The following is a 56,002-nucleotide window of genomic DNA, read 5'->3' as shown; positions in this document are numbered from 1 at the left end:
ATACGGATATGTAGATCTCCTACCATTGTAACTGACTCTGTGTAACCCTAGCCCTCTCCGGTGTCTATATAAACCGGAGGGTTTTAGTCCGTAGGACGAACAACAATCATACCATAGGCTAGCTTCTAGGGTTTAGCCTCTCTGATCTCGTGGTAGATCTACTCTTGTACTACCCATATCATCAATATTAATCAAGCAGGAGTAGGGTTTTACCTCCATCGAGAGGGCCCGAACCTGGGTAAAAACATCGTGTCCCTTGTCTCCTGTAACCATCCGCCTAGACGCACAGTTCGGGACCCCCTACCCGAGATCCGCCGGTTTTGACACCGACACTCACCATCATAAGAGGAGGAGTGAGTCTCTCGGGTCCTGCAACTGGCACCCAAACTCATACCTTTAAACCTTGCCTCATATTCAAAGACTTGGTTTTGAAGGTCGTAGATCTGGCTCTGGAGGAAGCTAATTTTCTCATTGAAGGAAAAGACGATGTCCTTCATGGACTTTCCATCCACCTTGAGATCATGGGTGTAGTACGCGATCATGAGGTGATTGGCATAGAGTCCACGTTCCACCATTCCCTTGCACAGGAAGACTTCCTGCTCCTTAGCTTCAAGCCTAGCCTCCACGGATCCAGTCCCCTTGGGGCCTTGCACATCACAGATGTGGAGCACCCCCTCACGCATCTGGATAGCTTGAGAGTGTTGCATCACCTCCCGCAAATATGGGTTGATGACGTTCTTGAAGAACTTGTCCTTGGAGGAGCTTGAAGCGGCCATGGTGGATTAGATCTGTCAGAAAACAGCAAGGAAAAGAACACAGGAGATTTCTCCGCGATACGGATGTCAATAGGTTCGGGGGGTATATAAAGATTTTTTTTATCTTGGGAAACAAGCAAACGGAAGAAAACGGAGTCCGGAAGGTACCCGAGGTGTCTTGTGCCCACCAGGGGTGCCTTCCTAGTTTTTTCTTATTTTCCTAAAAAAAATTATATTCCAAAACAGACAGAAAATATTTTTGCAGATTTTTCGGAGTCCGTTTACTTACCATATCACATACCTCCTTTTTTCACGATTCTGGAGTGCTCCGGAGGGTTTCTTTTATGTGTTATTCCGGTGTCATAGTTTGGATAATATTTCTTTCAACATTAATGGGCGTACCTGAAATATAATGTTTTATTCGTTGCCCATTAACAACCTTCGGGTTAGTACCTTCGTCATTATTTATTTTGATGGCTCCAGATCGATAAACCTCCTCGATAACATAGGGTCCTTCCCATTTGGAGAGGAGTTTTCCTACAAAGAATCTGAGACGAGAGTTGTACAAAAGAACATATTCTCCAACTTTGAACTCATGCTTTTGGATTCTTTTATCATGCCATCTTTTAACTTTTTCTTTAAATAACTCGGCATTTTCATAACCTTGGGTTCTCCATTCATCTAGTGAGCTAATATAAAATAAGCTCTTCTCACCAGCAAGTTTGAAATCATAGTTGAGTTCTTTAATTGCCCAGTAAGCTTTATGTTCTAACTCAAGAGGCAAATGACAAGCTTTTCCATAAACCATTTTATAAGGAGACATACCCATAGGATTTTTATATGTTGTTCTATAAGCCCAAAGTGCAGGACCTATTCACAGTCTTTTGTAAAATTAATTTTATTTCTCTATTGCTAAGTTCAACTTGACCACTAGACTAAGGATGATAGGGTGATGCAATTCTATGGTTAACATCATACTTGGCAAGCATTTTACGGAAAGCACCATGAATAAAGTGTGAACCACCATCAGTCATTAAATATCTAGGGACTCCAAACCTTGGGAAAATAACTTATTTAAGCATTTTAATAGAGGTGTTGTGATCAGCACTACTAGTTGGAATAGCTTCTACCCACTTAGTAACATAATCAACAGCAACCAAAATATGTGTATACCCATTAGAAGAAGGAAAAGGTCCCATATAATCAAATCCCCAAACATCAAATGGTTCAACAGCAAGCGAATAATTCATAGGCATTTCTTGACGCTTACCGATATTACCTATTCTTTGACATTCATCACAAGATAAGACGAACTTACGAGCATCCCTGAAGAGAGTAGGCCAATAAAACCCATATTGCAATACCTTGTGAGCAGTTTTGTCTCCCGCATGATGTCCTCCATAAGCTTCGGAGTGACATTTCTGTAGGATTTGTCCCTGTTCATGCTCAGGTACACAACGTCTAATAATACCATCTACTCCTTCTTTATAAAGATGTGGGTCATCCCAAAAGTAATGTCTTAAATCATAGAAGAATTATTTCTTTTGTTGGTATGTAAAGATAGGTGGTAAATATTTAGTAACAATGTAATTAGCATAGTCAGCATACCAAGGAGTGTTATGAGAAACATTTATTGTAGCTAACTGCTCATCAGGAAAGCTATCATTAATAGGTTGTGGGTCATCAAGAATATTTTCAAGCCTAGACAAGTTATCAGCCACGGGGTTCTCCGCTCCTTTTCTATCAGTGATATGCAAATCAAATTCTTGTAGCAAGAGAACCCATCGAATAAGCCTAGGTTTGGCGTCTTTCTTTTCCATAAGATACTTTATTGCAGCACGATCAGTTTGAACAATTACTTTCGAATCTACAATATAGGATCTAAATTTATCACAAGCAAACACAACTGCTAGAAATTCTTTTTCAGTAGTAGCATAATTTCTTTGTGCATTGTCTAGAGTTTTACTTGCGTAGCGAATAACGCTCAGTTTCTTATCAACTCTTTGTCCTAGAACAGCACCAACAATATAATCACTAGCATCACACATAATTTCAAAAGTCAAGTTCCAATCAGGTGATTGAACAATAGGTGCAGAAATTAAGGTCTTCTTTAGTGTTTCGAAGGCTTCTAAACAATCATCATAAAAAACAAAATGAATATCCTTTTGCAAAAGATTTGTAAGAGGCCTAGAAATTTTAGAAAAGTCTTTGATAAATTTCCTATAGAAACCAGTATGGCAAAGGAAACTACGCATACCTTTGATATCTTTAGGACATGGCGTTTTCTCAATTGCATCAACCTTAGCTTTTTCCACCTCAATACCTCTTTTAGAAATTTTATGACCCAAAAAATACCTTCATTAACCATAAAGTGGCACTTCTCCCAATTCAAGACAAGATTTGTTTGCTCACATCTCTGCAAAACTCGATCAAGATTTCTTAAATAATCATCAAAAGACTTCCCATAAACAGAAAAGTCATCAATGAAAACCTCAACAATCTTTTCACAAAAATCAAAGAATATAGCAGTCATACATCTTTGAAAGGTAGCAGGTGCATTGCATAAACCAAAAGGCATACGTCTATAAGCATAAGTTCCAAAAGGACAAGTAAAAGTGGTCTTTTCTTGATCAGGTTGAGAAACAGGTATTTGTGAAAAATCAGAATATCCATCAAGGAAGCAAAAATGTGTGTGGTTAGATAATCTTTCTGGCATTTGATCAATAAAAGGCAGAGGGTAATGATCTTTTCTATTGCTTTGTTTAATTTTCTAAAATCAATTACCATTCTATAGCCTGTAACAATTCTTTGTGGAATAAGTTCATTCTTATCATTAGGAACAACAGTAATACCTCCTTTCTTAGGGACACAATGAACAGGGCTTACCCATCTACTATCAGCTATAGGATAGATTATACCTGCTTCCAGAAGTTGTAATATTTCCATTCTTACCACTTCTTTCATCTTCGAATTTAACCAACGTTGGTGATCAACAATGGGTTTAGCATCAGGTTCCATATTAATCTTGTGCTGACATAGAGTGGGACTGATGCCCTTAAGATCATCAAGAGTGTATGCAATAGCAGCTCGGTGCTTCCTTAGAACTTTCAATAATCTTTCTTCTTCATGTTCTGAAAGGTTAGCACTAATAATAACATGATATATCTTCTTCTCATCAAGATAAGCATATTTCAGAGTGTCAGGTAACTGTTTTAATTCAAACACAGGATCACCTTTAGGTGGAGGAGGACCTCCTAGAGTTTCAATAGGCAAATTGTGCTTAAGAAGAGGTTGTTGTTCGAACAAGATTCTATCTATTTCATTTCTTTCGTGCATATGCAAATCATTTTCATGGTCTAGCAGATATTGTTCTAGTGGATTAGCAGGAGGTACAACAATAGAAGCAAGACCAATAATTTCATCCTTACTAGGCAATTCTTTTTTATGATGCTTTCTACTAAACTTGAAAAAAATAAACTCATGAGACTCATCACCAAAACTAAAATCGATAGTTTGTTTCTCACAATCTATTTTAGCATTAATGGTGTTCAAGAAAGGTCTACCAAAGATAATGGGACAAAAGTCATCTTGTGGGAAACCAAGAACAAGGAAATCAGTAGGGTATTTTATTTTCCCACACAAGACTTCAACATCTCTAATGATCCCAAGAGGTGTGATGGTGTCTCTATTAGCAAGTTTAATAGTAACATCTATGTCTTCTATCTTAGTGGGTGCTATGTCATTCATAATTTCTTGATATAAAGTAAAAGGAATAGCACTCACGCTAGCACCTATGTCGCATAAACCATGATAACAGTGATCTCATATTTTAACTGAGACAATAGGCATGCCAACAACGGGTCTATGTTTATCTTTTCCATCAGGTTTGGCAATGCTAGCAGCTTCACCAACGAAGTAAATAACATGCCCATCAATATTATCGACCAAGAGATCCTTAACCATAGCAACACTAGGTTCTACCTTGATTTGTTCAGCAGGTTTGGAAGTTCTAATATAACTTTTGTTGACCACAGTTGAGACTTTAGCATGTTCCTTCATCCTAACAGGGAAAGGTGGTTTTTCAATATAAGCAGTAGGAACAACTGGATCAACATTATAAATAATAGTTTCATCCTTAGATATTACCGGTTCTTTAATTTCTTCTTTAATAGGGGGATGATATTTAAACCACTTCTCTTTAGGGAGATCAACATGAGTAGCAAAAGATTCACAAAAGGAAGCTACTATCTCAGAGTCAAGTCCATATTTAGTGCTAAACTTTTGAAAAGCATCGGTATTCATAAAAGATTTAACACAATCAAACTTAAGCTTAATACCTGACTCTTTACCTTCGTCGAGTTCCCAATCTTCAGAGTTGCGTTTAATTCTTTCAAAAGATCCCACCGGAATTCAATAGTATTCTTCATAAAGGAACCAGTACAAGAAGTATCGAGCATGGATCGATCATTATGAGAAAGCCGGGCATAAAAATTCTGAATAATAATTTCTCTTGAGAGCTCATGGTTGGGGCATGAATATCACATTGACTTAAGCCTCCCCCCAAGCTAGAGCGATACTTTCTCCTTCACGAGGACAAAAATAATATATATAATTTTGTTCACGATGAACTAGATGTATAGGATTTTTTTTGGTGAAACTCCAATTTCAATCGATTCCAATTCCAAGATCCAATATCATCGCATAGCCTATACCATGCCAATGCTTTTCCCTACAAAGATAAAGGGAAAACCTTCTTCTTAGCTTCGTCTCTGGGTAAACCTGCAAGCTTAAATAATCCACAAAGGTAGCCCAATCCTTTTGAGGAAAAGGACAGGCCACAACGGTCTCTTATAATAAGCAAAGCGTTCCTGAGGGTACATGGGAATTTCATCTAGTCACTTTCATCATGTTGGTTTGATTTGTGTTCGTTACTTTGATAATTTGATATGTGGGTGGATCGATGCTTAGGTGTTGTTCTTACTTGAACAAACCTCCTACTTATGATTAACCCCCTTGCAAGCATCCGCAACTACGATAAAAGTATTAAGAATAAATTCTAACCATAGCATTAAACTTTTGGATCCAAATCGGTCCCTTACGAAGTAGCACATAAAATAGGGTTTAAGCTTCTGTCACTCTAGCAACCCATCATCTAATAACTACTCCACAATGCATTCCCTTAGGCACAAATATGGTGAGGTGTCATGTAGTCGACGTTCACATGACACCACTAAGGGAATCACAACATACATACCATCAAAATATCGAACACATATAAAATTCACATGATTACTTGCAACAAGATTTCTCCCGTGACCTCAAGAACAAAAGTAACTACTCACAAGTGATAAATGTGTTCATGATCAGAGGGGTATTAAATAGCATATTGGATTTGAACATATAATCTTCCACCAAATAAACCATATAGTAATCAACTACAAGATGTAATCAACACTACTAGTCACCTACAAGTACCAATCTATAGTTCTAGTACAAAGATCGAACACAAGAGATGAACTAGGATTTGAGAGGAGATGGTGCCGGTGAAGATGTTGATGGAGATTGCCCTCCCCAAGATGGGAGAGTTGGTGGTGGTGATGACGATGATGATTTCCCCCTCCGGGAGGGAAGTTCCCCCGGCGAAATCGCTCCGCCGAAGGGCAAAAGTGCTCCTGCCCAAGTTCCGCCTCGAGACGGCGGCGCTCCATCCCAAAAGTCCTCTCCTTATTTTTTCTAGGTCAAAATGACTTATATACCAGAAGAGGGGCACCGGAGGTGGGCTGAGTTGAGCACAACCCACCAGGGCGCGCCTGGGGGGCCTGGCGCGCTCTGGTGTCTTGTGCTCACCAGGTGGCCCCCCTCTGGTAGTTATTTGCTCCAGTATTTCTTATTTATTCCATAAAAATTCCTCGTGAAGTTTCAGCTCATTTGGAGTTGTGCAGAATAGGTAGCCTGACGTAGCTTTTTTAGGTCCAGATTTCCAGCTGCCGGAATTCTCCCTCTTTGTGTGAACCTTGCATATATGAGACAAAAGGCATTAGAATTACTCCAAAAGCATTATTATGCATAAAAATATTATAAATAATAGTAGGTAAACTATTGGGGAACGCAGTAATTTCAAAAAAAAAATCCTACGCACACGCAAGATCATGGTGATGCATAGCAACGAGAGGGGAGAGTGTTGTCTACGTACCCTCATAGACCGGAGCGGAAGCGTTGACGCAACGTAGAGGAAGTAGTCGTACGTCTTCCCGGTCCAACCGATCCAAGCACCGTTACTCCGGCACCTCCGAGTTCTTGACACACGTACAGCTCGATGACGCACCCCGGGCTCCGATCCAGCAAAGCTTCGGGGAGGAGTTTCGTCAGCACGACGGCGTGGTGACGATCTTGATGTTTAACCGTCGCAGGGCTTCGCCTAAGCACCGCTACAATATGATCGAGGTGTAATATCATGGAGGGGGCACCGCACACGGCTAAGGAACGATCACGAAGATCAACTTGTGTGTTCTAGGGTGCCCCCCTACCCCCGTATATAAAGGAGCAAGGGGGAGGCCGGCCGGCCCTTGGGTGCGCCAAGGAGAGGGGGGAGTCCTTCTCCTAGTGGGAGTAGGACTCCCCTTTCCTAGTCCAACTAGGAATAGGGAGGGGAAAGGAAAGAGAGGGAGAGGGAGAGGGAAAGGGGGGCCGTGCCCCCCCCCCTCCTAGTCCTATTCGGACTCCCCATGAGGGGGGCGCGCCACCTCCTGGGCTGCTGCCCTCTCTCCCCTCAGGCCCAATAAGGCCCATTACTTCCCCGGGGGGTTCCGGTACTACAAGAAATATGTCAACTTATGACCTTCTGTCAGTGACCCTCGAAGAATTGTTATGACCATTTTAGACCAATTGGTCAAAAGCTGTTCAGGGGGCTCCAAACCCTAAACCATTGCGACCATTTTGGTCAGAAAGGTCGTAATTTCCTTACACGAAATGGTCACAAAGCAAATAGTGCTAGTCCGCTGCCTTATTTCTAGTTGTTAATGACCAATATAGATGGTCATAGCCTTGTAGATTGTGGTGGGTTGTGATGACTAGGCGCCATCTCATCAGTTTTGCCTATGTGTCATGTCCATGTGGCAGTTTTTGCCCTAGGTTGTGAAGCAACCTATATTTCTATCATTCCCAAAATTCCCACAAAAATCTCATAAATTCTTTGGGGCATATCTTCATCAAATATGTAAAAATCCTTCCTTGCCTAGTTCAAAACTAATTCAACAATATTCATTTTCCTATTCTGTTCACAACAACACTTTATGAAGGAAGTGCTATTTTTATATTCTTGATTGCCCTCGGAATTTTTGGGCACTCTTTCCTATCCAAATCATTACTGCATGACAAAATTCAGCTCCATTTGCCTAGCAAATCTTCCTCGGCAAATTTCCAAAGTTTTTGTCCACCTAGAAGCATTGTGAAGGAAGTACCTTTTTTATATCTCTAAATGACATGAAATTTATACAGTTCCTTCATATGCCCAAATTATCACCCTCCTCCAAATTGTAGCTCAGTCAAATCATCTATGTGAGCCCAGGTTCAATTTATATTTTATGGCCAAATTGGCACATTGCAAAGCAAGTGTTATATAGACCCCTCCTATTACCCTCAAACTTTTTGGACACTCTTCCATACCCAAATCATTGCCACATGATAATATTCAGCTCAATTTTCCTAGTAAATCTTTCTCAGGAAATTTCCAAAGTTTCTACCTCGAGAGAAGCTTTGTGAAGTAAGTACTAGCTAGGCTTACCCAAATGATCTGAAAATTTACCAGCGCATGACCATACCTATGTAACTTACCTACACCAATTTTTAGCTTATTTCATTCATCCAATCTCTCTCACTAGTTTTCCCAAGTTTTTGTCCATAGAAGAGCATTGTGAAGGAAGTACTACTTTGGCATGTCAAAATGATATCAATTTTCTACAATGCTTTCCTATGCCCAAATAACCATCCTCCACCAAATTTCAGCTCAATCCATTCATTATTTTGAGCCCAGCTTCAACATTCATATTTTTGTCCAGTGTGGTACTTTGCAAAGCAAGTACCACCTAGGCTCCTCCTTTGAGGTGAAAATTTGTGAATACATTCTCCTTAGTAGATGATCATCCTCGGCCAAAACTCACGCCCATTGGCCATGTGCATTTCCCGTACCGCAAATCAAACACTTGGCTGCTTATTCATGTTTGAGCATCGATCGGTCTCCTCGTGAGAATCTTATGTTGTGATTTTCTTCCTAGCACCTACCTGGGGAGTGCCCAACCCACTAGACATGCCTAGGCCGCACATAACACATGGCAACGCCACGGTCACGCGGTGACCACGCGGCGGGCATGTGAGCTTACGCGCTCTAGAGTTGGGGCCCTCGGCCACTGTCCAAACCTCGATGTCTCGCCATCAAACCATGTATTTATGATTAAATAGATACTTATTTACCTAGAAATGATTTTTGGAAAAAATAAAGAGCAAACTATGAGGCAGCTGCAGTTCAAATTTGACCCGCTTCCAGCTGAATCAACGGGAATTTGTCTTTTTCACCAGAGGTGGATCAAAAATTTTGACACCCAACCATTTTGTCAATTGTGCATTAAATATGGCCTAGTATTTTATAAAATTGATTAGGTCCAATTTTGCAACAAATATATGGTAGGTCCTTCACAAAAAAAACTCATTTTAGGCACTCAGAAAATGGAAAATGGTTTTTCCGTGCAAAGAAAATGAAAACTTCCTTAGGCAACATTGTTTGGAATTCCAAGATGCACCCTCGTGCACAATATGAGATCATTTGAACAAACTATGCCATGAATGTGGCCATAAGATTGATCATTTGGCTTGAAAGCCATGAATCTTCACGCATGATAGCTCATTTCTGAGAACATTTTTTTAAAATAATTACCGTATTACAAGTTTATTATTTTCCCTGCAAACTTGGTCACATATAATGACACAATGCGAAGGTTTTCCAATTTTTTGATTTTTTTTGAATTTCTTATGCCCGTTTCAAAATGCGGTCAAAACGGCGGGCTTGACCGTTCCTAGCTAGTGGTTGAATCTTGGAATTTTTTTGGTGTTTCTATTATTAAATAGATACTTATGTACCTAGAAATGATTTTTGGAAAAAATAAAGAGCAAACTATGAGGCAGCTACAGTTCAAATTTGACCCGTTTCCATCTAAATCGATAGCAATTTGTCTTTTTCACTAGAGGTAGATCAAAACTTTTTTCACCCAACCATTTTATCAATTGTGCATTATATATGGCCTAGTATTTTATAAAAATGATTTGGTCCAATTTTGCAACAATTATTTGGTAGGTCCTTCACAAAAAACCCTCCTTTTGGGCACTCGGAAAATGAAAAATGAATTTTCCGTGCAAAGAAAATGAAAACTTCCTTAGGAAACATTGTTTGGAATTCCAAGATGCACCCTCGTGCACAATATGAGATCATTTGAACAAACTATGCCATGCATGTGGCCATAAGATTGATCATTTGGCTTGAAAGCCATGAATCTTCACGCATGATAGCTCATTTCTGAGAACACTTTTTTAAAATAATTACCGTATTACAAGTTTATTATTTTTCCTGAAAACTTGGTCACATATAATGACACAATGCGAAGGTTTTCCAATTTTTTGATTTTTTTTGAATTTCTTATGCCCGTTTCAAAATGCGGTCAAAACGGCGGGCTTGACCGTTCCTAGCTAGTGGTTGAATCTTGGAACTTTTTTGGTGTTTCTATGATTAAATATATACTTATGTACCAAGAAATGATTTTTGGGAAAAATAAAGAGCAAACTATGAGGCAGCTACCGTTCAAATTTGACCCGTTTCCATCTAAATCGACGGCAATTTGTCTTTTTCACCAGAGGTAGATAAAAACTTTTTTCACCCAACCATTTTGTCAATTGTGCATTATATATGGCCTAGTATTTTATAAAAATGATTTGGTCCAATTTTGCAACAATTATTTGGTTGGTCCTTCACAAAAAACCCTCCTTTTGGGCACTCGGAAAATGAAAAATGAATTTTCCGTGCAAAGAAAATGAAAACTTCCTTAGGCAACATTGTTTGGAATTCCAAGATGCACCCTCGTGCACAATATGAGATCATTTGAACAAACTATGCCATGAATGTGGCCATAAGATTGATCATTTGGCTTGAAAGCCATGAATCTTCACGCATGATAGCTCATTTCTGAGAACACTTTTTTAAAATAATTACCATATTACAAGTTTATTATTTTTCCTGAAAACTTGGTCACATATAATGACACAATGCGAAGGTTTTCCAATTTTTTGATTTTTTTTTGAATTTTTTATGCCCGTTTCAAAATGCGGTCAAAACGGCGGACTTCACCGTTCCTAGCTAGTGGTTGAATCTTGGAATTTTTTTGGTGTTTCTATGATTAAATAGATACTTATTTACCTAGAAATGATTTTTGGAAAAAATAAAGAGCAAACTATGAGGCAGCTACAGTTCAAATTTGACCCGTTTCCACCTGAATCGACGACAATTTGTCTTTTTCACCAGAGGTGGATCAAAACTTTTTTCACCCAACCATTTTGTCAATTGTGCATTATATATGTCCTAGTATTTTATAAAATTGATTTGGTCCAATTTTGCAACAATTATTTGGTAGGTCCTTCACAAAAAAACCTCATTTGGGGCACTCGAAAAATGGAAAATGATTTTTTGTGCAAAGAATATAAAAAATCCCTTTGTCGATACTGTTTAATATTCCAAGATTTAAACTTTTGCAGAGTATAAAGAACTCATTTTGAACAAATATAAAGAATATAAAGAATATCATGTGAACAAATATTTGGTACGTCTTTTGCAAAAAAAACTCATTTTGAGCACTAAAAAATGGAAAATGATTTTTTCATGACCTATTTAAAAGGTCATAAAGTCTTCAAATTGTTTGTTGCATTCTGATTGGTCTATAGGCATATCACGCGGATCATGCATCCGGGATCCAACGGCGGACCTCATCCCCTCACCCTCTCACCCACGTAGCCCTCTCACCCCCCTCACCCACGCAGCCCCAACTCCCCATCGTTCCAACCCTAGCCCCCACGCCCCCACTCTCCCGCACCCGCACCCGCTCGCCAAACCCTAGCTGCCGCCGCCCCCGCACCATGGTCGTCGACGGCGAGGAGCCCGAATCCCCATGTCTCCCAAGCGCCCGAAACTCTAGCCCGCGGCGCAGCCATGGCGACCGAGCTCTGGATCCCATCGACTCCCCCCATCGCACCCCTCCTCTCCTCGCAGCTGTCGCCACCTCCTCCCTCGATCCAGTCCTCTCCCCAGCCTCCTTTCCCTGATCTAGTTCTCTCCCCGCCGCTCCCACCCACCGCCGACCTCGCAGCCCTCCTCACCACCACCGCCAACCTCGTCCCTCCCTCCCCTCACCATCTTTCCCTACCCTATGCCCTAGATCGAGTCGAGAAGGTCGGCCGACGCGCTAGGGTTCCGTTTGGTCAGCTCCGCGCCGGCTCTCCGGTTGGCCTCCCGCCCGACGATGGATCTCCCGCCGCTCTCCCACCAGGCGCTCTTCGCGGCCCTCCGATCCGCGGACGCCGAGGCCGTGCGCCGCCTCCTGGCCGGCGCCGAGGAGTCCGCGCTCTACGTCCCGGCGGACGCCGAGGCCGTGCGCCTCCTCCTCCCGCTCTACGACCTCGAGGCCGCCAAGCTCCGCTCCCGCCTCGACCTCGATGCCTTCCACGTCGCCGCCAAGCAAGGGCACACCGGTGAGCCCCTCTTCTCGCTCGATTAGTAGCTTCCGCTGGGTTTTTTAGAATGATCCAAGTCCAGTGTGTTGCAGCAAGTTTAACCGATTCTCATTGGGCTCAATTGCAGGGTTTGATGCTCCGAGGAACAACATGGAGTTCGCCATGGAGGCGCCCCACAGCTACGGCGTCTTCCAAGAGGACGTCCCGGTGAGTAGTACAATCCCCTTCCCTGTTCTTTCTCTCTATCTGTCAGACTAATTCACTGCATCATTTTCTTCCCTGGCCCGTGTATGCATGCGTTTGGTAAATTATTTTGTTTCCAGAAAAAGGACCTGGAATTCCTTCTTTCTCCTTTCATTCCAGTCACATACTACTGTCCAATTTTCAGTTAGGTGGGTAGATCTTTCTTGACAGATGATATGCATTGTCCATCCGTCCTTGGCAGCTCTGTTGCTAGGTGTACTTGTATCTGACTGTTGTTGCCTGAGAAGACAGCACGAAACACCTATTAATAATGCTGTCAAACAAACAGTAGACCACCATCTACTGCTGCTGGGCACAATCACGTTGCCCCTTAATTACCTGGCCATTCTCTGCATCATTGCTTACCATCCTTTGCCTACCAAAAAGTAGGAGGCCATGTTGAGTTGCTGGCATTGTTCTTCGAACTAGATTAGCACTGCTGCTTTCCTCCGCCCCTCTTCACCCTCGACGGTGTTCTCATCCGCCACAGCAGCTTACTGACACGGTCATTGGTTATGTCTTTGTTTTGTTGGCAGCAGGGGAAGAAGGAGGAGGAGGAGTTCAGCACGGGGCCCCTCTCCATTCTCATGCTCAGCGTCAAGAACAACGCCCTGGTTGGTTTGGTTTGGTCGACTTCTTGCCTCTGTTGATTGAGATCTCAGCTTAGCGAGGGCATATTTTCTGTAGTAGTAGTCGACCTGCTTAGCGAGCTCAGCTCACCCCGCTCGTCGTCGACCTGCCTGACGGTGGCTATGGCGGGACCCTCGAGATCGTCGTCTTCCTGACCGGGACCCTTGGTTAGTGAAATCATTTTTTTTCCACGACATTCAGACTTTGCTATAGTTTACTGAAACTATTGTGGTCTGAAGAACAGTTTACTGAAATTGTTCCAAGTCTGAAAAACAGTTGTCTGAATCTGTTGAAATCTGAAACTGTTAGTGTGAGGTGTCTGAAACTGTTCTAATCTTGTAGATAACCTGTGAACAAATTTACTTGTGTTGAATAACCTGTGAACAAATTTAGGACTTTGGAGTTGTCTAAAACTGTTGTAGTCTTGTAGAAAAGTAAAAGTAGTTGGATGGAAATAGATTTCTCAGTCTGTGTAATAGATGGTCTGAAGCTAGTTGCAAATTTCTTTCCTTGATTCAGATAATTCAGTAAGTCCATTTCATAACATCTGCTGCTAGTAGAAATTATGGAAGCTAAAAAGCCAAATCAAGTTCAGTCATCTCATTTCACCTTTGCAAAGAAGATACTAATTTTCTAAACTGTGAATTTGATGTTAACGTCTTATATGTGTGTCTTATATGTCCATTTCATAACATGGTGCGTCTTATATGTGTGTTTGATGTTAACGTCGCTTGTGGTTTTGCAGGGTTCTGAGGCTGCAGCCTGGGCACCATCAGGGTATGTTGTTTCCCTGTCCTGTTTCTTCAGTGCTCAATAGTTGCTTGTGCGACTGCTACTAGTCTTTTATGTAATGCTAAACTAAAATGGGTCTAGTTATACTAATCATTCCATGAAAGTTTAGTCTAATTTGCTGGTACTCTAATAGAATCATTGTTTCCTCATGCTCAGAATCATTGTTTCCTCATGCTCAGAATCATTGTTTTACATATGTTACTTGTGATGTTCTGCTGGCTGAGATGTGCATGATCTGGGTGATGAAGAAAATTGTTCGGATTCCCACTGATTTTCATGATTATTACAACCAGATACTTCTGACGGATCATGCCATCTCTTGGACTACATATGTACTCCCTCCGTAAACTAATATAAGAGTGTTTAGAATACTAAACTAGTGATCTAAACACTCTTATATTAGTTTACAGAGGGAGTACTCCTTTATTATTGAGCAAATACTTTCCTTTGATTTTTTGCAAACCTCTTAGCAGTAATTTTCGTATCCTCTTTTTTGTGTTCTGCTGGCTGATGAGATGTGCATTACCTGGGTGATGAAGAAAATCGACGGGTCACGCCATCTCCTGAAGTACATTTGCACATTTTTACTGCTTTAGACTGACTGTACATGCATTCCTTCATTGGTTATGAACCTTATTGATCATTGTGTTCTGTTGGGTTGAACCGCATGATTCCGGGTGATGAAGAAAATTTTTCGGATTCCCACTGATATTTCATGATTAGTGTAACCAACTACTTCTGATCCATAGCTTGTACTGCAACTAATGTGTCATGCGTTTTGTGGCAGCAACAGCAGCTAGCAGGAGCAATTCTATTGCTGGTTTGCATTGAAGATATTGTATTCTGTTGCTATATCATTGTTTAATAAAACCACAGCATGATGCTCACATGAGATATCCACATGTTTCTGTGCTGTTTTGCTACAAGCTGTGTGTTGATTTGATAACAGGAGTTTCCTTGTCCTGGTCCTATACTACATTCTGACTCCTATGTTTCTGTGCGCGTGTGTTTAATTGATGTTGTTTCAACTTTGAACTGCTTCTGCATATACTGCAATTGAGATTTAAATTTGTGGTTGTTCCTCTTTTACGATGCTCAAGTGTGAAGCCGTGAAGTATGAAGCAAGTGTGAAGCCGTGAAGTGTGAAGCCGTCAAGTTCTACTTAGTGAAGAGTAGCATATTGTAGCATATATGTGTTGTAAAGATTGTAATAGATTTATTTAGTGGTATATTTGATAATTCTTTTTGATTATTTATATGATCTGAAAACTTGTGAAATGGAAACTTGACCAATGGGTCCACTTATGAAAATAATCTGTCAATTTTGTACATTTTTGACATGTGGGACCAATTTAAGAGATGATCATGACAAGTGGGACCCATCTGACTAGTGGGACCAACTTGAATATATAATGGCTAAGAATAGAAAAGCAATAAATAATAAAAGGCCACGGGCCAACAATAAAAAAGGCTACAACGTTGGGCTTGGCCCATGAACCCGACCAGAATTAACAAGGAAAAAAATCCTAAAAGGCTGAATTAATGGGCTTGACCCATGTAGAAAACCGAATTGGACCGGGCTGAATCTTGTGCCACATCAGCTTGCCACGCTAGATGCCTACGTGGCCTGGGGAGGTTGCTAGTGACCAAAACAGAAGGTCATAGGATCAACGACCTTTTGTTAAAGGTCGCTATAGTCAGTTTACGATGCCCAGCTTTTGACCTTATGTTTTTGGTCACAAAAAGGTCATAAATGGAAATTTGTGACCATTCAGTGACCAATAGTGGTGGTCATAAGTTGACATATTTCTTGTAGTTCCGGCATTCTGTGGTTTTATCCGAAATCACCCGGAACAATTCCGGTGTCCGAATATAGTCGTCCAATATATCAATCTTTATGTCTCGACCATTTCGAGACTCCTCGTCATGTCCATGATCACATCCGGGACTCCGAACAACCTTCGGTACATCAAAATACATAAACTCATAATAACTGTCATCGTAACGTTAAGCGTGCGGACCCTACGGTTCGAGAACAATGTAGACATGACTGAGATACGTCTCCGGTCAATAACCAATAGCGGGACCTGGATGCCCATATTGGCTCCTACATATTCTACGAAGATCTTTATCGGTCAGACCGCAAAACAACATACATTGTTCCCTTTGTCATCAGTATGTTACTTGCCCGAGATTCGATCGTCGGTATCCAATACCTAGTTCAATCTCGTTACCGGCAAGTCTCTTTACTCGTTCCGTAATACATCATCTCACAACTAACACATTAGTTGTAATGCTTGCAAGGCTTATGTGATGTGCATTACCGAGAGGGCCCAGAGATACCTCTCCGACATTCGGAGTGACAAATCCTAATCTCGAAATACGCCAACCCAACAAGTACCTTCTGAGACACCTGTAGAGCACCTTTATGATCACCCAGTTACGTTGTGACGTTTGGTTGCACACAAAGTGTTCCTCCGGTAAACGGGAGTTGCATAATCTCATAGTCATAGGAACATGTATAAGTCATGAAGAAAGCAATAGCAACATACTAAACGATCGGGTGCTAAGCTAATGGAATGGGTCATGTCAATCAGATCATTCAACTAATGATGTGACCTCGTCAATCAAATAACAACTCTTTGTTCATGGTTAGGAAACATAACCATCTTTGATTAACGAGCTAGTCAAGTAGAGGCATACTAGTGACACTCTGTTTGTTTATATATTCACACATGTATTATGTTTCCGGTTAATACAATTCTAGCATGAATAATAAACATTTATCATGATAGATGAGGAAATAAATAATAACTTTATTATTGCCTCGAGGGCATATTTCCTTTAGTCTCCCACTTGCACTAGAGTCAATAATCTAGATTACACAGTAATGATTCTAACACCCATGGAGCCTTGGTGCTGATCATGTTTTGCTCGTGGAAGAGGCTTAGTCAACGGGTCTGCTACATTCAGATCCGTATGTATCTTGCAAATCTCTATGTCTCCCACCTGGACTAGATCCCGGATGGAATTGAAGCGTCTCTTGATGTGCTTGGTTCTTTTGTGAAATCTGGATTCCTTTGCCATGGCAATTGCACCAGTATTGTCACAAAAGATTTTCATTGGAAACGATGCACTAGGTATGACACCTAGATCGGATATGAACTCCTTCATCCAGACTCCTTCGTTTGCTGCTTCCGAAGCAGCTATGTACTCCGCTTCACATGTAGATCCCGCCATGACGCTTTGTTTAGAACTGCACCAACTGACAGCTCCACCGTTTAATGTAAACACGTATCCGGTTTGCGATTTAGAATCGTCCGGATCAGTGTCAAAGCTTGCATCAACGTAACCGTTTACAATGAGCTCTTTGTCACCTCCATATACAAGAAACATATCCTTAGTCCTTTTCAGGTACTTCAGGATGTTCTTGACCGCTGTCCAGTGATCCACTCCTGGATTAGTTTGGTACCTCCCTGCTAAACTTATAGCAAGGCACACATCAGGTCTGGTACGCAGCATTGCATACATGATAGAGCCTATGGCTGAAGCATAGGGAACATCTTTCATTTTCTCTCTATCTTCTGCAGTGGTCGGGCATTGAGTCTGACTCAACTTCACACCTTGTAACACAGGCAAGAACCCTTTCTTTGCTTGATCCATTTTGAACTTCTTCAAAATCTTGTCAAGGTATGTGCTTTGTGAAAGTCCAATTAAGCGTCTTGATCTATCTCTATAGATCTTTATGCCTAATATGTAAGCAGCTTCACCGAGGTCTTTCATTGAAAAACTCTTATTCAAGTATCCCTTTATGCTATCCAGAAATTCTATATCATTTCCAATCAGTAATATGTCATCCACATATAATATCAGAAATGCTACAGAGCTCCCACTCACTTTCTTGTAAATACAGGCTTCTCCGAAAGTCTGTATAAAACCAAATGCTTTGATCACACTATCAAAGCGTTTATTCCAACTCCGAGAGGCTTGCACCAGTCCATAAATGGATCGCTGGAGCTTGCACACTTTGTTAGCTCCCTTTGGATCGACAAAACCTTCTGGTTGCATCATATACAACTCTTCTTCCAGAAATCCATTCAGGAATGCAGTTTTGACATCCATCTGCCAAATTTCATAATCATAAAATGCGGCAATTGCTAACATGATTCGGATAGACTTAAGCATCGCTACGGGTGAGAAGGTCTCATCGTAGTCAACCCCTTGAACTTGTCGAAAACCTTTTGCGACAAGTCGAGCTTTGTAGACAGTAATATTACCGTCAGCGTCAGTCTTCTTCTTGAAGATCCATTTATTCTCAATTGCTTGCCGATCATCGGGTAAGTCAACCAAAGTCCATACTTTGTTCTCATACATGGATCCCATCTCATATTTCATGGCTTCAAGCCATTTTGCGGAATCTGGGCTCACCATCGCTTCTTCATAGTTCGTAGGTTCATCATGATCTAGCAGCATGATTTCCAGAACAGGATTACCATACCACTCTGGCGCGGTTCTCACTCTGGTTGATCTACGAGGTTCAGTAGTATCTTGTCCTGAAGTTTCATGATCATTATCATTAGCTTCATCACTAATTGGTGTAGGTGTCGCGGAAATAGTTTTCTGTGATGTACTACTTTCCAATAAGGGAGCAAGTACAGTTACCTCATCAAGTTCTACTTTCCTTCCACTCACATCTTTCGAGAGAAACTCCTTCTCCAGAAAGTTTCCAAATTTAGCAACAAAAGTCTTGCCTTCGGATCTGTGATAGAAGGTGTATCCAATAGTTTCCTTTGGATATCCTATGAAGACACATTTCTCCGATTTGGGTTCGAGCTTATCAGGTTGAAGCTTTTTCACAAAAGCATCGCAGCCCCAAACTTTCAGGAACAACAACTTTGGTTTCTTGCCAAACCATAGTTCATAAGGCGTCGTCTCAACGGATTTCGATGGTGCCCTATTCAACGTGAATGCAGCCGTCTCTAAAGCATAACCCCAAAACGATAGCGGTAAATCAGTAAGAGACATCATAGATTGCATCATATCTAGTAAAGTACGATTACGACGTTCGGAAACACCATTACGCTGTGGTGTTCCAGGTGGCGTGAGTTGCGAAACTATTCCGCATTGCTTCAAATGTACACCAAACTCGTAACTCAAATATTCTCCTCCACGATCAGATCGTAGAAACTTTATTTTCTTGTTACGATGATTTTCAACTTCACTCTGAAATTCTTTGAACTTTTCAAATGTTTCAGACTTATGTTTCATTAAGTAGATATACCCATATCTGCTTAAGTCATCTGTGAAGGTGAGAAAATAATGATATCCGCCACGAGCCTCAATATTCATCGGACCACATACATCTGTATGTATGATTTCCAACAAATCTGTTGCTCTCTCCATAGTACCGGAGAACGGTGTTTTAGTCATCTTGCCCATGAGGCACGGTTCGCAAGTACCAAGTGATTCATAATCAAGTGGTTCCAAAAGTCCATTAGTATGGAGTTTCTTCATGCGCTTTACACCGATATGACCTAAACGGTAGTGCCACAAATAAGTTGCACCTATCATTATCAACTCTGCATCTTTTGGCTTCAACATTATGAATATGTGTATCACTACTATCGAGATTCAATAAGAATAGACCACTCTTCAAGGGTGCATGACCATAAAAGATATTACTCATATAAATAGAACAACCATTATTCTCTGATTTAAATGAATAACCGTCTCGCATTAAACAAGATCCAGATATAATGTTCATGCTCAACGCTGGCACCAATAACAATTATTTAGGTCTAATACTAATCCCGAAGGTAGATGTAGAGGTAGCGTGCCGACTGCGATCACATCGACTTTGGAACCGTTTCCCACGCGCATCGTCACCTCGTCCTTAGCCAATCTTCGCTTAATCCGTAGTCCCTGTTTCGAGTTGCAAATATTAGCAACAGAACCAGTATCAAATACCCAGGTGCTACTGCGAGCATTAGTAAAGTACACATCAATAACATGTATATCATATATACCTTTGTTCACCTTGCCATCCTTCTTATCCGCCAAATACTTGGGGCAGTTCCGTTTCCAGTGACCAGTCTGCTTGCAGTAGAAGCACTCAGTTTCAGGCTTAGGTCCAGACTTGGGTTTCTTCTCTTGAGCAGCAACTTGCTTGCCGTTCTTCTTGAAGTTCCCCTTCTTCTTCCCTTTGCCCTTTTTCTTGAAACTAGTGGTCTTGTTGACCATCAACACTTGATGCTCCTTTTTGATTTCTACCTCCGCAGCTTTCAGCATTGCGAAGAGCTCGGGAATAGTCTTATTCATCCCTTGCATATTATAGTTCATCACGAAGCTCTTGTAGCTTGGTGGCAGTGATTGGAGAATTCTGTCAATGACGCAATCATCTGGAAGATTAACTCCCATCTGAATCAAGTGATTATTATACCCAGACATTTTGAGTATATGCTCACTGACAGAACTGTTCTCCTCCATCTTGCAGCTATAGAACTTATTGGAGACTTCATATCTCTCAATCCGGGCATTTGCTTGAAATATTAACTTCAACTCCTGGAACATCTCATATGCTCCATGACGTTCAAAACGTTGTTGAAGTCCCGATTCTAAGCCGTAAAGCATGGCACACTGAACTATCGAGTAGTCATCAGCTTTGCTCTGCCAGACGTTCATAACATCTGGTGTTGCTCCAGTAGCAGGCCTGGCACCCAGCGGTGCTTCCAGGACGTAATTCTTCTGTGCAGCAATGAGGATAATCCTCAAGTTACGGACCCAGTCCGTGTAATTGCTACCATCATCTTTCAACTTTGCTTTCTCAAGGAACGCATTAAAATTCAACGGAACAACAACACAGGCCATCTATCTACAATCAAACATACATAAGCAAGATACTATCAGGTACTAAGTTCATGATAAATTTAAGTTCAATTAATCAAATTACTTAAAGAACTCCCACTTAGATAGATATCCCTCTAATCCTCTAAGTGTTCACGTGATCCAAATCAACTAAACCATGTCCGATCATCACGTGAGATGGAGTAGTTTCATTGGTGAACATCGCTATGTTGATCATATCTACTATATGATTCACGCTCGACCTTTCGGTCTCCGTGTTCCGAGGCCATATCTGCATATTCTTGGCTCGTCAAGTATAACCTGAGTATTCCACATGTGCAACTATTTTGCACCCGTTGCATTTGAACGTAGAGCCTATCACACCCGATCATCATGTGGTGTCTCAGCACGAAGAACTTTCGCAACGGTGCATACTCAGGGAGAACACTTCTTGATAATTTTAGTGAGAGATCATCTTATAGTGCTACCGTCAATCAAAGCAAGATAAGATGCATAAAAGATAAACATCACATGCAATCAATATAAGTGATATGATATGGCCATCATCATCTTGTGCCTGTGATCTCCATCTCCGAAGCACCGTCATGATCACCATCGTCACCGGCGCGACACCTTGATCTCCATCGTAGCATCGTTGTCATCTTGCCAATCTTATGCTTCCACGACTATCGCTACCGCTTAGTGATAAAGTAAAGCATTACAGCGCGATTGCATTGCATACAATAAAGCGACAACCATATGGCTCCTGCCAGTTGCCGATAACTCGGTTACAAAACATGATCATCTCATACAATAAAATTTAGCATCATGTCTTGACCATATCACATCACAACATGCCCTGCAAAAACAAGTTAGACGTCCTCTACTTTGTTTGTTGCAAGTTTTACGTGGCTGCTACGGGCTTAAGCAAGAACCAATCTTACCTACGCATCAAAACCACAACGATAGTTTGTCAAGTTGATGCCGTTTTAACCTTCGCAAGGACCGGGCGTAGCCACACTCGGTTCAACTAAAGTTGGAGAAACAGTCACCCGCAAGCCACCTATGTGCAAAGCACGTCGGGAGAACCGGTCTCGCGTAAGCGTACGCGTAATGTCGGTCCGAGCCGCTTCATCCAACAATACCGCCGAACCAAAGCATGACATGCTGGTAGGCAGTATGACTTATATCGCCCACAACTCACTTGTGTTCTACTCGTGCATATAACATCAAACCATAAAACCTGGCTCTGATACCACTGTTGGGGAATGCAGTAATTTCAAAAAAAATTCCTACGCACACGCAAGATCATGGTGATGCATAGCAACGAGAGGGGAGATTGTTGTCTACGTACCCTCGTAGACTGAAGCGGAAGCGTTGACGCAACATAGAGGAAGTAGTCGTACGTCTTCCCGGTCCAACCGATCCAAGCACCGTTACTCCGGCACCTCCGAGTTCTTGACACACGTACAGCTCGATGACGCACCCCGGGCTCCGATCCAGCAAAGCTTCGGGGAGGAGTTTTGTCAGCACGACGGCGTGGTGACGATCTTGATGTTTAACCGTCGCAGGGCTTTGCTTAAGCACTGCTACAATATGATCGAGGTGTAATATCGTGGAGGGGGGCACCGCACACGGCTAAGGAACGATCACGAAGATCAACTTGTGTGTTCTAGGGTGCCCCCCTGCCCCCGTATATAAAGGAGCAAGGGGGAGGCCGGCCGGCCCTTGGGTGCGCCAAGGAGAGGGGGGGAGTCCTTCTCCTAGTGGGAGTAGGACTCCCCTTTCCTAGTCCAACTAGGAATAGGGAGGGGAAAGGAAGAGAGGGAGGGAGAGGGAAAGGGGGGCCGCCCCCCCCCTCCTAGTCTAATTCGACTCCCCATGAGGGGGGGCGCCACCTCCTGGGCTGCTGCCCTCTCTCTCCCTCAGGCCAATAAGCCATTACTTCCCGGGGGTTCCGGTAACCCCTCCGGCACTCCGGATTTTATCCGAATCACCCGGAACAATTTCGGTGTCCGAATATAGTCCGTCCACAATATATCAATCTTTATGTCTCAACCATTTCGAGACTCCTCGTCATGTCCATGATCACATCCGGGACTCCGAACAACCTTCGGTACATCAAAATACATAAACTCATAATAACTGTCATTGTAACGTTAAGCGTGCGGACCCTACGGTTCGAGAACAATGTAGACATGACCGAGATACGTCTCCGGTCAATAACCAATAGCGGGACCTGGATGCCCATATTGGCTCCTACATATTCTACGAAGATCTTTGTCGGTCAGACCGCATAACAACATACGTTGTTCCCTTTGTCATCGGTATGTTACTTGCCCGAGATTCGATCGTTGGTATCCAATACCTAGTTCAATCTCGTTATCGGCAAGTCTCTTTACTCGTTCCGTAATACATCATCTCACAACTAACACATTAGTTGTAATGCTTGCAAGGCTTATGTGATGTGCATTACCGAGAGGGCCCAGAGATACCTCTCCGACATTCGGAGTGACAAATCCTAATCTCGAAATACGTCAACCCAACAAGTACCTTTGGAGACACCTGTAGAGCACCTTTATGATCACCCAGTTACGTTGTGACGTTTGGTAGCACACAAAGTGTTCCTGCGGTAAACGGGAGTTGCATAATCTCATAGTCATAGGAACATGTATAAGTCATGAAGAAAGCAATAGCAACATACTAAACGATCGGGTGCTAAGCTAATGGAATGGGTCATGTCAATCAGATCATTCAACTAATGATGTGACCTCGTTAATCAAATAACAACTCTTTGTTCATGGTTAGGAAACATAACCATCTTTGATTAACGAGCTAGTCAAGTAGAGGCATACTAGTGACACTCTGTTTGTTTATATATTCACACATGTATTATGTTTCCGGTTAATACAATTCTAGCATGAATAATAAACATTTATCATGATAGATGAGGAAATAAATAATAACTTTATTATTGCCTCTAGGGCATATTTCCTTCATAAACATGATGCAAAATGGACGTATCGGGTAGCGGTGGCTTTGTATCGTAAAATGTGATGATTCTTTCTCTCTGTTTTTTCCTCCACAAATAGGTATATATGATGTTGGAATTAGGGTTGCCGGAGGCTCCAGGGGCCCACAAGCCTGGGGGCGCGCCCTTGGGGGTGGCCGCGCCCCCTAAGCTTGTGGGTCCTGGGCGGGCGCCCCAGTAGTTCTCTTCGCCAATATTTTTTATATATTCTAAAAATATTCTTCGTAAATTTACAACTCAATCGAGAATTTTTATTTCTACACAAAACCAACACCATGGCAATTATGCTTAAAACAGCGGCAGTCCACGTTAGTTTCTTTCAAATCATGCAAATTAGAGTCCAAAACAAGAGCAAAAGTGTTTGGGAAAGTAGATACGTTTGGGACGTATCAACTCCCCCGAGCTTAACACATTGCTTGTCCTCAAGTAATTTAGTAGACAAACTGAAAGTGATAGAGAAAAACTTTTACAAACTCTTATTGTTCTTGTTTTTGTATATATGCTTAACTAGTGCTTAAGTTTTTAGCAAAGATTATGAACAAACCATATGAATGATAACACTTAGGAACTCATATTTACTCATGTCAATAACATAACCAACTAGCAAGCAATAATAAGATATCTCAGATGCCAACACTTTTTCAAAACAATCATGATATAATATGGTAATATGGTATATTGCTAGCCCTTTATGAGACCGCAAAACATAACTGCAGAGCACCTCTGAAGTTCAAGTAGCGACTAAATATTGTAATTCATGGTAGAAGAGATCCAGTCATGTCACATCCAACAGTCAAAAAATATATATACATTGGAGACGTATCACCTCATTACCAGTTTTGTTCTCTTTTCTCGTTCCCGCATTCCGGCATCCTTGTGCTCAAATCACAGTGTCCGGCCATATGATGATGGATATTGTAACACCGAGAGGGCCCTAAGAATATTTCTCCATCGTCGGAGGAGAAAATCCCAGTTTTGAGCTATCTAATTCCTTGTCATACTTTTTCGTGAACTCGCAAGCCGCCATAATAGCCCCATGTTATAGATGATATTTAACAAACCCAAAGTTCATGAAGCAAGCATGAAGGAACTCGATACTCTCATGGTCTAAGGAATTATGCAACCGTATAACTTTCTCTGTGTTATAAAACCATTAACTCATGGCGAATGTATCTCATAGCATAACATCAATTGGGTCAATTCAACACATGTGTTCTTCTAACATTGTGTCCTTAAATTTGTCGGCATAGTCATGCCCATGATTAGGAAAACGTGACCATCATGCAACACTTGATCTAGTCTTAGAGAAAAGACTAGGAATATATTTTATCATTTATTATTCCACACATGCACATGGGTTTTCCTATGATCCTTTATGGGTATACGGGCTCAAGGACCATTGCAATTTTAGCACGGAACATAAACATTGATTACAAACTTGGAGATAAATAATAACTATTATTATTGCCTCTAGGGCATATCTCCTACACAATGGACCCCCACTTCCAAGTTATTGGAACCAGGTCGTCTTTGGCTTTCGAGACTCTATTGTCATTATCGGTGAAATGAATGGAACATGATTTCTGATGGGCTAAAGAGGAGAAAAATGTTTTATCTTGCTAGCATGATCTAGAGGACAACTTTATAAAGATGATTTGCGAGATGAAGCTCTGGTTAAAATTTATCTTGCTGGATTTGGTTTATTTCCTGGTCAGATAGTCTTTGCTGATAAGGCTAGAGATGTGGCATTGATTCTGGTTAATTCAAATTGTGATGGTCTTCAGATGATCAAACTAGCTGATTCAAAATTATTTGAACGTGTTGTCAAGAGGGACATGGAATTACTAACGATGGGTTACGTCTTTGTGGCTAATGGTGCCATTAAAGAACCGGGAACCTCTCACGATTATTCAAAGTAATGTTTATTTTCACAAAGAACTTGTGTTAAAAGTTCCTACTATTCGGTGACTTAATATTTAAATACGTATTATAATTCTTCATTGGGGCATGATATCTTGCCAGTGTCTTATACATCAACTTCTTAGACTCCATGGTCGCATTTTTTTTGCCTAGAAAGGAAGGAAGACATGGCTAATAGGAATGCATGCTGCAATGATGGAGGGCACTTGATATTGCATTTCAGTGCTACTGATAAAAGATGGCTCGGCGCCAGATGTATGAGTGATAGAAATAGCTAGATACTACGCCGATTCAAAGAATTTTTGGATCCTCGGCGTAGTAAAACATATATTCTTATAATAAACTTTTATGCTTATTTAAACTAGTCGTATAATACTATATTTTAAATTAGTAGGATTTTCTATTATTTAGATATCATAGTTAACAACATTTAATTGTTGCTAGATAATACTTATATTGTTCTCTGTTTGTTATGCAGTTTTAATGTATATCACTTAGATTTTGCTTCTCCTAAATGTAAATTGTATGATGTAACAAAATTTCTCTTTGAATAGTATAAGTAATTGCATTAACTATATGCTGTATAAATATATTTTGCATGTGCGTGTTCATATGTATTAATATCATCAAATATCATGATACGGATTTGTAAAACATACAGTCTAACAAAAATACTAATACTTGTTTCTAGTGTATTATTACGTAAGCTTATATATACTTCTAGTGTGTGGCAAATGTGTCTTGCAAAATGTATTTATTAATTATTTGACAACAATGTGCATGATTTGTATTTCAAATAGCACAATTATGGTAATCATAGAAGAACATAAAAAAATTGGAGAGTCTACTTTTGCGTACATATGATTTGATATGTTCATCTAGAATGTGATTAGTTTAATTTGGTGTACACAAGAGCTTCCACTAGTTACCAAATAAAAACTTGTGCATTAATAAACATAGAAATGTACTTAACATTTATTTCATTATGACATGCATATGACATCTATGAGAGGCTAGCATCCAAATTAAATTCAGCTTCACCTATCAGATTAGTTTTTCCTCACATACTATTAGTACGTAGTGTGAATTTGCTTCCATAAAACTTAGTCTTGTCTTACGTTTCAATAATCGTTCGGATGTAATGTATAATAATATGGTGATTACTAGCATAATTTAGTATTTTGGGGTCCTATTGCTCCCGAGGCCCGAGGAATTTGCCCTTATTGCCCGGCCTATGGACTGGCCCTCGCTAGATAGTGTTGTGTTCGTATTTGATATTAATAATTGTTTATGTTTTCAGAAGGACCTCTCACTTCCTCAAATGATTGAGAAGATCCTTACAGTAGCATGGTGAGTAGAAGTGTTCTTGTTGCGCAGAATTTATCTTAAGTTTTCCTTACGATTATGTGAATATATCACCCGCAAAAAATGTGAATATACAATCAAGTAAGTTTGAATTAGTAATAAGTATGAACCAACAAACTACTACCTCTTTCTCAGTTTACAGGGCGTGCGCGTGCCCCTAGGTCGTCAATTTGACCAACCTAATACAAATCATATATTACAAAAAATATACCAACATAAACTTTGAAGTTTCTAATTTCAAAAGATATAATTTTGTGTTATATAGTTTATATTAGGGTCATAAAATTGGCAACCTAGGTATACGCGCAGGACTTGTAAACTGAAACGGAGGTAGTTTCACATAACACCTAGCTTTTAATACTTCTATGAATTACCATAAAGCGAGGATGCATGTTTCAACATGGTAGCACTGCCAAGGACTCCACCAATCTCAATCTTTGTTCTTGGCTAAGCTAAAACTATAGAATATCACATACACACGCACGCACGCCACACACACACACACACACACACACACAATCTTTGGACCACTTGCATTCTCCTACGTGATGAGGGCTGAAACATATGATGGTCGTCGTCTCACCTCACTGCCGTTGCGCTCGTCAGGTGTCGCACCATCACTGTCGCTAGCGTCAGTGTTACAGCTGCGCTGTTCGCACCCTCGTCATGCTATAGAGGTTTTGTCCGGTGTCGCATTGTTGCGCATGCTGGGAGCGGTGGATGCGAGCCATGAGGGAGGGGGAGACGCCCTGCATTGCTATGGGTCTAACAGGCACAAGCACCAGATCGGACAACTCATCTCTGATCTTTCCCCAAAGAACGGCCAGGTGACGCCTAGCATCCGCCAAAAGATAAGGGTCGAGACTTGGTATTTCCTATTCGCCGCTCGTTGCGTCGAAATGTCGACGCAACGCACATGCCAACGACTCAACCGGTGGATCTGGGCCGGCCCACTTAGATCGTGACCACAGTGGGAGCAACCGGTTTTGGGAACCTTCTAGATGGTTCCCAGAACTGGGTTTTTCTGTTTATTTTCTTCTACTGGTTTTTTGGGGTTTTTTCTGTGTCTTTTTTCCTCCTTTTTCTTCTTTTTCTTTTCTATTATTTTTATTTTTTTATTTCTTTTTCTTTTCATATCTTTTTTTAAATCGAAAATTTTAAATTTTGTTCATGTTCCCAAAAAAATGTTCTCAAAATAAAAAAAAATTCTCATTACACAAAAAGGTTCAAAACTTTCGAAATTCAGAAAATGTACCGGATTTCAATTTTTTGTTCACATATTCAAAAATGTTCGCGCTTCCAAATTTGTTTGGGATTTTTTGAAATTGTTCTCCATTTCAAAATTTGTTCTCAAGATTCAAAAAATGTTCGTGTTTCCAAATTTTTTCTCAGGATTCAAAAATCGTTCGCGCTTCCAAATTTGTTCGGGATTTTTCAAAATTATTCTCCATTTCAAAATTTGTTCTCAGGATTCAAAAAATGTTCATGCTTTAAAAAATAGTTCACGCTTCCAAATTTGTTCTCAAGATTCAAAAATCGTTCGTGCTTTAATTTTTTTTTCATAAATTCCAAAAATGTTCATGTTTTCGAAAAATGTTTGGGAAATTCAAAATTTGTTCGTTTCATAGAATTTGTTTGCATTTTTGAAAAAAAATGTACGTTCAGAAAATTACTCAAATTTTGGAAAAAATAGGGATTTTGTCGAATTGTGTTCGCAATTTAATATAATGTTAATAATTTACGCTGCTTCAATTTAATAAATTCTTTGTGTTTTTTAAAACATTGAGTAATGGTCATTTACGTTGCTGCAGTTTTGTTCTTTAGACTTGGTGCTACTAATTTTCGGATCTGTGTATACAATTCGGCTGGCTAGCGCCGTACCGACCACAACATAAGGGCTAATTTTTTTTTTAAATAATACATTTTTTCATTAATTTTCAGAAATAATACACGGCTTTGATTTTTTTCAAAAATAATACAGTCTCGTCTTCCTGGAGGACGACTGGACCTAATCGTCCTCCACGAAGATGATTAGGCTCCAGTCGTCCTCCAGGAAGATGATAAGCTCTAGTTGTCCTCCAGGAAGATGATTAGCTCCAGTCGTCCTCCAGAAAGATGATTAGCTCCAGTCGTCCTTCAGAAAGATGATTAGTGGAAAGAACTCCTCAGGTTGCACGTTAGGTGGAAGAAGCAACATTTATGGACTGAGGAAAGCGAAAACAAAGACGATATCTTCATGCCGAGCAGTAAGGCCAAGACACCTGCATCGTCGAAGGGCAAGAGTGAATCATCGTCGAAGGGCAACAGTGCCTCATCATCGAAGGGCAAGAGTGACTCATCGTCGAAGAGCAAGAGTGCTGCATCGACGAAGGATGATGATGATATCTTCATGTAGTTTGTATGTTGTATTATCTAAGCTAAGTCGTACGGTTTAATTTTGATGTACTTGTATCTTAATTATCTGTAAAAGTGTTGTATTATCTAAGTTAACTCGTACCGTTTAATTTCGATGTACGTGGAGGTGGTGGAGGCGGCGTAGGCCACATATACCTGTGGGGTGCCCGAACGTTACGGGGAGGAAGCTCAGACCATTCCTGGTCATACTGTGTTTCCTGTGTGGGAGGTGGTGCCGGAGTCGAATACATGTCCACCCACTCGTTGTGCCGCGACAACTAATCATCTTTCTGAAGGACGACTGAAACTAATCATCTTCCTGGTGGACGACTGGAACTAATCATCTTCCTGGAGGACGACTGGAGCTTATCATCTTCCTGGAGGACGACTGGAGTTTAATCATCTTCCTGGAGGACGATTAGGTCCAGTCGTCCTCCAGGAAGACGAGGCCGTATTATTTTTGAAAAATATCAAAACCGTGTATTATTTCTGAAAATTAATTAAAAAATTTATTATTAAAAAAAATTAGCCTGGAGATCGAATTCCAGGTTGCGCATTCTTTCTATTTCGGATATTTTGCGCCCAACCAATCACTATCAGTTTTACTCCAATGGGCCGGCCCAGTTGCGTTCGCTCTGTGCGAAGAGGCATCTGTTTGCCGCATAATGCGGTAATTTTTTTGAGTGGATAATGCGGTAAATAGGGGGAGCACCTATAGGCCGCTCGCTGCGGCGAAATGCCGGCGCTTCGCACAGGAGCGGCTAGCGTGGGCCGGCCCATTTACAGTGGCACGCGGCGGAACGTTCCCAAGATGAAAAATCGCTAAAAAGGAATTAGCGCTCGCGCTCTAACTCGAACACGCGACTTCACACTAACTGGCCTGCCGTGCAAACCACTGCGATGTAGACATTCTCACGTTCAACTAGCAGCGCGACAGTTAAAGACTACAGATAATTTATTGGGTCGAACCGACAACCTCCTACAACTGAATTTTTCAAAATTATGAATATTTTCTTCAAAATAAAAACTCATGACAGTAGTCCACCAGATCCCTAGTTGCTGTTTTTGTCCTTTTGGATACCACCTATTTTCATATTGAAAAGGGTGAATCTGGAATAGAGGCCGGGTGGGAAAGCAAAAGATGCAAGAGAGCCTTTTTCCGGGAAGGAAGGGACGGCCGAGAACGCCTCTCATTCATCTCTATACCAGAACAATTAATTAGGCCCAGCCCTTCTATCATCGGCCTTGTTGAACTAATTACTTTCGTCTTTGTGCCACCTCAAAGAAGACATTTGATCATGGGCTTTTCATTTTCCGAATTTTCCTACAAATTTTGTAAAACAGGAACATTTTGATGATGTGAACAAATTTGAGAAAGGGGAACATTTCTTGAATTTGTGAACAAAAAACAAAAATGTTTATATTTTTAAAACTTCCAGAACATTTTTTGAATTTGTGATTTTTTTTGAAAAACATGAACTATTATTGAATTTGTGAACAAATTTGGAAAGCTGGAATATTTTTTTCAATCCCCAAACATTTTTTTAATCTTGAGAACAAATTTTGAAATGGTGAACAATTTTAAAAAATCCTGAACAAATTTCGAAGCGTGAACAATTTTTAAAGCATGAAAATTTTTGTATCTTGAGAACATATTTCGAAACGGAGAGAAATTTTGAAAAATTCTGAACAAATTTGGAAGTCCGAACAATTTTTTAAAGCACAAAAATTTTCTGAATCTTGAAAATATATTTTGAAACGGAAAGAATTTTGAAAAATCCTGAAAAAATTTGGAAGAGCTAACATTTTTTGAATATGTGAACAAAAAATTGAAATTCAGTACATTTTCTGAATTTCAGAACTTTTGTACTTTTTTGTGTAACAAGAACAAATTTTGAATTTTGAGAACATTTTTTGGAAACACGAACAATATTTAGTTTTTTGTTTTTTAAAGGACAAGAAGAAAAGAAAAGGAAATAAAAAATAAAATCATAAACATTTGTAAAACTACGAACATATTCTGAAAAAGAAAAATAAACTTGAGAAAGAAAGTGAAACAAGAAACAAAAAACGAAAAAATGAAAAAGAAACAGAAACGAAAAAAAGAGAAATAAAAAAAATAATAGAAAGCCGAAAAAGAACCAGAAAAAACGATACAGGAAAAAAACCGGTTCAGGGACCGGTTTGGACGCATTATGTGTGGGCCGGCCCATTTCTGTCGCTCGCTGCGCTGCCCCTGTGCGATCGCTCCACAGTTTGCCGCAGCGAGCGGCGAATAGGATTTTCCGTAAATAGGAGGTCCCGCGAGACTTCTCTAAGAAAAAGGTCCGGGCTTGACTCTATGGGCTGCAGAGGCAAATAAGGCCTGGTAGAGTTAGGCCCCGTTACACACGTTCGGGCCATGACCTCGTCGCGTCGTCCGTACGCAATCAAAACGTTCCTAACGCGACCGGACGCCTCGCAAACCCATTTCCTATCCATCCAAAAGAATAAAAGGCCTCCGCAAACCCTAACCTCACCGGCGGCGGCGGCGGCGGCGGAGATGGACCCCGACTCAGTGGCGAAGGCGTTCGTCGAGCACTACTACCGCACGTTCGATACCAACCGGGCGGCGCTGGTGGGGTTGTACCAGGAGGGCTCCATGCTCTCCTTCGAGGGCGAGAAGTTCCAGGGAGCCGCCGCCATCGCCACCAAGCTCACCTCCCTCCCCTTCACCAAGTGCGCCCACACCGTCGTCACCGTCGACTGCCAGCCCGCCGGCCCCACGGGCGGCATGCTCGTCTTCGTCTCCGGATCCCTCCAAGTCGACGGCGAGCACCACATCAAGTTCTCCCAGGTACAGCCCCGTTTCTTTGGCCCGATCTAACGATTCCCGCTCCCTCCAAATGTTCGGATTGAAGCGTGGCAGCTTTACTGGATCGGATGCCTCGCTGCATACTTTTGCGCCTAGATCTCCGTTCTGAAATGGTCCACGATGCTTGCTTGCGGGTGCTGTGAATGAATTGTTAGATTTCCGTCAGGCATGTTATGTGAATATGTGGGTTAGAACTGGCTCGTGAGTGCTGTAGATTTGTTTGATTTGGTCCCTGGTTGATGTCTATTGCCCTGTAGATTGAAATGCTATGAGCTTGCTCTCAGGATCTAGTGTCACCCTGCGATTGTAATGTCTTTGGGCTCTTATATTTGTCACGAGCTTAGTTTGATTTTACGTTCTTCAGAAAGTCTGTACGATTCTTGATGTGGTCTGCACCATTGCTAGTAGTACTTCTTCCTGCGGCAACAGGTTTCTTAAGTGTTACCGCTTACCATTCATTTACGCCTTTGTTGTATGCTCGCCCCTGATGTCTTTGTGGAGGGATCAGGATATGTGTAATTTATCTTTAGTATTTAGTGACAGTGTTGATTTACTTTCAGCCGAACCAGTCAAATTAGGTGTTTTCTTTGTTTAGGAGTACACACATTTCTAATGTCTATTGTGCATGTTTATTCTTCTGACTGCTCTAGAATCTTATCATGAAAGTTCATAAAGTTCTATATTAATGTTTATGTATCTTGCTAGTTAAATTATTAGCTGATCCCTGCACTGTAGCTTGTTGGTGTTTTTGCACAGAACGGCAGCTATTATTTACCCCTTACGGTTAAAACAGTACTTATGTCATATCTTATCACTGGTGTATACAGAATAACTTGGCATCTCTAGTACACGCATTCTTATAAAGTGGATCAAACCAAACTCCTGTAATTTGCTTTCACATGTGCATGGCAAGAAACACAATACCATTAGTTGTATGTATTTGCCATAATGGTTGTGGTTTGAGCTAAATATTCCTAGACCACATTCATTGTCTCATCTTCTGTATGTTATCTTTGTGAGAATATTATATATGCTACTCCATGTATTCTTTCATATCTTTGTTATGGTATGACAGTCAGACACTGTGCTTGCTTGTTGGTTTTGTGTCTCTGGCAGTTGTTTTGTATTTTACCATGACCGTGGAATTCATTTTACACATTCGTTGCTGATGCAGATGTTCCACTTGATGCCACTCGGACCAGGGAACTTCTACGTGCACAACGACATGTTCCGCCTGAACTACGGCTAAGAACCGTCACAGAGGTTGTGCTTCGTCATTGAAGACAGAATGCTATGCAAAAGGAAATAATCTAGTTGTGTTTTTTGTGTTCAATGGTGAAAGCTTTGTGGTGCTTCCTGCTCAGCAGCATATGAGATTCAGTGGGGATAAAACATGACACCCTTTATGGACCTGGGTCTGAAAATTGTACTGTGGTCATTCTCACATCAATGTTATGTGGAGGTCAATGGGAAAACTTTGGCCCATTTTCATCATATCTGTCAAAACTTGAGAAAGTTGCCTATATCGATATTCTGCAAACCACCTCTTTATCGCCCCTAATCTGTAGTGTGTGATGCTTAGAAGCGAAGGTGTTCGAAGCTGTGTTTGGTTGCTCTCGAGTTCTTGTGCTCCTCCCTGATGCTGACGGTCATACACCAGAGCGGAGGCCGTTGCTGCAAGAGCTGGCTGAACTTTGCTTCTGAGGTTGCTCTCCTTTTGCTTTCACGGCCCCCACGTTCGACCTGACCTCACAACCTTTCAATTCGTTGCGTCTCAGGGTGCCCATTTTAGAGCTCAAGTCAGGGTCCAGTATCTGCAGTTACCTGTAGCAATCTCATAGCTCTTTTGGGTCCAGCCGTCCAGGAGAAGAGGCACTTTCGTGAAGGCCCCTTGTTAAGCCTTGCTAGCTCAGGCTAGGACAAGGACAGGTCAAGTTCAAGCAGAGGAGACAGATAGTAGTGCAAATCAAAAGCCAGACGCCACTACCACCGGATTGGACAAAACCCTATTTTCTTCTCAATATCCAGAAAGAAAAGCCTAAAATTCATACAAGTAAAATGTAAGTACAGGAAGCACTGCTAACCTTTTGAACTTGGACAAAAAACAGTCGCCCTTTTTTTCTTCTCATTCTTGAAAATGAAAAGTTCATTTATGGTCAACATCATACAAATTTGAAGCTTACATGGACAAGCATTCCACCGAACGAGACTATCCAACTTGCGGCCATTCCTCACAAACAGATACAAACTTATCCGGAAACACGGAATTTCCTGTCATTCTGGGAAGAAACAGAGGCTCTTCATTTCTCAAACAATAATAAGCCTCACTTCACAATTACACCAGAGCATTCTTCCCATATGTACAAAGTTTGCTGTCAAGATGTATCCTCCTAGTTATAAGTATACAACCATTTAGACCTGTTGCATTTGTTACATGGTAAATGTTGCCCAGGAAGGAAAATACTGCTGCCCAAACTCATGTGCTTCTTCTGTACATCGCTGCTCCGTATTTGACTTCACGTCTACATGAATGGAGGCTTTGGAAATATATGCCCTGTGACAAGAGGATAATGAAAAGGTCAAGTTATATACTCTTGTATTGGATAGTTGAGCAAGCAATAGATTGGCAGAAAGTCTTGGCAGCAAGATAGTGACATATGCACACCACTATTTTAGCACGTAGCAATGAAGGATATGGAAAGGAATTACATTGATATCATCATATTGTAACATTGGATCTTGAGGGTACACTTAAATCTATGAGCATTATTTATTACAGGGATATTACGGTAGAGATTCTAACGTGTAAATCAAAATGATCAAGAGCAAATCGTGGTTGGTGGGGCAACAAGGGCTCACCTTGAGCACAATTGCTCACTAGGTAGACAGTCTCTAATCAAAATATTAAAAACTGTCTATTTCAAAAGTCTGCTCTTATTGGAAATGTAAGGGTGACAGCGACATGTTAATATAATAAAGGTTAAGTTCCAAATTTTCTTCTCTTGTTTTTATCGTTCAAGAGACCAGGAAATATTTTTTTCCGGCAAGATTTTCGATCCTTACTTATTCTTGTTATTATGAAGTTTATATCCTAAGAACCCTACCCATGTCCTGTCAACATTAGCCGAGATATAAAGTTTCTTTTTCTTGTCTCCTGCTTAACAAGCACTAGAGCACATAGGCAATCAAATCCACCTTCACTTTTACATATACATTTTGACTTTATATGTTTACCTACTGCTCCTTTCCCATCTTTGATTTCATACGGTCATTAAGGCAGCTATACTATTTCCCCTCGTTTAGCTCATCAAGCAGCAACTACAGGGAGTTTTTCTTGATCTAGATTACAGAAGAACATTATCCAGGCAATAAACACGCACTGGCATGCACCAGCAGTCACTGGCTGCTTGCTTTCCTTTCCCCTTCTCTAGGAGATGGGGTAGGGATGGCGGGTGCTTCAATCCTAAGTTAATCTCAATTGCCCAGGGAGAGAGGAAAAGCTTTTGTGAAATCATAATTTCTGCATCATCAGCATGCATATACGATGCCCTCATGGAGAGAATTGGTGGGCCAATCCTACAGTTTCAAGTTTGATCCGCACGAGGAGCTTCATCAATATTATCATTTAGAATAGAACAATTTAAACAGCCAGAGGCCACAGACGCTTCAAATTTGGGCAGAACTTAAGCGGAGGCGGCCAATTCGGCGCGTTTTAACCCCGATCGAGCCCAGAAACAGCACCAATCCTCGTGTCTGTTCCCAATCACGCTAACATTTACACCAAATCGAATCGCGATACCGAACAATCCGCCCCCTCGGGGATGACGCGGAAGAAAGGGGATCACGTACATGTGGAGGCGTCCTTATGGGGCGAGGAGGAGGAGCATGCGGCGGGCCAGCAGAGGATGGCCCTCCAGATCCCGGAGAGGTTGGTGAGGAAGCCGACGAAGAGGAAGACGCAGGCGAGGCCGACGACCCAGGGCATGAGGAAGAAGCCGAGCATGAAGGTGACGGAGCCGCAGAGCATGAGCGCCATGGAGGCGCCCAGCATCATGGACGCCACCCCGGCCGCCGTCACCTGCCGCGGCTCCTCCCCCGGCCCGAGCGGCGACCGGATGATCGTCAGCAGCAGCGCGCCCAGTTCGTACAGGAGCCGCGACTGGTGCGCCTCCGCCGCCGTCGCCGCCGTCCTCATGCCGCCTCCGCCTCCGCCGCGCGGGAGCCCCGGGCCTCGAATCGTCGGAGGAGGGGGGCGAGACGGGGACGGGGGGCGGGGCGGAACAGCGGGGTTTGCGCTGGTGTTCGGGGGATGCGTTGTGTCGTGGGGTGGGGTGGGGTGGGTTTGCGCTCGCTTTCGTTGCTGCGGATGCGGAAAGGGGAAAGGAGCGTGGGCGACGGTGAAATAGAGGGGGGCGGGACGGGATGGGTCTGCCACCGTCTCTCCCGCGAGAGGATAATGGTGGAGGCCGAATGAATAAATGAACGAGTGCTCGTGCAGTCGTGCTGACCAACAGAATTCAGAATACGCTAGTGGTACTAGTGTATTCTTTACGTTATCGGGTTGGTTAATTGTTCCCGTTATACGGCGTGGATAACTGTGCGGGCAGACTCGGTAGGCTGCTAGGCTGGCCGTTGGTCATCGTCACGAGCCAAGGGCGCCCGCCATGGATACGTACGCCAATAGTACTACGTGCCAAACTCTTTTTTTTTTCTTTAATATCAAGTACACAGACACAAACGCTTGTACATACATGTACATACCCTATAAACGCACACACGCACATCCTAAAAAAATCAAAACAAGGTTATAGAGATGGTTCGTTTTGATGTGGACAAAGCAAGGTTATGGAAAAGAAAAGCATCAACTCGATGAGAGCATCTACAGCCAGGCGCCTCAAAACCGCCTTAAGCGCCTAGATGGGCCGACCGATCACTGACTGGTCACCAAAATTTAACCCAGCCGGACGCCTCAGATATGCCTTAAACGTCCGAGCTGACCAGCACCCCTCGTATCCCGCCCAAATATGGGATGGATATGAGGCGTCCGGCCGCGTCTGCCACATCGGCCTGGTCCGCTATGGACCACAACGACCCTGCTCCAGCCCCCACAAATATATGACGACCGACGAGCAAACCCTAGTCAAACTCAATCCGTACTCGCTCGACCTCTCCACCTCTTTCCTAGATCCACTTCATCTTCCCCCGCCTGCCATGTCCAACAGTGAATCCGACCTATCGTAGGAGGAGCGCATTGCCCTCTGCCTGTCACTGCTGGACCGGGGCGGCAACTCCTTTTCTGGGGTGTCAATGGCTGGCCAGTAGGCAGCAACAACTCCTCTTCTGGGGCATTGGCGACTGGCCGGGTAGGCAGCAGCAGCTCCACGGTGCCCCGCGCTCGTCTGGCGCGATCCCTGCCACCCCCCCCCCCCCCCCCCCCCCCCCCCCCCCCCCCCCCCCCCCCCCCCCCCCCCGCCAGGCGGCACCCGGCACCGCTCGCACCTGCCCCTCCGGGGGCACCGCTGGGTGCTATTGCCGGCGGAACCGCACCTGGAGTCTGTGGGCCGCGTGTATCGCCTTGCGAATAAGTGGGCGGCGGAGGCGGCTAACGGTCGCGGATCCAATGGAGTATCGAGTAGATTTGCGCCACAACCACTTCCCCCGGTCAGCGACGACGACGAGGACCTCCGAACCGCCGCCACCCGCCGCTCGTACACATTCGCGGAGACGGACACCCGCTGTCGTCGCCGCAAAGATGCGAAGGCGCTCCACATGGCGCTGGAGGAGTCGGAGCGGTTGGCGAGGCAGCGGACGACAACAGTGGAGAGAGCCACACGACTCCGAGAGAAGAACCGTGAAGCTCGTCGCATGGCGGGCATCATCATCTCGTCATCGTCCTCCTCCGCTTCAGACAACGATGACGACAATGACGCGCTCGGAGCCGCTGACGCCTACGCCGAGTCCAGCCACCGAGACCCTAAGGGGAAGCATCCGACATGGAGGAGGTGGTGAAATCCCCTCCCCCTCCCGGTTTTAGTTGTTTTTTTTAGTACTTTTAGTGATGAACTCGGGCGACATCTTTTGTATGGGAGTATCGGACTATGTTATCTATGCCGGATTGCTATGTTCTGTGTTGAAGTACGTGGAAACTCCATTTGCATGGTTTTGTATGGAATTGGGGTAGGACATATGAAGGATGCGGTTGTAGAACAGGAGAAATAAGGTCCGCCCAATCATCTTCAACGGACGCGTCCGTGGGCATATAGTGGGTCAAATTAGATGATCGTGAATGTAGATGCTCTAACTTGTGATGTTGGATTCGGCACGAGATGGCCCCGACCGGTGACGAGAGATGCCGGGTTGCTGTAGACCAAATGTCAAACACTCCCTCCGTCGTATAATATAAAATCGTTTTGCAATTCGATCATGAGCTTGGTTCTTGAATGGTTTTGACATCATATCAGTGACAGGCGAAATGACGACCGAAGACGATGCGAAAGGTCCTCTCCGCGAGCCCTCGATCGGGAGTCCCCACGGACAATCTTGTACTCATTTCTTGAGCTGAATCTTAGGCTTACTCTTGTGCACACCCGCAAGCATGTCGCATACTCGCATTTGGTCAACCGAGTGATCGAGAGAATCGACTTTATCATTACTTTGCACGACGACGGAGATCTCCTCCAGCCTCCAGCGATCAGAAATGATATTCTTCGCCTAACAGTTAGCGAGCAGGTGTGAGCAAAACTTGGATTAGATTATGGAGGCACGGGGACACGCGGAATCTTTCTTTCTCAAGAAAGAAACACCGACACGAGGAGCGGAGAGTAGCACCGAAGCAAGCTCCGTGTGTGTGTGTACGCGATCCGCTTTTCCCAGCTTAGACGCCAATTAACGGAGACACGTCCGTACATTGTAATTCTACTAGGGAAGAAGAAGAAGTCACCACATTGCCCCGCGTCCCCGTCCCCCCCCCCCCCCCCCCCCCCCCCCCGCGCCGCCGCCGGGCAAAGCCCGCGAGGTGCCGGCGGCGGCGGGATTCATATGGCCCTCACTTGGAGCGGTGGTCGGGGGGACCACCTCTTTGGCCTGGCGGCGGATCTCGGTGGCCGGCGCGGCAGATGGATGCGCGCTGGCGGGAGGTGGTGCAGGGCGTCGCGGCGGTCTGGTGGCGGCGCGTCGCGAGCGCAGGCTGGCGGGACTGCTTCTTCAGCTTGGCGTCCAATCTCGGTGGCCGGCGCGGCGGATGGATGCGCGCCGGCGGGAGGTGGTGCGGGGCGGCGCGACGGTCTGGCGGCGGCCCGTCGCTGTGGAGGGCGCAGGTCGGTTGCGGGTTGGTGCTCCTCGCCACGAGGGAGTTCGTGGATGGCCAGATCCGAGCAGGCTGATCCGTTTTCGGCCCGGATCTGGTGTGTCTTCAGCACTGGCCGGCGTCCTTGGGGTGCTCACGGCAGGGAGTGCGGCGGTTGTCTCTGGATCCTTGCGTGAAGCGTAGCAGGATGGAGGATACAGGTGGTGCACCGGCACTGGCGGTGGAGGCTGTGCGAGCGCAGCCATGGCGGCGGCGGCGCTGCGAGGCCTTGCCAGGAAGGGTCTTGGCGGGCAGCGGGCATTCGGTTGCTGTCGTGTGAGGCGTGCGGCGATGCCTCGGCGGTGTGGATGCTTGAGGGTGGTCGGAGGTGCGGGTCGGATTCATTCTGGTGGCAGTCCCCTGGCGTGGGTGAAGGCGACCGTGGCGGAACTGGCCTTGCACCGTTCGATGGTTGCTGCGGCTCCTAGTCGATGTTGAAGGTGATGGCTTTAGGCGTGTTCCCTCGACAGTGAGGGGGGCTTCGATGGCAAGTTGTTGCGGTGGCGGCGGTGCGAGGCATCTGATCGGGATTGGCCGGGATCTTGGAGACTTGGAGATATGCAGAGCTACGGATGAAAATCCTGTTCGGTTGTGGCCAGACTGGTGTTGATGGCACCTGCGGGTATCATTTACCTTCCTGGAGGCTTTGCCGAGTGCAGCACCATCTTCCTCGCGGCCTCGTATCGGCAGCTGTCTCCGGAGCGAAAGCCTTGATTCGTACGATCGGCATGATGGCAACGTCTTTGAGGTTGTTACTCTGTTGGGAGCATTGTGCTGGGAGACTCGAGGTCCCATGATGCGCTCCTTCGGTGTTCACCGCTACCCGGATCTTTCTCCTTCGGCGCCATGTACGGTCGTCGCTAGCTACTCCAAGGAAGCTGGAGTTGCTGTTCTTCGGAGGTCTTCAGTGTTGGCCGAGACGCGGCAAGGGGCTCGGTGTTGGGTAGGCTTCTTGTGTCGTAGCCGTGTTGTTGTGTTTAGTTGTCCTTGTACGAACCGGGTGTGGAGTTGGTCACCCTCATTCTTTGTAGCGAATGGTTGACGTTGTTGTATATCTTATTTCTCTCTTTCTATAAAGTCAAGATACACAATTTGCGTACCCTAAAAAAACGAAGACACGTCCGTCGTCGAGCCACTGCCTTTGACAGCTTGACTCATTTGGATGATGAAACGGAGGGAAAGTTGCCTTCACGTTGTAAATTCTAAACCGGTCAGTGGTTAACTATACAACTCAAAAGAAAAGTACAAGGATCTTCACGGGTTAATCGTTCTTGTTTGCCAATAAAAATAGGTAATCGTTGTCGACTGCTCCGAGGAGAGAGGCGAGGATAAATACGAGGGCGGAAGGAATTACCCGTCGTGCTCACCCCGGGTAAAAATATCCAAGGAAAAAGGTGGAGGTGAGCTGATTTGGCGCGTGACATGGCAGCGACAGGAATATCATATCGATGGATTCCCCTTCGACAGGAACCGTGACGGTGGACTCTTTGGCGTAAATCCATGATTGAATCCGGCCGAGCTGTCGCCTCACGGCTTCTGTAATTCTGCTAGACCCCAGCTACAAGGAAAATCTTGACCAGAGGAAGAGCGATGGAGCTAGTTAGCACGATGCCGGAGCCATGTGTCACTACGGCAATACCACTCTCTGAGCGGTACCGTAGTACCGAAATCACCTGCTTAGCTTTTTTTTTTTTTTTTGCTTGTTTGAGGGTCACCCGTCACCTTGTTGCTTTGCTTGGATGCTCCGTTTCATCTGGGACGTGGGGTTCCTCGCCTACCGTGTGTACGTGCTTGATCGCGGATCGCCCGAGGCAAACGTATGGGCGCGCGACCGAACGTCGACGTCACACGTTAATTACTTCCAACTTCCACGGACGCACGCCTGAATGAATGAACGCGACCGCGTGGATCGTTGTGCGTGCGTGCGGGGAGAACGCAACAAGCCCGGGAAGCGAGGGGGGAGGGAGGCCGAGTTCACGCCATGCCTCCGCGTCGGTGATTATTATTTTCGTTGTCAGACATGGCCGCCAACTCGTCGAGAAGAAACTTGGCTCTTGAACTCATTCATGTACTTACTCCCTCCGTATTTAGTCCGCGCATTAGTTTTGATCAAAGTCTAGCTTTGTAAATTTTGCTAAAATTTATAAACAAAAATATTAACATATATAATAACAAATCAATATCATTAGCTTCATTATTGAATGTACTTTCACAACATTTTAATTTTTTATGATAATTTTTTTTCATGAATTTAGTCAAATTTTATGAAATTTGATTTCAGTCAATCCTAATATGCAGAGTAAATAAAAAAGAGAGAATACTATTATTATCAGTGAACCACAGTCTAATAGAAGGAATAAGATAAGAGCATTCAAATATAGAGTCGCGAGCAGCACGCTTCGCCGTCGTCAGGCTGGTCATAGTGGGGAGTAACTTAGACTAGTGTCAATATGCATGACACTAGTCTAAGTTACTACCTTCATAGTGCAAAGTAACATAATACTAGTGTCATAGGTGGCCTCATTTAATAGTTTGTAGACTCATGTTATCTTGAAAAGCGCTATGTTACAGTAACATATTATGTTACTACTTCTCATTAACTACTTGCCACATAAGCAAAAAATTCTCGAGGTGCGCTATGTTACTACTACCTCCATTTCAGTTTACAAGTCTTGCACGTATACCTATATTACCAATTTTATCATCCTAATATAAACTATATAACACAAAAATTATACCTTTTAAAAATAGAAACTCTAAAGTTTATGTTGGTATATTTTTTATAATATATGATTTGTACTATTAGGTTGATCAAATTAACGATCTAAGGGTACGCGCACGCTCTGTAAACCGAAAAAGAAGTAGTACCTAAGTTACTCTCACTATGACTAGCCTCAGCCGCATGGAAACACCGGGCACTGACTCAGAGGAGCCTGCATGCGTGTGAGGAGATGGTTCGTGGTCTGTGCTGCCTTGTGATTGGTGTGTTGCAAGACAAGAGGGCATGGGCATTGTTGAAATAGAGGTGGAATGGGTCTGGATAATGGAAGGCGAATCGATGCACGTGTTTGCTGAGGTGATGAACGAACACATCTTTATTTTTAAAAAACTTCAGGATTGTTTTTTAAATACCATAGTACTAACGACTTCCAAAATATATTAGATTGGTGATGGTCTGTAAGTATGTAGAATTTCAAAGCTCAACTCCATTCATTTGAGAGGTATGTAAAAAAAATCAGCAATAATAATACAATACTGCTGGAACTAACCATCATTGGATTTATTTTTCACGCCTCCCTCCTGAATTTGAGTTTGTACATAAATTGTAACTACCGGGTGAAAAGGAACCCTCGTCCGCCCCTCCTCCTCCCAACCCTAGCCGCTACTCCTCTTCCCTTCCTCGCCGCCGCCTGAGGCAGCCGCCGGGCAAGCCCGGGGCGCCAAGGATGGTGGCGGCGCGGCCTCGGTTGCCCTGCTTGTGCATGGGGAACCCCAGATCTGGAGCGGCGGCTCCATTGGCAAGGCACAGCCGGCTAGCATCCGTGCGGGCGGTGGATCTGGTGTCCCGGCCGCGCGGGCGGCTGGATTCGGTGGTCGTTGGTGGCCGGCGGCGGCTTCTGCGGCGATCGGTGTGCGCGATTTGGCGCCTCCCCTCCTCCCCTGTTCGGCGTGCGGGCCAACCTGGTCGGGCTGCGCTTCCTCTTGGTCGCCGGTTCTGTACAGGAGGCGCTGTTGTTGGCGGGGATCTAGTTTGCGCAAAATTCCTGGCCGCGCCGACGGCGACGCCTGAGGGCCCCGTTCCCCTCCTTGGAGGCGTCGGTATGGACTGATCTTCTCATTTCACCTTCCCCCTAGGTCTCCCGGGCGAAAGCCCCAACTTTGTTGGGCGGAGCGGCGCTCACAGCGTCGTTCCCTTCTTGAAGGCGCCGCTTTGGGAACCTTGGGGTTGGGTGGCGCTTGTGGGTGGTGGGCGAAGGTGGTGGTGCGGCCCTATCCTAGCATGGATTTACGTCCGTTGCTTGGAGATGGACTCGCATAGGTGGAGGTCATCGTCTGGCGTCGTGGCGGCGTCAATGGCGGAGGACCTGCCAAGGTTCGCGCAGGTGGAGGTCGTCGTCTGGCGTCGTGGTGGCGTCAATGGCGGAGGACCTGCCAAGGTTCGCGTATGTGGACGTCGTCGTTTGGCGTCGTGGCGTCGATGGCGGAGGACCTGCCAAGGTTGTAACCTCAATCTCCTCTGAAGCTGGACCAGTGGAAGATGACGGTGACGACACATGTGACTGCTCGGACCGGTTTGAGCCCCGGACCCGGCAGATGACTCGGGCGGGGCCTCCGGCTTTAGATGTTAGGTTTAGGTGAGATGACTGGGTATGTGGCCCTGTTGGGGAACGTAGCAATAATTTAAAAGAATTCCTACGTGTCACCAAGATCAATCTAGGAGATACTAGCAACGAGATAGAGGGAGTGCACTTCATACCCTGGAAGATCGCTAAGCGGAAGCGTTACAAGAACGCGGTTGGTGGAGTCGTACACGCAGCGATTCAGATCGCGATCGATTTCAATCTAAGCGCCGAACAACGGCGCCTCCGCGTTCAACACACGTACAGCCTGGGAACGTCTCCTCCTTCTTGATCCAGCAAGGGGAGAGGAGAAGTTGAGGGAGAACTCCGACAACATGACGTCGTGGTGGTGATGGAGCTCGTGGTTTGATACGTCTCCAACGTATCTATAATTTTTGATTGTTTCATGCTATTATATTATCAACCTTGGATGTTTTATATGCATTTATATGCTATTGTATATGATTTTTGGGACTAACCTATTAACCTAGAGCCCAGTGCCAGTTTCTGTTTTTCCTTGTTTTAGAGTATCACAGAAAAGGAAAATCAAACGGAGTCCAATTGACCTGAAACTTCACGTAACTTTTTTTTGGACCAGAAGAAGCCCACGGAGTATCGAAGATGGACCAGAAGAGTCCCAGGCTGCCCACGAGGGTGGGGGCGCGCCCACCCCCCTGGGCGCGCCCCCCTGCCACGTGGACAGCCCGGAGATCCACCGACGTACTTCTTCCTCCTATATATACCCATATACCCTAAAAACTTCGAGGAGCACAATAGATCGGGAGTTTCGCCGCCAGAAACCTCCGTAGCCACGGAAAACCAATCTAGACCCGTTCCGGCACCCTGCTGGAAGGGGGGAATCCCTCTCCGGTGGCCATCTTCATCATCCCGGTGCTCTCCATGACGAGGAGGGAGTAGTTCACCCTTGGGGCTGAGGGTATGTACCAGTAGCTATGTGTTTGATCTCTCTCTCTCTCTCTCGTGTTCTTGAGGTGGTACGATCTTGATGTATCGCGAGCTTTGCTATTATAGTTGGATCTTATGATGTTTCTCCCCCTCTACTCTCTTGTAATGGATTGAGTTTTCACTTTGAAGTTATCTTATCGGATTGAGTCTTTAAGGATTTGAGAACACTTGATGTATGTCTTGCCGTGCTTATCTGTGGTGACAATGGGATATCACGTGATCCACTTGATGTATGTTTTGGTGATCAACTTGCGGGTTCCGCCCATGAACCTATGCATAGGGGTTGGCACACGTTTTCGTCTTGACTCTCCGGTAGAATCTTTGGGGCACTCTTTGAAGTTCTTTGTGTTGGTTTGAATAGATGAATCTAAGATTGTGTGATGCATATCGTATAATCATACCCCACGGATACTTGAGGTGACGTTGGAGTATCTAGGTGACATTAGGGTTTTGGTTGATTTGTGTCTTAAGGTGTTATTCTAGTACGAACTCTAGGATTGATTGAACGGAAAGAATAGCTTTGTGTTATTTTACTACGGACTCTTGAATAGATCGATCAGAAAGGATAACTTTGAGGTGGTTTCGTACCCTACCATAATCTCTTCGTTTGTTCTCCGCTATTAGTGACTTTGGAGTGACTCTTTGGTGCATGTTGAGGGATAGTTATATGATCCAGTTATGTTATTATTGTTGAGAGAACTTACACTAGTGAATGTATGAACCCTAGGCCTTGTTTCCTAGCATTGCAATACCGTTTACGCTCACTTTTATCATTAGTTACCTTGCTGTTTTTATATTTTCAGATTACAAAAACCATTATCTACTATCCATATTGCACTTGTATCACCATCTCTTCGCCGAACTAGTGCACCTATACAATTTACCATTGTATTGGGTGTGTTGGGGACACAAGAGACTCTTTGCTATTTGGTTGCAGGGTTGCTTGAGGGAGACCATCTTCATTCTATGCCTCCTACGGATTGATAAACCTTAGGTCATCCACTTTGAGGGAAATTTGTTACTGTCCTACAAACCTCTGCACTTGGAGGCCCAACAACGTCTACAAGAAGAAGGTTGTGTACTAGACATCATGGTTCTCCGGCAGGACTTCACCAAGCGCTACGGAGGAGGAGGAGGTGTAGGAGAAGGGTGAGGGGTTGCGCCAGGGGAAGGGTGCAGCTGCCCTCTCTCTCCCTCACTATATATAGGGGGGAGAGGGGAGGAGGAGGCACCCTACGGTTTCCCTAGGGTAGGGGCGGCCACAGGGAAACCCTAGATGGGTTTGGGCGCCCCCACCCCTAGGAAACTTGCCCCCCAAGCCGGGAGGGGTGGCTGCCCTAGGGGAGGCGCCCCCATCTCTCCAGGTTACGGGAGATGGAGTGGGAGGGGTGCTCATCCCCTTAGTGGGCTGATGTGCCCCCTCCCCTTGGCCCATAAGGCCCCCCAACGCTTGTCGGGACCTCCGAAACCCCTTTCGGACACGCTGGTCGTCACCCGATACCCCCGGAACAATTCCGGACTCCAATACCCTTCGTCCAATATATCGATCTTCACCTTCGGACCATTCCGGAGTTCCTCGTCATGTCCGGGATCTCATCCGGGACTCCGAACAACCTTCGGTAACCACATACTATTTCCCATTACAACTCTAGCATCACCGAACCTTAAGTGTGTAGACCCTACGGGTTCGGAAACCATGCAGACATGACCGAGACATCTCTCCGGCCAATAACCAATAGCGGGATCTGGATACCCATATTGGCTCCCACATGTTCCACGATGATCTCATCGGATGAACCACGATGTCGGGGATTCAATCAATCCCATATACAATTCCCTTTGTCTATCGTTATGTTACTTGCCCGAGATTCGATTGTTGCTATCCCCATACCTCGTTCAATCTCGTTACCGGCAAGTCTCTTTACTCGTTCCATAACGCATGATCCCATGACCAACTCCTTAGTCACATTGAGCTCATTATGATGATGCATTACCGAGTGGGCCCTGTCGGTGTCAAAACCGGCGGATCTCGGGTAGGGGGTCCCGAACTGTGCGTCTAAGGCGGATGGTAACAGGAGGCAGGGGACACGATGTTTTACCCATGTTCGGGCCCTCTTGATGGAGGTAAAACCCTACGTCATGGTTGATTTATTCTTGATGATATGAGTATTACAAGAGTTGATCTACCACGAGATCGGAGAGGCTAAACCCTAGAAGCTAGCCTATGGTATGATTGTATGTTGTCCTACGGACTAAAACCCTCCGGTTTATATAGACACCGGAGGGGGCTAGGGTTACACAAGGTCGGTTACAAAGGAGGAGATATACATATCCGTATTGCCTAGCTTGCCTTCCACGCCAAGTAGAGTCCCATCCGGACACGGGACGAAGTCTTCAATCTTGTATCTTCATAGTCCAACAGTCCGGCCAAAGGACATAGTCCGGCTGTCCGGAGACCCCCTAATCCAGGACTCCCTCAGTAGCCCCTGAACCAGGCTTCAATGACGATGAGTCCGGCGCGCAGTGTTGTCTTCGGCATTGCAAGGCGGGTTCCTCCTCCGGATACACCACAGAAGAGTTCGAATAAAAAGGATAGTGTCCAACCCTGCCAAATAAGTTCCACATACCACCGTAGAGAGAATAATATTCCCAGAAATCTAATCTGCTGACACGTTTTGGCAACATAACATCATGCCATGGCTCGGCGATTATTCGAACCATTTTTCTTTAACCAGCCCCGCACATAACGCGAGGCGGTTTCTTGACACGTCTTGTCAAAGCAGAGATCGTGTCCCCCTTATTACGGGATTCTCGTCAATACGGGCGTGGGTAACCTAACCGCGCCATCAATTACGGCGCTTGGGGGATAAGCGAGTTTTACCAGGCTAGTGGGGGCGCATAGTTTCGTCCGCCCTTATAAAGGGATAAGGTTTTACCTTTCTCTACCCACGCCTTCTTCCTCCTTGCTCATCCATTCTCGCCCACTCGAGCTCCAACGCCCAAGTCCACATCCTTCTCCTCCACCTTCTCCAAACATGTCCGGAGCGGGAGGCAAGTGGATGGCTTCCTCCGTCACGGAGGGACACATCAAAAAGCTGCGCGGAGCCGAATACTTAGCCGCGAATATCGCGCATCGGCAGCCCGCTGCGGGGCAGATCGTCCCTACCCCGGAACCTCACGAGAGGGTAGTTTTCCTCCACCACTTCCTCCGTGGACTGGGATTTCCCCTTCATCCATTCGTCTGCGGTCTCATGTTCTACTACGGGTTGGACTTCCATGATATGGCCCCGAACTTCATCCTCAACATTTCGGCGTTCATCGTCGTGTGTGAGGCTTTCCTCCGCATCCGCCCCCACTTCGGCCTGTGGCTGAAGACCTTCAATATCAAGCCGAAGGTGGTGGGAGGCCAACAAGCAGAATGCGTCGGAGCCATGGTCGGCAAGATGCCCAATGTTACATGGCTTGAGGGCTCCTTCGTGGAGACCATAAAGGGGTGGCAATCGTCCTGGTTCTACATCACCGAGCCACGTGACGCCAACTGGGCGGCGGCCCTCGAGTTTCGATCCGGAATCCCCACGCGGCTCACCTCCTGGAAAGAGAAGGGCCTGTCCTGGGGTGCATCAGCGGAGTTGGACGGACTCCAGAAATGTATCCGGAACATGGCAAGCAAGAAACTTAAGCTTGTCAACATAGTCCAGGTCATGCTCTTCCGCCGGATCCTCCCGTGTCAACAACGGGATTTCAACTTGTGGGAGTTCGACCCGGCCCAGCACCAAACTCTGAGCGAGCTCTTCGACACGATGCATAAGGATATCTGGAGGGTGCTGTTCAAGGGTGCCGAGGTCCCTCCCTCTCTCACCGAGGACCTCGGGCTATGCGCGAAGCGCCCTGCGAATCCGGTAAGTTTTGTGCATCCGGTAGGATATTTATTTCCCCTAGCTTAATCATGTGCGGGGTCTGAGTTCCATGCCTTTGACAGGACTGGGTGGAGACGTCGGGGCAGATTAACTGTCCGGCCCCTCTGCCTGAAGACACTGCGGACGCTCTCCTGACGGAGATGCTGACTCCGGCTCCTTACAAGGTGCCGAATAAGACCAAGAAGGCCAAGGGAACCCGAAAGAGTTCCCAACGCCAGGTGTTATCAGACTCATCGTCCGATAACTCCGCGATGCACTCCTCCCCCGAAGACGAGGAGGAAGATGAAAATGCTCCCCCTTCAGTCGGAGGAGACAAGAAAAGGAAGGCCGCCCCCACTGGGGGGCCGAAGGGTCCAAGAAGGGAAGGACTCTCCTTCCGGACTACTCCACCACCACCGTTGAAGGCGAAGACGAGTGGCTGCTCAGGGCCAAGCCCCTGGCGAAGTCGTAAGTATTCGGATACCAGAGTAACTCATACCATACCTTTTTCGCACTGCTTCTCCTAACGCCGAATTGTGATTATGCAGACCATCCCGAGCCCGTATCGACGTATCGTCGTCGGACGACTCCCTAGACTCGTCGGACATGGATAGCGATCCACTTCCGACCGCCACCTCCCCTTACCCTCCGGACAACGCCGAGGTGTTGTCTCAAGAGGCACCGGGTCGAGGGGAGACAGTCCCGGAGGCGCCTCAAGGCGACCTTCCGGACTCCGGGAGCAGAGGGAGCAAGGCTCCCGAGGGCTCCGAGTTCGGCCCTCGGCCGAACACCATGCCGGAACCTCCAATGGTTCCGGACTCGGGCAGGCGGCCTCCTTCCAAAAGGGGCAAGACGCCTGTGCCGGTGACCTCTGTCCATCCAGAGGCACCGGATAATCTGCTGGGAGCGCTTCGCAGTGCTTCCATCGATGAAGAGCACCGCACTATTATGAGTGCGGTGATCCAGAAGGTTCAGTCCGCCAAGAGCGGACTGACTGAAGCATGTGCCATCCTTCTAACAGGCTTTAAGGTAAGTATTTGAAATATAGGAAAAATATTACCGCATAGACAGTAGCCCCTGATGCTCTGTTTGGTGTTCAAAAAGAAAATCCGAATAGAGGATCAACTAATATCTGCAGGAGTCTAATATAAGTATGTCTATATGCGTATGTAGGCTTCGCTGCTGACCTCTGTCGCACTGACTGCGGAGGTCGCCGTACTGAAGCAGGACCTCGAAGGGTCCAAGAAGGAGCTCGGCCTTGCCAAGAGGCAGCTCGAGGAGAACAAAGGTAAGTAATACCTAGTCTATATATATATAAAGAAAATGCGATTGCAAAATGACAGGATCATCGTGAATGTGCCAGGGGTCACGACCGAAGTAGCGACCCTGAAGCAAGAGTTGTCCGAGGCCGAAAACAAAGCGGCCAAGGAGCGCACCGAGCAGGAAAGGCAAGAGTTCGGGTGGGCGAGGTGTAGCAAGAGCTCCAAGCTCTCGTGACCAAGCACGAGGCGTTGGAGCTTGACTCGAAGATGCGAGAGTCTGAGCTTGCCGCGGCCCTTGAGAGCGCGAAGAATGCCAAGGCAGAAGCCCAAAAGGCCCTCCAGGAGATTGATGTGATGAAGAAAATAGCGGCGGGTAAGGCATTTTATATGCAAAGCAAGCATGTGAAAGTAAATTACTTGTTACTTACCCGAATCCGGAGCTCTCCAGGAGCATTCGCAGATTTGCCCCGCAGTGTGTCGGATGCCGCGAAGTTTTACTGGGCCGAGGAGGGAAGCTCGACGGAGAAGTTGTTTTGGGCCTAGTATACTGGGACCGAACACCCAGTGCCTATGAGTGACCAGCTAAAGCAGCTGGTCGAGCTACACAAGGCGGCCGAACAGGCCATGAAGGGCTTTATAGTCTGGATGTGGCCTAGCGACGCCCTTCCCAGCAACTACTTTGGCCTGGTGAGGCGGCTTGTGGATGCCTGCCCATGACTGGAAGTCATCAAGCGGTCTGTCTGCATCGAAGGTGCACGCCGGGCTTTCGCCCGTGTGAAGGTGCAATGGGCCAAGCTGGACGCTGTGAAGCTGATTAAGGAAGGGCCGCCGGCGGGCAAGGAGCATCGCCACCCCGAGATGCACTATGAGGGTGTCCTGAAGGGTGCCCGTCTTGTAGAGGACGAGTGTACAAAAGATGTAATATTTGAGTAAACTTGCTCGTGTGATCCTATATTATGAAAACTTGTTCATATGCGCTATGCAACGCTTGTTTGAATTTAAAATATTACCTTTTGTTCGGCTGTTTATAAAATCTGAGAGATGGCTAGTCATCGGCTTCTGCCCCCACGCCACGAGTGCTGGGGTGTTCGGGATAAACCTGAGCACTCTTGTTCCCATTTTTGGGTTCTTCGAGGGACGTGCTCAGCACAACGAACAAGGCAATCGGACTATAATGCGTTATCACTCTCACTTAGCCATAGAATTCTATGATTTTCAATTTCGGCGAAGCCCCTAGCATTCGGATGGCCGAATTCGGGGCGCGATACACGCCTTAAGCCGGACATCGCCGACTCCTCGCTCTAAGCGGCATAAGTCTTTAGGGACTCGGAAACCTCTCGAACAGCGACCTGTCTCTCGCCTTATCATGACAGTCAGTTTTAGCTTTCTCTACTAAGGTGCTTAGCCTAGCAGAACCGGGGCACAATCGCAGTACTTCTCCCAGTGCTACCTTAGCCGATATAGCGGAACGTAAGCTACCAAAACATGGGAGCCGGGCAAACCCAACTATTGACCCAAGACATGATTCAGAGCTGATGCATATAATGCTATAAGTTTGGGGTGTCGCACTATCAAAAGTGTTCGGACTTCTCACGCCGTATTATGGGTTATGCTTAAGCCCCTGGCGTATTGGCCGTACCAGAGTGTACGGGTGCTCTATGTCATGAAATGAACATATATATAAAAGAGAAGAATGCAATAACAGTCTCAGTGCTATGTATTGTCTATTCAAAAAGTTGCGTTAAAGCAGAATGATACAAGTAGTGTGATAAGCAAAAAGTAGGACTATTTAACATGTCCCTCCCAAGGGCAAGCTGAGGAATTGTATTAAAGCAAGTATTTCACTCGTTATCGTAATCCACCTGGGAGTTCCGTGGTGCGACGTAGCTTTCTGCCTCCTTGGGTGCTGCATCATGTGTCCGGCCATCGTGCTGTCAGACTGGGTTTCCAGAGATTAAAGTCCTGAAAGAGAAAAATAACAAAGCGGGAAGCCCCTAGTGCGGTTGAGCCGCGTCTTGGGGCGCGCCGTAGTCGTGCCCCCTCCCCACCTATGCCCATGGTATTTTTAATGCGTAATTATGTACGCGGGGTACCGGTTTAGCTATCTGGATGGGACTGGGGTGGGGGCCGTATTGCTATGCGAGCTCAGAACGTGCCAGGCAGTCTAGTTGCCGATTACTCCGAGAGCGCTTGAAGGTGTTCGGGTCTTGAAACGCCGAACTGGTAGATTGCCTTAAGAGGATACTTTGCGCTTCTGCTGCGAGGGCCGCAGTGTGCTCCTCCGTGCGGAGGGAGCGCTCTGTGTTTCCATTAACTGTGATGACCCCCAAGGTCCTGGCATCTTGAGCTTGAGGTATGCATAATGCGGTACCGCATTGAATTTCGCAAATGCAGTTCGCCCGAGCAGTGCATGATAGCCATTGCGGAACGAGACTATATCGAAGATTAATTCTTCGCTTCGGAAGTTAACCGGGGATCCGAAGACCACTTCCAGTGTGACTGAGCCTGTACAATGGGCCTCTACACCTGGTATGACGCCTTTGAAGGTCATTTTTGTGGGTTTGATCCTTGAGGGGTCTATACACATTTTGCACACTGTGTCCTGATAAAGCAGGTTCAGAGTACTGCCGCCATCCATAAGGACTCAAGTGAGGTGAAATCCGTCAATAATTGGGTCTAGGACCAATGCGGCGAATCCGCCATGATGGATACTAGTGGGGTGGTCCCTGCGATCGAAGGTGATCGGATAGGAGGATCATGGGTTGAACTTTGGGGCGACTGGCTCCAACGCATACGTCCCTGAGTGCACGCTTCCGCTCCCTCTTGGGGATGTGGGTTGCGTATATCATGTTCACCGTCTGCACTTGTGGGGGGAACCTCTTCTGTCCTCCGGTGTTCGGCTGCCGGGGTTCCTCCTCGTCATCGCTATGTGACCCCTTGTCTTTGTTTTCGGCATTTAACTTGCCGGCCTGCTTGAACACCCAACAATCCTTGTTGGTGTGGTTGGCTGGCTTGTCGGGGGTGCCATGTATTTGACACGAGCGATCGAGTATACGGTCCAAACTGGACGGGCCCAGAGTGCTTCTTTTGAATGGCTTTTTCCGCTGACCGGGTTTAGAGCCTTTGAATCCGGCATTGACTGTCGTATCCTCGGTATAGTCACCGTTAATGCGGCACTTATGTTTATTGCGACGTGACCTGCCGTTGCCGTCCTTGGTATCCGAAGTACCATGGTTCTTTGATATGTTATTGCTGCGAGCCAGCCAACTATCCTCTCCCGCACAAAAGCGGGTCATGAGCGTCATGAGGGCTGCCATAGATTTCGGCTTTTTCTGGCCAAGGTGCCGGGCGAGCCACTCGTCACGGATGTTGTGCTTAAAAGCTGCTAGGGCCTCTGCATCCGGACAGTCGACGATTTGATTTTTCTTGGTTAGGAACAGTGTCTAGAATTGCCTGGTCGATTCCTCTGGCTGCTGAATTATGTGGCTTAAGTCATCGGCATCTGGTGGTCGCACATTAGTGCCCTGGAAGTTGTCGAGGAATGCGGCTTCCAGATCTTCCCAACAGCCAATAGACTCTGCTGGCAAGTTGTTGAGCCAATGCCGAGCTGGTCCTTTGAGTTTGAGGGGGAGGTATTTGATGGCGTGTAGATCATCACCGCGGGCCATGTGGATATGCAGGAGGAAATCCTCGATCCATACCGCATGATCTGTTGTGCCGTCGTATGATTGTATGTTGACGGGTTTGAAACCGTCTGGGATTTGGTGATCCATTACTTCGTGTGTGAAGCATAGGGGGTGTGCGGCGCCTCTGTATTGGGCTATATCGTGATGCAACTCAAGTGAGTCTTGTCTGCTGTGTTCGGCCCGGCCGGACTTACTTTTACTGTATCCGGCGTGACGATTATCGTCTCGCATAGTGGCGCGCCCTCTTGATCCGTAGATCGATCGTGCATGTTTTGCTTCGTCCTCCAATACATCTCGCAGGTCCGGCGTATTTCCCCATGCCTTTTTATTTGAATGGCGTCGGAATGCGGGCTAAGCTGTTGGCTGAAATGCCTCTCTATCACGGCCACGAGGTGGCCGGTCAGCCTCGTCATATGCTGGAGATGTAGGTTTGAGTGCTTCCTCCTCCAGTCGAGGTAGCAACCTACGCTTTGGGTAACTCTTGGAGGGATGTTCGAGTTTATATTCCTCGGCCGCCAAGACTTCAGTCCATCTATCGGCTAGTAAATCTTGATCAGCTTGAAGCTATTGTTGCTTTTTCTTAAGGCTATTTGCCGTGGCTATAAGCCGGCTCTTGAAGCGCTCTTGTTCAACGGGATCCTCTAGCACGACGAATTCGTCACCATCGAGGCTTGCCTCGTCTTCGGAGGGAGGCATGTAATTATCATCCTCTGCCTCTCCATCTGCCTCTCTCTCAGGAGGGCTGGCTTCTCCATCCTCCTGCTGGAAATATGCCCTAGAGGCAATAATAAAATGGTTATTATTATATTTCTTTGTTCATTATAATTGTCTATTGTTCATGCTATAATTGTGTTATCCGGAAATCGTAATACATGTGTGAATACGTAGACCACAACACGTCCCTAGTGAGCCTCTAGTTGACTAGCTCGTTGATCAAAAGATAGTCATGGTTTCCTGACTATGGACATTGGATGTCATTGATAACGGGATCACATCATTAGGAGAATGATGTGATGGACAAGACCCAATCTTAAGCTTAGCTCAAAGATCGTGTAGTTCGTTTGCTGTAGCTTTTCTGAATGTCAAGTATCATTTCCTTAGACCATGAGATTGTGCAACTCCCGGATACCGTAGGAGTGCCGTGGGTGTGCCAAACGTCACAATGTAACTGGGTGACTATAAAGGTACATTACAGGTATCTCCGAAAGTGCCTGTTGGGTTGGCACGAATCGAGACTGGGATTTGTCACTCCGTATGACGGAGAGGTATCTCTGGGCCCACTCGGTAATGCATCATCATAATGAGCTCAATGTGACCAAGTGGTTGATCACGGGATCATGCATTACGGCACGAGTAAAGTGACTTGCCGGTAACGAGATTGAACTAGGTATTGGGATACCGACGATCGAATCTCGGGCAAGTAACGTACCGATTGACAAAGGGAATTGTATACGGATTGATTGAATCCTCGACATCGTGGTTCATCCGATGAGATCATCATGAAGCATGTGGGAGCCAACATGGGTACCCAGATCCCGCTGTTGGTTATTGACTGGAGAGGCGTCTCGGTCATGTCTGGATGTCTCCCGAACCCGTAGGATCTACACACTTAAGGTTCGGTAACGCTAGGGTTGTAGAGATATTAGCATACGGTAACCCGAAAGTTTTTCGGAGTCCCGAATGAGATCCCAGACGTCACGAGGAGTTCCGTAATGGTCCGGAGGTGAAGATTTATATATAGGAAGTCAAGTTTCGGCCATCGGGAAAGTTTCAGGGGTAATCGGTATTGTACCGGGACCACCGGAAGGGTCCCGGGGGTCCACCGGGTGGGGCCACCTATCCCGGAGGGCCCCATGGGCTGAAGTGGGAGGGGAACCAGCCCCTAGTGGGCTGGTGCGCCCCCCTTGGACCTCC

At 45.2% G+C, this 56,002-nt stretch overlaps 3 protein-coding genes and 2 pseudogenes across 3 annotated transcripts; 4 read left to right on the top strand and 1 right to left on the bottom strand.

The window, feature by feature from the left end:
• Nucleotides 1-12,310: 12,310 nt before the first annotated feature.
• LOC125507178 lies at nt 12,311-14,211 on the top strand. The gene is made up of 4 exons (XM_048671844.1): nt 12,311-12,539; nt 12,649-12,728; nt 13,301-13,378; nt 14,140-14,211. Exons 1-4 carry the CDS (start codon nt 12,311-12,313, stop codon nt 14,209-14,211), a joined length of 459 nt encoding a protein of 152 aa, XP_048527801.1.
• A 208-nt stretch (nt 14,212-14,419) lies between these two features.
• Nucleotides 14,420-14,494, top strand: LOC125511779 (annotated as a pseudogene).
• Nucleotides 14,495-14,857: 363 nt separating this feature from the next.
• Nucleotides 14,858-14,933, top strand: LOC125511788 (annotated as a pseudogene).
• A 17,261-nt stretch (nt 14,934-32,194) lies between these two features.
• On the top strand, nt 32,195-34,087 carry LOC125509940 (nuclear transport factor 2-like). Its single transcript, XM_048675009.1, has 2 exons — nt 32,195-32,575; nt 33,768-34,087. The coding sequence occupies exons 1-2, from the start codon at nt 32,282-32,284 to the stop codon at nt 33,840-33,842; spliced, it is 369 nt and encodes a 122-aa protein (XP_048530966.1). The 5' UTR covers nt 32,195-32,281; the 3' UTR covers nt 33,843-34,087.
• A 591-nt stretch (nt 34,088-34,678) lies between these two features.
• LOC125509941 lies at nt 34,679-36,995 on the bottom strand. The gene is made up of 2 exons (XM_048675010.1): nt 36,443-36,995; nt 34,679-35,147 (listed from the first exon to the last, which is right to left on the bottom strand). The coding sequence occupies exons 1-2, from the start codon at nt 36,786-36,788 to the stop codon at nt 35,116-35,118; spliced, it is 378 nt and encodes a 125-aa protein (XP_048530967.1). The 5' UTR covers nt 36,789-36,995; the 3' UTR covers nt 34,679-35,115.
• Nucleotides 36,996-56,002: the final 19,007 nt, after the last annotated feature.

The sequence above is a fragment of the Triticum urartu genome, chromosome 5 (genome assembly GCF_003073215.2).
Source record: "Triticum urartu cultivar G1812 chromosome 5, Tu2.1, whole genome shotgun sequence".
Classification (NCBI taxonomy): Eukaryota; Viridiplantae; Streptophyta; class Magnoliopsida; order Poales; family Poaceae; genus Triticum; species Triticum urartu.
This window is presented reverse-complemented; position numbering and strand designations above follow the sequence as displayed.

Bases quoted from the DNA above. Each gene is read 5' to 3' on its own strand.
- LOC125509941 (XM_048675010.1), bottom strand. From the start codon at position 36,788: ATGAGGACGGCGGCGACGGCGGCGGAGGCGCACCAGTCGCGGCTCCTG. The intron at 35,148-36,442 runs GTACGTGATCCC...CTCTTGTCACAG, and splicing joins CCATAAGGACGCCTCCACAT to GGCATATATTTCCAAAGCCT.
- LOC125509940 (XM_048675009.1), top strand. From the start codon at position 32,282: ATGGACCCCGACTCAGTGGCGAAGGCGTTCGTCGAGCACTACTACCGC. The intron at 32,576-33,767 runs GTACAGCCCCGT...TTGCTGATGCAG, and splicing joins ACCACATCAAGTTCTCCCAG to ATGTTCCACTTGATGCCACT.
- LOC125507178 (XM_048671844.1), top strand. From the start codon at position 12,311: ATGGATCTCCCGCCGCTCTCCCACCAGGCGCTCTTCGCGGCCCTCCGA. The intron at 12,729-13,300 runs GTGAGTAGTACA...TTTTGTTGGCAG, and splicing joins TCTTCCAAGAGGACGTCCCG to CAGGGGAAGAAGGAGGAGGA. The intron at 13,379-14,139 runs GTTGGTTTGGTT...GTGGTTTTGCAG, and splicing joins GCGTCAAGAACAACGCCCTG to GGTTCTGAGGCTGCAGCCTG.